The sequence below is a fragment of the Ovis canadensis genome, chromosome 9 (genome assembly GCF_042477335.2).
Source record: "Ovis canadensis isolate MfBH-ARS-UI-01 breed Bighorn chromosome 9, ARS-UI_OviCan_v2, whole genome shotgun sequence".
NCBI classification, from domain to species: Eukaryota; Metazoa; Chordata; class Mammalia; order Artiodactyla; family Bovidae; genus Ovis; species Ovis canadensis.
Genome location: NC_091253.1, coordinates 66,180,986 through 66,253,074, shown reverse-complemented (window position 1 = coordinate 66,253,074; position 72,089 = coordinate 66,180,986). Strand labels below are relative to the sequence as shown.

Below are 72,089 nucleotides of genomic sequence, written 5' to 3'. Positions count from 1 at the left end.
GGGATTTTCCAGGCAGCAGTACTGGAGTGTATTCCCATTTCCTTCTCCCGGTGATCTTCCCAACCAAGGGATCGAACCGAGGTCTCCCGCATTGTAGACAGACGCTTTACTGTCTAAGCCACCAGGGAAGAATGTTCAAACTACCGCACAATTGCACTCATCTCACACACTAGCAAAGTAATGGTCAAAATTCTCTAGCCAGGCTTCAACAGTATGTGAACTATGAACTTCCCAGAGATCAAATTGTCAACATCTGCTGGATCATAGAGAAAGCAAGAGAATTCCAGAAAAACATCTACTTCTGCTTTATTGCTTATTGCAAAGCCTTTGACTGTGTAGATCACAACAAACTGTGGAAAATTCTTAGAGTTGGGAATACCAGACCACCTTACCTACCTCCTGAGAAACCCGTATTCAGGTCAAGAAGCAACAGTTAGAACTGGACATGAAACAACAGACTGGTTCCAAATTAGGAAAGGAGTACGTTAAGGCTGTATATTGTCACCCTGCTTATTTAACTTCCATGCAGAGTACATCATGCGAAATGCCAGGCTGGATGAAGCACAAGCTGGAATCAAGATTGCCGGGAGAAATATCAATAACCTCAGATATGCAGATGACACCAACCTTATGGCAGAAAGCAAAGAGGAACTAAAGAGCCTCTTGATGAAAGTGAAAGAGGAGAGTGAAAAAACTGTATTAAAACTCAACATTCAAAAAACCAAAATCATGGTATCCTGTGCCATCACTTCATGACAAATAGATAGGGAAACAATGGAAACAGTAAGGCACTTTATTTTTGAGGGGCTCCAAAGTCACTGCAGATGGTGACTGCAGCCATGAAATTAAAAGACTCTTGCTCCTTGGAAGAAAAGCTATGACCAACCTAGACAGCATTTTGCCGGCAAAGGTCCATCTAGTCATAGCCATGGTTTTACCAGTAGTTATGCACAGATGTAAGAATGGGACTGTAAAGGAAGCTAAGCACTGAAGAATTGATGCTTTTGAACTGTGGTGTTGGAGAAGACTCTTGAGAGTCCCTTGCACTGCAAGGAGATCCAACCAGTCCATGCTAAATGAAATCAGTCCTGAATATTCATTGGAAGGACTGATGCTGAAGCTGAAACTCTAATACTTTGGCCGCCTGATATGAATTGCTGACTTGTTGGAAGAGACACAGATGCTGGAAAAGATTAAAGGCAGGAGGAGAAGGGGATGACAAAGGAAGAGATGGTTGGACGGCATCTCCGACTCAATGGACATGAGTTTGAGCAGGCTCTGGGATTTGGTGCAGGACAGGGAAGCCTGGTGTGCTGCAGTCCATGGGGTCACAAAGAGTCAGACACAACTGAGCGACTGAACTGACTGACTGTGGAAGAGGGGCACTGAGGGAGGGAGGAGGATGGCCCAGGAGCCACAGGATTGAACAGGCTGCACTTAGAAAAGGAAATAACCTTTTGTAGAGTGGAGAGGGTACAAGACACACGGGAAGCAATAAAGTGCAAATGAATGCTTGGATGGCGAGACAAGGAAGGCAGACTGGTTTTTCCAAGAACTATGCTGGTGTTTGGAGAAAAGAAATTTGAAACACTAGTAGATGAAGGAGTTAGCTGGGTTCGTGGCTGGCATTTTCTGGAAGCATTTCATATATATCCGTCTATCCACCTATCTATATCTATCCATCTCTCATCTATCCATCCATCTATTTACCTACTTGCCTATCTATCTATCAAGGAAGATGGGGAAGGAAGGAGAGTGAGGAGGACAAGTGGAAGATGCAATGTCTTAGAATATCTGATCTTTAAAATTTTCTACCTTCCCCTGAAGTTAATACATGTCTCTCTAAGGTAAGAGACCAAATTGGATCAATGATAAAATTGACCAGATGCGACAACTACATAAGAGTAGTTTTCACCTGTTTCCTGTGGAATCATCATCATTGGAAGAGGTATTAGAAACTGCCTAGTCCAATCTGCTCCTAAGTGGGAAAATTGAGACCAGAGAATTTACTCTCCACCCATGTCTTTAACTTTTCCAGAGTCAAAGAGCCAGCTTGTGATATGGCAGAAACCAACACAATATTGTAAAGTAATTATCCTCCAATTAGAAATAAGTAATAAGTAAATTTAAATTAAAAAAAATCAAATAGCCAACTTACTGGAATGGTCCTGGTTCCCAGCCCTAGTCCACTGGTTGTTTCCCTTTACTGTGCCTCAGACCTGCAAGAGTCACTGCTTATTTTTCCAACTGGCCAATATAATTCTGCATTCTACTTTATAAAGTGTATATTTTTGTTTTGATGTTTATAAAGATCCCATGACTTTATGTAATCCTCATATACAGCTGCGTTAGACCCCAATTAAGAGAAGCCTTGCTCTACACAAGACACTGCTTGTTGTTCTGCAAAGAGTCATTCCTTGGTGATTCAGGTCCTTAGGTTCTCCTTAAAATAAAGAATTATTCTCTACTTAGTGAGATTTTAGTTTTCGGCGAGGCCTCATCTTGTCTTTTATGAGGGAAAGAATATTCTCTCTTCCATTTAGCAAGTATTTGTTGCAAGACAGACAGGTTCCCAGCTCTTGGGGAATGTACACCCTTGACAAGAGAGAAATAATAAACTATGAACAGAAACTCCTTGTCATCACTTCCTGCATGAACTCCACATGATGAAAACACAATGAATCCTTCAGTCAAGGTCATTGGTTGGAAGGCAAGAAATGATACATAAAATGAAACCCTCTAAAGCAACATTGATAGAGAACAAACTAGTGGTTACTAGTAGGGAGAAGGAAGGGGAGAGGGGCAATATAGAGGTAGGGGATTAGAGGGGCACATTATTATGAATAAAATACATAAGCTACAAGAATATTGTACAACACAGGAAATATAGTCAATATTTTATAATGACTGTAAAAGAAATATAACCTTTACAAATTGTGAATCACTATATTATATACTTGCAACTTGTATGATATTGTGTATCAATTGTACTTCAATGAAATAAAAAAAAAAGATTTTTGCCTGTTTAGAAAGAAAGTGACATTGATCTGGGTATAATTTTGACTCTGCCCAGACAAGTAAGGCTTTAAGGACTTTGAGATAAGACATTCACTTCACTTCAGTCTGTTTTCAAAGATGACACAAGTGAGGCTGTGTAACTTGTTCCAGGTCACTTGACTCATTAATACCAGAATTAGGCTCATTAATACCAGAACATGGGCCGTCAGAGTCTTTTCGCCGAATCGCCCCTTGGAATTCCATGGCCAAATGCTGGCTGGGGGCACCCTGAGGACACAGCTCTCACTGCCTGTGGTCTCAGGCGCAAGGCTGAGGATGTGCCGATTTTGTAGTTGGGAATGCCCCTGCTCTGACTTCTTCATGAAGCAGGAAGACTTCCTCCCTAGAATTAGAATCTGAGCGGCTCCTTCTTTTGAATTTTGAATCCCTGTCTTTTTTCCATTTAAAGAAAAGAGAACAGTGGCTGGCTATGTGCCTGTTCATGCTGTGTTAAGTGTCAAATCCATCACCAAGGGTAAACAGCTACAGTAGGTGAAGTGGGATTAAGATAGTCCAGGCAAATCCCCACACCCTGGCACTTTTAATGGTTGAACAGAAAAGTAGAACAGAAAACACGTTGCCTAATGCTGCATTAGTTGCCTAATGCTTTATCTATAGACTGAATGCTTATCGTTTCATCTGAGCATGGAAGATAAGTGTCTCTGGGTGCAGAGTACAGCTTGTGCCCGTACTCTCAAAGGCTGGTTATTGTTGAAGATTATGTAAAAAGGCTGTTGAGAGCTCAAAAAACAAAAAAATCGAAAGAAAATCACAGAGTTCCGTTTGTTCCTGTTGTCAGACTGAGATAGCAGCCAAGAAAAGAAGGAAGGAAAGAAAGCCTAACACCCTGTCAGATAGCACATGAGTGCATTGTGTGAGCCAACCTGCTCCATCTTTTAATTAGCACAGACCATGCCACTTACTGTCAGCCTCACAACCCAAGAGCTGGTGTTCTCACCAGCCTGTGGGTGACTGGGTTGGGGAACAGCTATGAAGTTTCCAGATTCACAGTTTTCCACTGCATGACTGGAATAGGAGGCCTTCTTCCCATGCTTCTGTCTAATTGGTGGCATCTTGTCCGCCTACTCTCTCATAGGTGACCCTACTGCTCCCTCCTCTCCCAGCCCCCATCCGTCATCTAGTTCTGTCTCTGCTAAACTCCTAAATCTACCTGCTGTTCTTCGCCTTCAACGCCACATCTTAGTCTGAGCCACACTCATCAGTGATTCATGCTGAACTTCTGCAGGACCTTCCTAAATGTTCTCCCAGTGTCCAATTTTGAAGTTTCCTTTAATCCATCTTCCACTCTGCAGGCAGTTCCCTTTTACATTAGGAGGATGGGATGAACACGTACACACCCCTGTACATAAACTGGACAACCAACAGAGACCTAATGTACAGCACAGGGGACTATACTCACCATTTGGTAATAGCCTATAAGGGAAAGGAATCTGAAAAATAATATATACATATATATTTAGAATATACATAGAGCATTCTTTATTTGCATATACATGGTTAATACAGACTGGGGGAGCATTTTGGGGGAGAAGGAGATCTGAGAAGGGGCACAGGAAGACCTTTGCAAGATAACTTGGGGGCTGTATTACTCTCTTCCTCCCCACCAACCTCTCCCACCTCCTCCCTCCTCAAGCCTCTAAGACTTCCCTTAACTTCCTTACTTCCAGAAGAACCTACTCAATAAGAAGGTATATCAAGATGAAGCTCTAACTTGCTTATGTCCACTTGGTTGGATTTTTACGTAATATTCCCTTGTTTCTTCCTTTTCATTTCTTCATCTTCTTCCTCATCCTACAGTTACAGAATAAGTGGCTTTTTATTCTTTTCCAAAATTTACTCTCCACCCATGTCTGAATCCCAGCTCTCCCATCTCCCTTAAGACTTTAATCTCTTTATTGTGACTTCCCTCTTTTATTTCCATGTTCTCTTTCTCCACTGGTCCCTCTTCACTGCCTATACCCACGCTGTGTTCTCAAAAATCCTTCAAGTTTTTACTTTTGTCACGATTCTTTTTTCTACCTCCAATTATTCTTCTATCTTGATTTCTTTTTTTACCATCAAATTCCTCGAGTTGTCCACACTTACCATTGTGGCCTTCTTTATATCCGCTATTTTTACACTCATTGTACTGTTGTTTCTGTTTCCATAGTGACCTCCAAATAGCTACATCTAATCAACACGTGTGTGCATGCACATGATATTTTTGTGTACTTTGTGTAAAGGATCATATTGGGTATGCAATGAGGTAGAGACATCATTCCAGCCCTCCTGGAGCCTAGAGCAGTTAATACAGATTTACAATACAAGATAATAATTGGTTTATGGATATACTCACAGAGTGTGGTGAAATCACAGGGCAGTCTACCTAGAAGACATAATAAATGCTTCACTAAGAAGTCAATCCTGGAGGACGGAAGGAAGGATAAAGGGAGATTCGGATTGACAAATACCCACAATTATATAGAAGATAGGTAACTAATAAGAACCTGCTAAATAGCACTGGGAACTCAACTCAATACTCTATAATGGCCTATATAGGAAAAAAATCTAAAAAACAAGAGTGGATATACGTATATGTATAACTGATTCACTTTGCTATACACCTGAAACTAACACAACATTGTAAATCAGCTATACTCCAATAACAATTAGTTTAAAAAGAAAAAGTCGGTCCTTCAGCTGAGAGTTGCAGGAAGTAAAGGAGATTGACAAGGTTGAAAGTTCTAAGTGCTCTAAGGAAGGAGAGAACTGACACCATGATAGAGCAAAGCGAGAGACCTTCAAAGGGATGCAAATGAAAGAGGTGGACAAGGAATTCTGGAATAAGGTGATCCCTGAGCTGGAATTCTGAAACATGGGTCTGATGTGAGCATTTTGGAAGTCAGAAGGCTAAAAGCCTGAGTCCATATCGAAAAGACTGCAAAGACTGCAAAAGGCCAGAGAGAATGTCATTTCCAAGTGGGAAGGCTCCACTTGTTTGAAGGAATCAAACGTGGAAAGGCAACAGCACCTGCACAAATGGCCTTTCTTAGGAGATTATCAGTTAGGCTGTCTCTACCTTTAATCATAGTCTTTCCAGGTGCTGTAATGCAGGAACCTACCAATCAATGCAGGAGACTCAGGAGACATGGTCCCATCCCTAGGTCAGGAAAATCCCCTGGAGGAGGAAATGACAACCCACTCCAGTATTCTTGCATGGAGAATTCCAAGGACAGAGGAGCCTGGTGGGCTGCAGTCCATGGGGTCGAAAAGAGCTGGACATGACTGAGTGAGCACATAAGCTTTAATCACATGTAGTGCTTTTGCTGAATGAGAACACAGCAAAAGGGGTTGAGGGGCAGTGGGGATTCTGTAAATTCCCTTTCCTTGCAAACTGCCTCCATCTGCTCCATGTGATTTAATCTGCTCTAAATGAAGGAGGAACTATGTAACCAAACAGGTCTTTTTCCCTCCCTTGTTTCTATGTATTTTACTCATAAAGCAAACTATTTTGTATACCTTTCCCCTTTTCCATTTCTTAAATTCTCCCTGTCTTTTCCCCTTTGGGTCTTTTGGCAGACAGAAAGGGAACAATATTCCATTTGTGAGGGAAAAGAGGACATGCGACAGAAAGGTTTAGAAACGGAAACAATGTCCCCCAATAAAGGACTTGTTCTTGGCTTCTCCCTCTCTGCACCCCACAGAGTTTTTCTGAACGGTATAGGACACTTCCCTTCGTCCACTGACCCCAGGGAACCAGGAATGGTTTCTGTTGAGTGGTTTTTAAATTTCGGCCAATGTCACTATCAATTAGAACATCACACATTAAGAAGCAGGATTGCCCTGTGATCCAAATACAGTAAGCGAACATAAGAGTAAAACTGAGAGGGGGAAAAGTGATTTGGATTTTGATCAAGACTTGGAGCCTTGCTGTTTTTCTTAGGCATGCTGTGGCCGCTCCAGGATCAGTAAGGAAAACATTACTGAATGTTGAGTGAGGCTTAATCCCTGTGGGGAGGACACAAAGCGCAAGGGCCTGCCTTGGGCTGGCAGCCGCAGGTAAACAAGACAACACAATAAACGGTGGAGGGGAACCAGGCTGGAGGAGGAAGAATTTAACAACCTGGGGCTCTCTTGCCAGAAGAGAATGGTCCCCTTCGCAAGCACCTGCCAACTCCTTTTTAGCCAGCCATTAGAAATAAGGGGGCTTTAGGGGTAACTCAGTCTCTTTCTATCTTAAAAGCTTTATCCAGATCACGCAGTTTATTGGCTTCATGAGAAACATTTCGTTGTGTGTCATGCGCTATGCTGTTTGAATGAAGTAAAGCCTCCATAAATAACTTATAAATGTAATTTGAATTCTCTGATAATCTAAATGTGGCAATACCATTTGTCCTCAGCACAGTTGCAAACTTTGTGAGGTCAGAGACTTAACCACTTGAGCACGTGTGTGTGCATATGTTTAACTGACGTGTAATCAACACCTATTAACAGATACAGATCTTCAGTATGCAGTTTCATGAGATAGGGCCATTCTGTTCCTTCATGTCACATGACCCCCATTCAAAACAAGTTATAAAACATTTCCATTATTCCAGAAATTTCCCTCATGACACTTTTCAGTCTTTCCTCATGCCTCCATCCCCAACAAAGCAACCACTTTCTGGATTCTGTCACCTTTGGTTAGTTTTGTCTGTCTTTGGATTTTATAGAAATAGAGTCAGATGGCTGATGGCCTCTTTGATCTGGTTTCTTTCCTTTACCGTGATGTTTCTGAGAGTGATCCACATGATGTGAATATTAGTAGTTTGGTTTTTTATAAGTAATATTCTATTGTATGACTATATTAATAATGTATCCATTCTCTTATTGAAGAACTTTTGGGTTGATCGACATATCTCTCATCAATAAGTCTCCTTTTGTGGACATATGTTTTCCTTTCTATTGGGAAATACCTAAGACTGAAATTGCTAGTTCATAGCAAACACCCTCTTCCAATAACACAAAAGAAGACTCTACACATGGACATCACCAGATGGTCAACACTGAAATCAGATCGATTATATTCTTTGCAGCCAAAGATGGAGAAGCTCTATACAGTCAGCAAAAGCAAGACCGGGAGCTGACTGTGGCTCAGATCATGAACTCCTTATTGCCAAATTCAGACTTAAATTGAAGAAAGTATGGAAAACCATAGACCATTCAGGGATGACCTAAATCAAATTCCTTATGATTATACAATGGAGGTGAGAGATAGATTTAAGGGACTAGATCTGATAGATAGAATGCCTGATGAACTATGGACGGAGGTTCATGACATTGTACAGGAGACAGGGATCAAGACCATCCCCATGGAAAAGAAATGCAAAAGAGCAAAATAGCTGTCTGGGGAGGCCTTACAAATAGCTATGAAAAGAAGAGAAGTGAAAAGCAAAGGAGAAAATGAAAGATATAAGCATCTGAATGCAGAGTTCCAAAGAATAGCAAGGAGAGATAAGAAAGCCTTCCTCAATGATCAGTGCAAAGAAATAGAGGAAAAGAACAGAATGGGAAAGACTAGAGATCTCTTCAAGAAAATTAGAGATGCCAAGGGAACATTTCATGCAAAGATGGGCTCGATAAAGGACAGAAATGGTATGGAACTAACAGAAGCAGAAGATATTAAGAAGAGGTGGCAAGAATACACAGAAGAACTGTACAAAAAAGATCTTCATGACCAAGATAATCACGATAGTATGATCACTCACCTAGAGCCAGACATCCTGGAATGTAAAGTCAAGTGGGCCTTAGAAGGCATCACTACGAACAAAGCTAGTGGAGGTGATGGAATTCCAGTTGAGCTATTTCAAATCCTGAAAGATGATGCTGTGAAAGTGCTGCACTCAATATGCCAGCAAATTTGGAAAACTGAGCAGTGGCCACAGGACTGGAAAATGTCAGTTTTCATCCCAATCTCAAAAAAAGGCAATGCCAAAGAATGCTCAAACTACCACACAGTTGCACTCATCTCACATGCTAGTAAAGTAATGCTCAAAATTCTCCAAGCCAGGCTTCAGCAATACGTGAACTGTGAATTCCAGATGTTCAAGCTGGTTTTAGGAAAGGCAGAGGAACCAGAGATCAAATTGCCAATGTCCACTGGATCATCGAAAAAGCAAGAGAGTTCCAGAAAAACATCTATTTCTGCTTTATTGACTATGCCAAAGCCTTTGACTCTGTGGATCACAATAAACTGTGGAAAATTCTGAAAGAGATGGGAATACCAGACTATCTGACCTGCCTCTTGAGAAACCTATATGCAGGTCAGGAAGCAACAGTTAGAACTGGACGTGGAACAACAGACTGGTTCCAAATAGGAAAACGAGTACGTCAAGGCTGTATATTGTCACCCTGCTTATTTAATTTATATGCAGAGTACATCATGAGAAACACTGGGCTGGAAGAAACACAAGCTAGAATCAAGATTGCCAGGAGAAATATCAATAGCCTCAGATATGCAGAAGACACCACCCTTATGGCAGAAAGTGAAGAGGAACTAAAGAGCCTCTTGATGAAAGTGAAAGAGGAGAGTGAAAAAGTTGGCTTAAAGCTCAACATTCAGAAAACGAAGATCATGGCATCTGGTCCCATCACTTCATGGGAAATAGATGGGGAAACAGTGGAAACAGTGTCAGACTTTATTTTTTTGGGCTCCAACATCACTGCAGATGGTGATTGCAGCCATGAAATTAAAAGAAGTTTGCTCCTTGGAAGAAAAGTTATGACCCACCTAGATAGTGTATTCAAAAGCAGAGACATTACTTTGCCAACCAAGGTCCATCTAGTCAAGACTATGGTTTTTCCTGTGGTCATGTATGGATGTGAGTGTTGGACTATAAAGAAAGCTGAGTGCAGAAGAATTGATGCTTTTGAACTGTGGTGTTGGGGAAGACTCTTGATAGTCCCTTGGACTGCAAGGAGATCCAACCAGTCCATTCTGAAGGAGATTAGTCCTGGGTGGTCTTTGGAAGGAATGATGCTAAAGCTGAAACTCCAGTACTTTGGCCACCTCACGGAAAGAGTTGACTCACTGGAAAAGACTCTGATGCTGGGAGGGATTGGGGGCAGTAACAGAAAGGGATGACAGAGGATGAGATGGCTGGATGGCATCACCGACTCGATGGACATGAGTTTGGGTGAACTCCGGGAGTTGGTGATGGACAGGGAAGCCTGAGATGCTGCAATTCATGGGGTCGCAAAGAGTCGGACACGACTGACTGACTGAAATGAACTGAAGGTAGACATAAATTACATCACAAGACTCTTCCAGTCTTTCAAAGTGATTGCAACATTTTATATTTCTACTAGCAAGGCATGAGCATTTCAAGTATTCTAAATCCTCAACAGTACATATTGTCAGTCTTTATTTTTCTACCATTTTATTGGGTATGAAATGGTATCTCATTGTGGTTTTAACTTGCATTTCCCTGTGCAGTTTTGCATACTTTTATTGGACAATCATATTTTTTATTTTGTGATGTGTCTTTTTAAGTCTTCTGCCCCCTTTTAACGTAGGTAGTGTGCCTTTTCATTGATAGTTTGTAAAGTGATTATATATTCTAGCTATGTCTTTGATCAGATACATGTATACAGTTACTTTTGCTATTCTGTGATTTGTCTGTTAATTTTCTTAATGTTGCAGATAATATTAATTTCAGTAGAGTCTAATTTTTTTGGTTAGTGCTTTTTGTATTCAGTCTAAGAAATCTTTGTCTACCTCAAAGTTGTAAAGATATTCTGTTTTCTTCCAGATTCTTTATGATCCCAGTTTTCGTGTTTAGGTCTATGATGGATTGCAAATTAATTTTTGTATATAAAATGAAATAGAGATTGCATTTTTGTCAATATAAACATTCAACTGTTCCAACTGTGCTGTGCTTTGTGGCTCGGTTGTGTCTGACTGTTTGCGACCCCACAGGCTGTAACCTGCCAGGCTCCTCTGTCCATGAGGATTCTCCAGGCAAGAATACTGGAGGGTTGCCATGCCCTCCTCAAAGGGATCTATCCAACCCAGGGATCAAACCCAGGTCTCCACATCGCAGGCAGATTCTTTACTGTCTGAGCCACTAGGAAACAAAACTTACGAAAAAAAAAAGACTTCTTTCCCTGTTGGATTGACTTGGCACCTTAATTTGGAAATAGATTAACCATATATATGTGGATCTATTTCTGGACTCTGTTCTGTTTCATTGTTCTCTTTACCTGAAATCAACTCTGAATATCCACTGGAAGGTCTGTCGCTAAAGCTCTAATAGTTTGGAAAACTGATGTGAAGAGCTGAGCTGACCGATTGGAAAAGACCCTGATGCTGGGAAAGATTGAAGACTAAAGGAGAAGAAGGCGGCAGGGGATCAGATGGTTAGGTAGCATCACTGACTCAATGGACATGAATTTGAGCAAACTCTGGGAGATAGTGGAGGGTGGAGGAGCCTGGCATTCTGCAATCCATGGGGTCGCAAAGGATTGGACATGACTTAGCAACTGAACAACAACAATGTTGTTACTTATATTTTTGTTTCTAAATTCAAAACTGCAACTGCTCACATTGCCCACAAGCCAAATCCAAGCATAAAGCCTTTAATAGTACTAACATTTGTCTAGGGCCTGATACTTTTCAAAGCCTTTCTTATACTTACAGTAATACGTTAGCAGCATCGTTGTCATTGTTTAGTCGCTCAGTTGCGTCCATCTCTTTTGAGACCTCATGGACTGTAGCCCACCAGGCTCCTCTGTCCATGCAATTTCCCAGGCAAGAAGACTGGAGTGGGTTGCCATTTCCTTCTCCAGGGGATCTTCCCAACCCAGGGATCGAACCCGGGTCTCCCGCATTGTAGACAGACGCTTTACCATCTGAGCCACCAGGGAAGTCCATTAGTAGCATTAATGCAGTTGGCTGTCTTTTATGTGCTAATATTGCTCTCTGTTCTTCCTACACATTTTTTTCTCTTTAATCCTTATGAACCCTTTTACATAATATTATCTCCACTTTATTGATGAAGACACTGAGGTGTAAAGCAGTTGAACTACTCTAGCTTACTTAATACCACATAGCCAGTAAGTTCTATATCTGGATTTCAAACCAGTTCAATGGTTTTAAGGGTTTTTGTTATTAATACTACCCTCTACTGGGCTTCCCTGGTGGCTCAGATGGTAAAGAAGCTGCCTATAATGCAGAAGGATATGAGTTTGATCCCTGGATCAGGAAGATCCCCTAGAGAAGGGAATTGCAACCCACTCAAATATTCTTACCTGGAGAATTCCATGGGCAGAAGAGCCTGGCGGGCTACAGTCCATGGGGTCACAAAAAAGTCAGACATGACTGAATTACTAATACTTTCACTTTCACTAATGGGGATACAATAAAGTATTGCAATCTACTTTTACCTAAAATGTGCTCCTTGTAGAAAATTTAGAAAGGGTATTGTTTTAAGGGATAAATATCAATACCCTCAGATACGCAGATGACACCACCCATAGGGAAGAAAACAAAGAGGAATTAAAGACCTTCTTGATGAAAGTGAAAGAAGAGAGTGAAAAAGCTGGATTAAAATTCAACATTCAAAAAACTAAGATCCTGGCATCGGTCCCATCACTTCATGGCAAATAGATGGGGAAACAATGAAAATAGTGACAGACTCTATTTTTTTGGGCTCCAAAATCCCTGCAGATGGTGACTGCAGCCATGAAATTAAAAGACACTTGCTCCTTGGAAGAAAAGTTATGACAAACCTAGACAGCATACTAAAAAACAGACATTACTCTGCTGACAAAGGTCCATCTAGTCAAGGCTATGGTTTTTCCAGTGGTCATGTTTGAATGTGAGAGTTGAACTATAAAGAAGCCTGAGCGCTGAAGAATTGATGCTTTTGAACTGTGGTGTTGGAGAAGACTCTTGAGAGTCCCTTGGACTGCAAGGAGATCAAACCAGTCAATCCTAAATGAAGTCAGTCCTGAATATTCATTGGAAGGACTGATGGTAAAGCTGAAGCTCCAATACTTTGGCCACTTGATGTGAAGAGCTGATGCATTAGAAAAGACCCTGATGCTGGGAAAGATTGAAGGAAAGAGGAGACAGGGATGACAGGGGATGAGATGGTTGGATGGCATCACTGACTTAATGGACATGAGTTTGAGCAAGCTCCAAGAGATGGTAAAGGAAAGGAAGCCTGACGTGCTGCAATCTATGGGGTCGCAAAGAGTCAGACATGACTGAGCAATTGAAAAACAATTATTTTAAAGTAAAATCTTCACTGTATTTTTACTTATTTGGCAAGTGCTTATGCTGTTGTTTCCATCTATACATTGGTAGAAATCTTTGACTTTGTGGGTAAGATGTGAATCTAATTGCTTATTAAGTAGCAAAGAATAAACAGGGCAGCAAATGGGAATTGATGAAAAGTGGGAACTGGCTGCATTTTGCACTAATCTAGCTGAAGGAGAAGAGTTGAAAAGGCTTCTGTGAGTGACCTTACTCAGCCTGGCTCAGTCCCTCTTTCGACTTGGTCACACTACCAGTCAGTGTTTCAGTGGAGCCATCAAAAAGAGTAAGTGTTCTGAGCTACCCCTTGCTTTCTTGGCTTCAAAAATGACTCTATTGAGGTGGGAGGTGAGAATTGACTCTCAAGTTTTGGTAAAAAACCAAAAAAGCAAATGGAGCGCCAAAGACATTTTCAAGGGAAGACTTCGGTATTTACCCAAAGTATTATAGTCAAGAGCTTGCCTCCTTGCATTCTTTGTAAGTTTGGTTGCCTAGAGAAAGAGATTGGCTCTCTTGGGGTTCATTGCCTTGAACAAACAACAGCTCGGGTGGGATGGCTCACACCTCTTAGTCCCAGCAGCCGAGGAGGGCAGGGGTCAAGTGTACAAGAGGAGAAAAAACCAACCTGGTCAGACTAGTTTGAATTATTTAAGGAACCCGAATCATATATTTCTTTTCACTTTGATAACATTTCCTGCTGTCATTTAAACACCACCTTAGACAGGAAAATCTTCTGCCATATTTGACAAAAAATAGGTCAGGTACTGGTTTAGAATTTTTTTTTTTTTAGTAGGAGTGACAGCACTTGGATTTCCATTCATTCATTCCTAATTCAATAGGCATTTTTAATTAACTGTCTTGTGCTAATGCTGCCTGGTGAATATTTACCATCTCCGCATTACTGTTCAGATTATTTTCTTCTATTCTTCAAGAAGCAACAAGATAGAAATAACATTATCACCTTGAATGTAATTAAGTTGGGGGATAGAGCAAGGGCAAATCAGTTGTTATTGTTCAGCCACTAAGTCACATCCGACTCTTTGTGACCCCTTAGATTCAAACACGCCAGGTTCCTCTGTCTTCCGTTATCTCCTGGAGTTTGCTCAAATTCATGTCCATTAATTCAGTGATGCTATCTAACCATCTCATCCTCCGCTGCTCCCTCCTCCTTTTGCCTTCAATCTTTCCTAGCATCAGGGTCTTTTCCAATGAGTTGGCTCTTTGTATCAAATGGCCAAAATATTAGAGCTTCAACTTCAGCAGTAGTCCTTCCAATGAATATTCAGGCCTGATTTCCTTTAGGATTGACTGGTTTGATATCCCTGGAGTCCAAGTTACTCTCAAGAGTCTTCCCCAGCACCACAATTCAAAAGCATCAATTCTTCGGTGCTCAGCCTTCTTTATGGTCCAACCATCACATCCATACATGACTACTGGAAAAACCATAGTTTTGACTTTATGGACCTTTGTTGGCATAGTGATGTCTCTGCTTTTTAATATGCTGTCTATATTTGTCATAGCTTTCCTTCCAAGGAGCAAGAGTCTTTTAATTTCATGGCTTCAGTCACTGTCCACAGTGATTTTGAAACCCAAGAAAATAAAATATGTCACTGCTTCCACTTTTTCTGTATCTTTTTGCCATGAAATGATGGGACTGGATGCCATGATCTTTGTTTTTTGAATGTTGAGTTTTAAGCCAACTTTTTCCACTCTCCTCTTTCACTTTCAAGAAGCTCTTTAGTTCCTCCTCACTTTCTGCCATGAGAGTGATATCATCTTCATATCTGAGGTTGTTGATATTTCTGCTGGCAATCTTGATTTCAGTTTGTGATTCATCCAGCCCAGCATTTCACATGTAAGTTAAATAAGCAGGATGACAGTACATAGCCATGTCATACTCCTTTCCCAATTTTGAACCAGTCCATTGTTCCATGTCCAGTTCAAACTGTCGCTTCTTGGCCTGCATACAGGTTTCTTGGGAGACAAGTAAGGTGATCTGGTATTCCTCTCTTTCTAAGAATTTTCCACAATTTGTTGTGATCTGCACGGTCAAAGGCTTTAGTGTAATCAATGGAGCAGAGGTAGATATTTTTATGGAATTCCCTTGCTTTCTCCGTGATTCAGTGAATGTTGGCAGTTTGATCTCTGGTTGCTCTGACTTTTCTAAATCCTGTTTGTACATCTGGAAGTTCTCAATTCATGTACTGCTGAAGCCTAGCTTGAAGGATTTTGAGCATAACCTTGCTAGGATGTGAAGTGAGTGCAATTGTATCGTACTTCGAACATTCTTTGGCATTGCCCTTTCAGGGGTTGGAACAAAAACTGATCTTTTATAACCCTGTGGCCACTGCTGAGTTTTCCAAATTTGCTGACATATTGCGTGCAGCACTTTAACACCATTATCTCTTAGGATTTTAAATAGCTAACCTGGAATTCCATCACCTCCACTAGCTTTGTTCTTAGTAATGCTTCCTAAGACCCACTCAACTTCACACTCCAGGATATCTGGCTCTAGGTAAGTGACCTCACTCATGGTTATCCAGGTCATTAAGGCTTTTTTTTTGTACAGTTCTTCTGTGTATTCTGGCCATCTCTTCTTATTCTTATCTGCTTCCATTAGGTCCTTACCATTTCTGTGCTTTATTGTGCCCATCCTTGAATGACATGTTTCCTTGATAACTTCAATTTTCTTGGAAAGGTCCCTAGTCTTTCCTATGCTACTGGTTTCCTCTGTTTCTTTGCATTGTTCATTTAAGAAGTCCCTCTTATATCTCCTTGCTATTCTCTGGAACTCTGCATTCAGTTGGGTATATCTTTCCCTTTCTCCACTTCTCTTCATCCTAATGGAGATTAGACCTGAGTGTTCTGAAGGACTGATGTTGAAGCTGAAACTCCAATGCTTTGGCCACCTGATTCGAAGAGCTGACTCATTTGAAAAGCTCTGATGCTGGGAAAGATTGAAGGCAGGAGGAGAAGGGGACGACAGAGGATGAGATGGTTGGATGGCATCACCGACTCAATGGACATGAGTTTGAGTAAACTCTGGGAGTTGGTGATGGACAGGGAGGCCTGGAGTGCTGCTATTCATGGGATCACAAGGAGTTGGACACAACTGAGTGACTGAACAGAACTTCTTCCTCAGCTATTTGACAACCACTTCTTCAGACAACCACTTTGCCTTCTTGCATTTCTTTTTCTTTGGGATGGTTTTGGTCACTGCCTCCTGTACAATATTACAAACCTCCACCCATAGTTCTTCAGGCACTCTGTATACCAGATCTAATCCCTTGAATCTATTCATCACCTACACTGTAAAATCATAAAGGATTTGATTTTAAAACCACTGAGTGACCTAGTGGTTTTCCATGCTTTATTCAATTTAAGTCTAAATTTTGCAGTAAGGAGCTCACGTTCTGAACCACAGTCAGCTCCAGGTCCTGTTCCTGCTGACTATATAGAGCATCTCTGTCTTCTGCTGCAAAGAACAGAATCAATCTGATTTTGGTATTGACCAACTGACCATCTGGTGATGTCCATGTGTAGAGTCCTCTCTTGTGTTGTTGAAAAGGGTGTTTGCTATGATCAGCATGTTCTCTTGACAAAACTTTGTTAGCCTTTGCCCTTCTTGATTTTGTATTTCAAGGCCAAACTTGCCTGTTACTCCAGGGATCTCTTGACTTCCTATTTTTGCATTCCAATCCTCTATGATTAAAAAAGATATCTGTTTCTGGTGTTATTTCTAGAAGATATTGAAGGTCTTCATAGAATTGGTCAACTTAAGATTCTTTGACATTAATGGTTGGGGCATAGACTTGGATTACAGTGATATTGAATGGTTTGCCTTAAAAACAAATGAAGATCATTCTGCTGTTTTTGAGATTGTACCCAAGCACTGCATTACAGACTCTTGTTGACTGTGAGGGTTACTCCATTTTTTTCCTAAGGGATTCTTGCCCACAGTAGGAGATACAATGGTCATCTGAAATAAATTCGCCCATTTCTGCCCATTTTAGTTCACTGATTCCTAAGATGTCAGTGTTCAGTCTTGCCATCTCCTGCTTCAGTTCAGTTCAGTTCAGTTCAGTTGCTCAGTCGTGTCCGACTCTTTGCGACCTCATGAATTGCAACACGCCAGGCCTCCCTGTCCATCACCAACTCCCCGAGTTCACTCAGACTCATGTCCATTGACTCAGTGATGCCATCCAGCCATCTCATCCTCTGTCGTCCCCTTCTCCTCCTGCCCCCAATCCCTCCCAGCATCAGAGTCTTTTCCAATGAGTCAACTCTTCGCATGAGGTGGCCAAAGTACTGGAGTTTCAGCTTTAGCATCATTCCACTTCTAATTGACCTTGATTCATGGACCTAATATTCCAGGTTCCTATGCAATATTGTTCTTTATAGCATCAGGCTTTACTTCCATCACCAGTCACATCCATAACTGAGCTTCATCTCCACTTTGACCCAGCCACTTCACTCTTTCTGGAGCTATTAGTAATTGCCCTCCACTCTGCCCCAGTAGCATATTGGACTCTTTCTAACCTGGGGAACTCATCTTCTGGTATCATATCTTTTTGCTTTTTCATGCTTTTTCATGGGGTTCTCCTGGCAAGAGCACTGAAATGGTTTGTGATTTCTTCCTCCAGTGGACCACATTTTGTCAGAACTCTTCACTATAACCTGTCTGTCTTGTGTGGTCCTACACAATGTGGCTCATAGCTTCATTGAGTTAGTTACCCAAGCCTCTTCACCATGGCAAGGCTGTGATACATGAAGGAATAATGTATAGGAAGTTGGGTTTTTGATTGAGTTGGCCAAAAAGTTTGTTCAGGTTTTTCCATAATAGCTTATAGAAAAAATTTAATGAACTTTTTGGCCAACCCAATATATCTATTACAGTAGCATGGAAACATATATACTACCATATGTGAAATAGATAGCCAGTGGGAATTTGCTGTATGACTCAGGGAATTCATACCAGCTCTGTGACAACCTGGAAGGATGGGATGGGGTGGGAGGTGGGGGGGAGGTTTCAGAGGGGGGGATATATGTACACTTATTGTTGATTCCTGTTGATGTGTGGCAGAAACCAGCCCAATACTATAAAGCAATTATCCTTTGATTAAAAATAAATTGAAATAAAGGAAAAAATAGAAAGTTAAATATAATTATTCTCACGGTTCTATTTCAACATTAAGTTACGTTAAGAATAGTATCCCATAGGTTTTGATAATATATTTGCTTTTATAACCATCAATATTTTTTCATCAATATATTGTTACAGTATCTTTGTGGTAAATTCGAGCACATTATAATTCATTTTTTTGTGCTATGATGGGTATTTGAGGTTATTGCAGGTATTTACAGATGCTTTATTTTTTAGTTTAAATGTTAACAGTTTTCTTAATTTCATAAGCTGTTCAACTGTGTTCAGTTCAGTTCAGTTCAGTCACTCAGTCATGTCCAACTCTTTGCAACCCCAGCACGCCAGGCCTCCCTGTCCATCACCAACTCCTGGAGTTCACTCACTCAGATGTCCTTTGAGTCAGTGATGCCATCCAGCCATCTCATCCTCTGTCGTCCCCTTCTCCTCCTGCCTCCAATCCCTCCCAGCATCAGAGTCTTTTCCAATGAGTCAACTCTTCGCACGAGGTGGCCAAAGTACTGGAATTTCAGCTTTAGCATCATTCCTTCCAAAGAAATCCCAGGGCTGATCTCCTTCAGAATGGACTGGTTGGATCTCCTTGCAGTCCAAGGGACTCTCAAGAGTCTTCTCCAACACCACAGTTCAAAAGCATCAATTCTTTGGCGCTCAGCTTTCTTCACAGTCCAACTCTCACATCCATACATGACCACAGGAAAAACCATAGCCTTGATTAGACGGACCTTAGTCGGCAAAGTAATGTCTCTGCTTTTGAATATGGTATCTAGGTTGGTCATAACTTTTCTTCCAAGGAGTAAGCGTCTTTTAATTTCATGGCTGCAGTCACCATCTGCAGTGATGTTGGAGCCCAAAAAATTAAAGTTTGACACTGTTTCCACTGTTTCCCCACCTATTTCCCATGAAGTGATGGGACCAGATGCCATGATCTTCGTTTTCTGAATGTTGAGCTTTAAGCCAACTTTTTCACTCTCCACTTTCACTTTCATCAAGAGGCTTTTTAGTTCCTCTTCACTTTTTGCCATAAGGGCGGTGTCATCTGCATATCTGAGGTTATTGATATTTCTCCTGGCAATCTTGATGCCAGCTTGTGCTTCTTCCAGCCCAGGGTTTCTCAAGATGTACTCTGCATATAAGTTAAATAAGCAGGGTGACAATATACAGCCATGACGTACTCCTTTTCCTATTTGGAATCAGTCTGTTGTTCCATGTCCAGTTCTAACTGTTGCTTCCTGACTTGCAAATAGGTTTCTGAAGAGGCAGGTCAGGTGGTCTGGTATTCCACCTGTGTACATGAATGTAAACTTGATTGATAAAGATACCTGACTTTCTTTTGCCTGGGGCTGGCAGGAGTGATATTAAAATTTCTGCAAAGTTTCTCTAAAGTTTCATCAAACAACAGCATGCCAGGTCTGTTGGTCAGCACTACTGGTTTGTGGAAGTGGCCCTACCCTCTCATCGGCTCTCAGTCCTTTTCCAAAATACTTTTCGGTTTCTAGTTAAAGTACTGTTGCTGTGCCAGGACCATGAATTATGGCAGATATCTGAAGCCAGGACCAAGGACTGCCAAGGCTAGGCTGGGAACGGAACAAAGGGAGAGCAAGACCTGGGAGCTGGCAGGACCTCGGAGTGCTTAGAAACTAGCAGTTAAAACAGAGCCTGGGGAACAGTGATGATTCAGCGAACACGCAAATGCAGAGGTGCCCCTGGCCACGCAGGTCAGGAGAACAGTGAGGGGGCGCTGGCTGCCAGAAGCCCTGGGTGTGAAACTGATTTCCTTCTCTGGCAGGAAGCCTTTTCTGTGCTTGTCACTGCGTCTGAGTCTGGTCCCAGGTGTGTTGAGCAGGGTGGCCATGTGGAGAATGGCCAGCAATTCACCTCCAGAGAAGGGACAAGTATGGACCTGCCCAAACTGCATGGGGCAGAGCTAGGTGGGTGGTGGCCTAAGTCTTCTTAGTCCTGGTTCTGGCTCCTTCCAGCAGACTGCGGTGCTGCTTCTGTTCTGGAAAGCTTTTCTGGTGCAATGGTGCCCCTCATTTTCTTACAGCTCTAAGTAGCTTAGTCAGTTACAAGGCAGGAAGTTGAATAGCTTCAGGCTTTAGTCTCCTGGTTATTCTGGGGCTGTTTGATGTTAGCCCTTCTTTCAGACTGGGGCTTTCAAAAGAGCTTATTCTTTTTCTGCGGCAGAGAAATGACCAGGACACAGCCATAGTTTAAGTTCCAAGAACCCTTACATCTGTTTGCTTTCATGCATTCTGTGTACAAATATACACGAAGATTTTAAAAGAACATTTCTTTCTTTAATTCTCCCACTCTCTCTTTTTAAAGTTTTTTTGTTTCTTTGCTTCTGTTCCCCTTAAGTTCATTTTTATTCCATTAGGTTATAATTGGGCTGATACTTCCAGTATGCTTATTCAGCCTGAGGGGCTAGTACAGGATTAGAAACAGTCTGAGCTTGACAGCCACCATAATTGTTCACTTATTTACTACTTAACACATAATACCAGGCTTGTTACTGTACTTCCCAGCAACTGGAGTGATACATCCTCAACCTCTACCATAAAACCTTATAGTTTGCAGCCTCACACACAAATTTAGTCTCAATTGTAAAATCTTAAAAAAAAAAAAAAGTGCAAATCTAATGCTTTGAAGTGTGAAAGTGTTAATCATTTCAGTCATGTCTGACTGTTTGTGACCCCCATGGGCTGTAGCCCGCCAGGTTCCTCGGTCGATGGAATTCTCTAGGCAAGATTACTGGAGTGGGTTGTCATTCTCTTCTCCAGGGGATTTTCCCAACCCTGAGACTGAACCAGGGTCTCTTGCATCGCAGTCAGATTCTTTACCATCTGAGCCACCAGGAAGTAAATCTAATGCTTTGAAGAGTATCCAACTAAAGTAATAAAAAATATTACTTATGACAAATTCTTAGGGGAATCTATTTTGCTAAAAAGAGAACAAACTTCATAATAGGCATGCCAGTTATACTTAAATGGTATATCAAGGAAAATCACAGCATTAAAAATATTATGTTTTTACTTGTTCTACAAATTCTATAATCAGTTTTATATCATTCATTTGGTTAGTAAATTCTTTTTTCATCCATAAAATACAAAAGTAAAAGTCATTTCTGTTTCTATCCACATTATATATAATCCAATTATAAATGTCATTGTGTCATTAGTTCCTGTATGTCCTGTATGTCCCCATGATCAATCAAGGTTTCCTTTTAGTAGGTATAATGGTCTTTTTGTGGATGTTCACACTCTCCTGAATATCAGTTGTGTCTTTTTTTGTCTAACAAAGATAAAAGCAGCTCTAGGACCTTAGCTTACCCACTCTAGTACTCTGGCCTGGAAAATCCCATGGGCAGAGGAGCCTGGTGGGCTGCAGTCCATGGGATAGTGAAGTTCGGACACAACCGAGTGACTTCACTTTCACTTTTCACTTTCATGCATTGGAGAAGGAAATGGCAGCCCACTCCAGTGTTCTCGCCCGGAGAATCCCAGGGACTGGGGAGCCTGGTGGGCTGCCGTCTATGGGGTGGCACAGAGTCGGACACAAATGAAGCAACTTAGCAGCAGCAGCAGCAGCAGCAGGACCTTAGCTTGGCCAAGTAGAGGCTGTAGAATGTGTCACTCATGAATTTCTGAGTTCAAATGTGACATGATTTTTTCAAGAGATGATGGATTTAGAGCTCTGAGTTTGATCACCTCTGTTGTGTAACATTCTCCTTGGACTTGCAGAGAGCTCCAATCTTTATTCACCAAGGAACCAGCCTATCAATCCATGGCTTAAATTCAAATAAGACATTTTATAGTATAGGGAGAAGGAAGAAAAATCACACAAGGATGAGGAGTCAGGAAAGGAGTAATTTGTGGCTTTGGGACAATATACCTGCCTTGGCGCATTATAGCATAACCCTGGAAAGTCTACCACAAAAGTGTGTTTCCCCAGACCCTCCAGTTAAGCCTCAAAGCACAGTCAATTTCCCTCTTATCCAGAGAAAATATTCTGTCTTTCGAAGAAGGCAGCATATGGGAGCTGCTGGGAAGGCCTTCCAGTCCAATTAAAAGGCAGCTAGAGCGAAGAACACAGGGCTCCTGAAGATGTCTGATCTTTTCCCTATGATTTGCCACTAGAGCAGTTGACAGCCCGGACTTGCAATTACGGTGCAGAGACTGGTAGAGTTAGAGACCAGTTCAACAGGGAGGGAAGGTTTGACCATTTACATGCAGTTAATTATTAAGGACTGTCAGATGTCAGAATAGGAATTGGTAATATTGTGGTTAAACGCCCACCACATGTTTAATTTGAGTTGTGCCCACTACCTCCAGCACCAGTTCAAATTAAGTCCACATTAATGTCTGATGACTCACAGCTGTGCAGCATACAACGCTGTGCTCTCGGGGGTGGGAGGGGGATTTGCATATCAGTTAGTGCCAGATACTGATTATGAAAGAAGGGCATCTCTCTTTGTTGGAAGAGGCACCATATAAGCCAAAGCTATAGTTATTATTAATATTTAAGACCATCATCACAGTTAAGAAAATGTGGATCTTTAAATAAGCCTCCTGATGCAATTTGTCTAGTTTAAAAAAGGCCATTCCAGGGGAAACAATATACATGTTGTCAGTGAGTGCCAAATAGACCCCAAAGAGATTAGAGTATGGCCAAATGAGAATTGAAGTAAGCCTGTCTCTATAAAAATTCTCTTTTAAACTTGATGAGAGTTCATATTTGAGGTTGCCAAAATACTCTTTTTTTTTTGGATGATGATGATTTTGAATGTACTGTTCCAAGTCAGCCCCTGGAGCAGCAGCCTTGGTGCCCACCTGCCCAGCATTTGGTTAAGGGAGTTCTCCGGGGGTCTTCCACAATGCCAGCGATCTCACAGCAGGCTTCCACCCATCCAGACAGGCAGAGAGCAGGTGTCACTCGGCTTGGAGGCACACCCTGATGTTGTCTATGGACTTCGGAAGCTTTGAGAGTGATGGCCCATTTCCAGCAATCCAGAGGGCCGTATGGGGAACCCCTCATGCAGAAATATTTTGGGGTCCTGGGTATACATATGGTTTTGTGATATGTGGTCAGTGGTAAGCAGGAGGGGATGGAAATTGGTGGTGGCAGTAGGGAGCCAGGGGGGCATGTTGGCGTTCTCATCCTTGGCCCTTCCATGGGCTGGCTTGCAAGCAATGCCATGCTTAGAGCAAAGCTACAGTCAGGCACTATATCTTACAAAAAACAAGCACTTCTGAGAAGACCAAAACACAAATTCTTTATTTACAAGACAGTTGCTATAGGCTCTTTAATTGGAAACCATACTGTCTCACCATTTATAAGCATATCAGCATGGGATCATTTCATAAAATCAAACCAAAGCTTAAAAAAAAGAATCATGCTCACTCTTGGTAACAGAGATGTTTTGGTTTCTGTTTTGTTTGACTGAAAACCGTAAAAATATTTTAAAAGATAGATTAGGGCAAAATAGGACAGCAATAAGACTTAAGCATCTTCACTTGCTTGCTAAGTTGCTTTAGCTGTGTCTGATTCTTTGAGACCCTAAGCACCATAACCTGCCAGGCTCCACTGTCTATGGGATTCTCCAGGCAAACATACTGTAGTCGGTTGCCACTTTCTTCTCCAGAGGATCTCCCCAAGCCAAGGATCCAACCTGAGTCTCTTAAGTCTCCTGCATTGGCTGGAGGGTCCTTTACCACTCCAGCGCCACCTGGGAAGCCCATAAGCATCTTCAACACTGACCAAAGAAGCATTAGGAAACCCAAGTGGATATGAATGTGTCATAGGCTTGGATTTCCTACAAGAGAGCAGGAGCTGTGAAACAGAGACCTCTCTTGGGGCCAAGAGACTGACTGTTTGCATTGCAGTGCCTAAAAAACAGCCTGCATGGTGCCGGGGTGTGTGTGGGCGGGGAGGGGGGGGGGTGGGCTCCAAGCAGGAGCAGGGGCCAAGGGCAGACCACAGCCTGGTCACTCTGGCTAGTGTTCTCTTTCTGTCCTCCAAGCGGGTGATTAGGAAGCCCAAACATAACGACCTGTTATGGACAGAGATCACAGTGTCTGTGGTTTCCAGAAGCTGCTGCTGACATTGTCTTGACAAGAGCTCCAGCTCAGGGGTCACTCGGGTTGGAGCTGTGGACTCTGTGTCCTGAGAAAACTCCAGACCAGGGGGCTCGGGGGCATAAGGCAGAGTGTGAGGTTGCTCCCTTTCACCAGGTTTTTGTGTTTGAGCTGGACTGGTGCTGCTCTGTTCATTACTTATTTAAAGCAGAGTTATTTTGGTTGTGACTGTGGAAACTGCAATGCTCCCTAAATATTAACCCTGCGTAATGGCTGTACAGTAATAATTCTGCCATGGGGGGCCCGTCTGAACTCTACTGAGGGGGTATGACAAACACTTGTTTGGTGTTATATCTGTTCACAATGTCTTTTGTTTTTTTTAGGTCCAGTCCTCTGCTTTCCCGTTTTCAGAAACAATGAATAGCCCCACCTTTCTGCTTTTGATTTCTATTTTTCTACCTTTCAAAAGCACACACTTGATGAGTTTTTCTACAGTCAGGAGCACACTTCTTAAAGGGCTGAGTGGTAGAAAGATTGGGATAGAAATTACATTTGTGTTCCCAGGTCAATCCATGGTAAAGAATCCAATGTAGGAGACATGAATTCAGTCCCCAGGTCGGGAAGATCCCCTGGAGGAGGGCACGACAACCCACTCCAGTATTCTTGCCTGGATAATCCCATGGACAGAGGAGCCTGGTGGGCTACAGTCCATGGGTTGCAAAGAGGTGGACGTGACTGAGCTACTAAGCACACAAGCATGCACGCAACATCTAGCAGTCTTATGAAAAGGTTCTCATGCCTAAGAAGGTATAAACAATCTCTCAGGATGATACAAGCTGACACTTCAACTAAGGGAAAAGGTAGTCTCCAGGAGAGGCAGAATGTTCCAGTCAGTTTGGTTCTGGCTGCTTAATGTGATCCTAGTCTTGGTGGAGCGAGTTCTTTGGTCCTAAAGAATGAAATCTGCAGAGGTGCTGACAAGGTTGCATTCTTGGTGGGTCGGGATGGGGGCCCAAACTTCACCATTCCCTCCTTTACTAACTGGATGGCCTAGAGTAAGTCTTTAACTCAGCATCTCGGTAACTTCACTGGGAAAATTGGGGAAATAGTAACACTCTCATAGGCTTGTTATGGGGGCTTCCCAGGTGGCTCAATGGTAAAGAATCCACCTGCAATGCAGGAGCTGCAGGAGCTGCAGGTTCAATCCCTGGTCGGGAAGATCCCCTGGAGAGGGGCACGGCTACCCACTCCAGTATTCTTGCATGGACAGAGGAGCCTGGAGGGTTACTGTCCATAGTGTTGCAAGGGGTCAGACATGACTGACATGACTCAGCACGCACACACGCATTCTTGTTATGAGAAACCAGTGAAACTGTACACATAGCGCACAGTGTGGTGATAGCCCAGTACCAGACACATGCCAAGATCTTAACGCATACACCCTTCTTTCCTCTGTCTTTTCATCTATGACTTCACAGTGTTGTTGCTGTTGTTTAGTCACTAAGTCATGTCCAACTCTTTTGCAACCCCTTGGACTGAAGCCCGGCAGTCTCCTCTGTCCATGAGATTTACCCGGCAAGAATACTGGTGGGGGTCGCCATGCCTTTCCCCAGGGGATCTTCCGAACCCAGGGATCAAACTCGCATCTCCTGCATTGGCAGGTGGATTCTTTACCACTGAAACACCAGAGAAGCCTTTGACTTCATATTGGGGATATCTTAATGACAATCTCTTTCATTTTAGTTATTATGTACAGCTTTCAAAACAGTTTCATACAGATGGTGATTTTAGATAATGTGCTTTAAAAAATATATATGTGTGTGTGTGTGTATTTGGTTGCACTAGGTTTTAGTTGTGGCATTAGGATCTTTAGTTTCAGCATGCATACTTTTAGCTGTGGCAGGTGGGATCTAGTTCCCCAAGAAGGGATTGAGCCTGGGCTTCCTGCTCTGGGGGCATTGGGAGTGGGGTAGAATCTTAGCCAATGGACCACCAGGGAAGTCCCAATAATGTATTTCTTAATTTTTTAATGCACTGACCACACAGGACACTTTTGATGATTTATTTAACTGTTTCATATCTGTCTACTCCTTAGAATATATACTAGCTTTTCAAAGACAGAGGCCATGCCTGCCTTGTTCACTTCGGTATCCTTGGTGCCTCCCATCACTGGCATAGAGATGTAGTTATCATTTGTTAGATAAATAAATTAACCCTTATGAAAACCCAGACTCACATGTGATGAGGGAGAGGGAAGCCCACTGGTAAGATAGGTAGCTGATGAGCAAAAAATTGTAGTTATCTATTCTCCCAGGTCCCCTGATTCTTGCTCTCTCATGCTTAGGCTTGCTCAGTCATGTCAGCTCTTTGTGACCCCATGGACTATAGCCTGCCACGCTCCTCTGTCCATGGGATTTACCAGGCAAGAATACTGGAGTGGGTTGCCATTTCCTCCTCCAGGGGATCTTCCCAACCCAAGAATTGAACCCAGATCTTCTGTATTGTAGGCAGATTCTTTAGCACTAGCACCACCTGGGAAGCCCCCTCTTGCTCTAATACTTACCCAATAACCTGAAGGGACTGGATTTCCCTGGCATGGCCTGGTCCAGGACTTGGATACATAAAGTCAGATCAAGTTGGATGAGAGAGGAAAGCAAGGATGGATCATGAAATGTCTGCTAAATCAGAATCCTTATAATTTCTACTTGGAAAACCTTCAGACAAGTTCACCACGAGCCTCAAATATCAGCCTCATCTGGGTCATGTCTTCTCTAGGCTCCAACGCTGCTGAATTCTCTCATGTCAGGTTTTGTGTATGTGATATTTCCTTTATCTTTTCTATCCTCCACTGCTATACACTCCCTCCTTTGCCTGCCTGACCACTGTTTATTCATATCTCAGCTTAGAGACCATTTTATGTACCATATAAATTTAGTTTAGATCCTGGTTTTGTCGGTTGTTTAGTCTGTAAGTCATGTCTGACTCTTTTGTGACCCTATGGACTGTACCCCGCCAGGCTTCTTTGTCCATGCGATTTTTCAGGCAACAATACCTGAGTAGGTTGCCATTTCCTCTTCCAGGGGATCTTCTTGAACCAGGGATCGAATCTGCAACTCCGGCATTGCAGGCGGGTTCTTTATTGCTGAGCAACCAGGAAACCCAGATTCTGGTTTAAGTCTTTCCAAATCTTGTATTTCACCATCGTCAAATTGTATGATGCTACAAAGGTCAGTTTTCATTCCAATTCCAAAGAAAGGCAATGCCAAAGAATGCTCAAACTACCGCACAGCTGTACTCATCTCACATGCTAATAAAGTAATGCTCAAAATTCTCCAAGTCAGGCTTCAGCAATACGTGAACCATGAACTTCCTGATGTTCAAGCTGGTTTTAGAAAAGGCAGAGGAACCAGAGATCAAATTGGCAACATCTGCTGGATCATGGAAAAAGCAAGAGAGTTCCAGAAAAACATCTACTTCTGCTTTATTGACTATGCCAAAGCCTTTGACTCTGTGGATCACAATAAACTGGAAAATTCTGAAAGAGATGGGAATACCAGACCACCTGACCTTCCTCTTGAGAAATCTGTATGCAGGTCAGGAAGCAGCAGTTAGAACTGGACATGGAACAACAGACTGGTTCCAAACAGGAAAAGGAGTACCTCAAGGCTATATATTGTCACCCTGCTTATTTAACTTATATGCAGAGTACATCATGAGAAACGCTGGACTGGAAGAAACACAAGCTGGAATCAAGATTGCCAGGAGAAATATCAATAACCTCAGATATGCAGATGACACCACCCTTATGGCAGAAAGTGAAGAAGAACTAAAAAGCCTCTTGATGAAAGCGAAAGTGGAGAGTGAAAAAATTGGCCTAAAGCTCAACATTCATAAAATGAAGATCATGGCATCCAGTCCCATCACTTCATGGGAAATAGATGAGGAAACAGTGGAAACAATGTAAGACTTTAGTTTTTTGGGCTCCAAAATCACTGCAGATGGTGACTGCAGCCATGAAATTAAAAGACGCTTACTCCTTGGAAGAAAAGTTATGACCAACCTAGACAGTATATTCAAAAGCAGAGACATTACTTTGCCGACTAAGGTCCGTCTAGTCAAGGCTATGGTTTTTCCAGTGGTCATGTATGGATGTGAGAGTTGGACTGTGAAGAAGGCTGAGCGCCGAAGAATTGATGCTTTTGAACTGTGGTGTTGGAGAAGACTCTTGAGAGTCCCTTGGACTGCAAGGAGATCCAACCAGTCCATTCTGAAGAGATCAGCCCTGGGATTTCTTTGGAAGGAATGATGCTAAAGCTGAAACTCCAGTACTTTGGCCACCTCATGAGAAGAGTTGACTCATTGGAAAAGACTCTGATGCTGGGAGGGATTGGGGTCAGGAGGAGAAGGGGACGACAGAGGATGAGATGACTGGATGGCATCACTGAGTCGATGGATGTGAGTCTGAGTGAACTCCAGGAGTTGGTGATGGACAGGGAGGCCTGGCGTGCTGTGATTCATGGGGTCGCAAATAGTCGGACATGACTGAGTGACTGAACTGAACTGAACACCGTATTATAATTTCCTTACTTGTCTGTGTCACTCTCCAACCCATCCTAAGAGGGAAAAAAGTGTCTCATGTGCCCGGGACACAGCACAATGACTAACATATTAAATATATGCTCAGAAAATATTTGTTGACTGAAAAGGCAAAGTAGAAAGGGAAAGTCTCATATAAACTCCTCTTCCCCACTGATAAACACTTTTATTACTGGCAAGGCAGATCAAATCCCCAACTTAAAGGTAGTATATCTGAGTGGGTCACCTAGACACTTACTCTATAGATATATGAAGATTAGAGAAAATATTTTTAAATAACTTAAGACAGCATGCTTTTGATTCCATTTGTAGAATAAGTCCTTGATGCATCTTCTCTGTGTGGACTGGCTGTTTGTTCCATTTTTTTTCTTTTATTAATTAATTTTTTTAAAGTATATAGTTGCTTTAAAATGTTGTGTTAGCTTCTACTACATAGCAAAATGAGTCAGCCATACATATACCTATGCCCCCTCCTTTTTGGATTTCCCTCCCATTCAGATCACTGCAGTACCTTAAGTAGAGTTCCTGTGCTATTCACTATGCTCCCATCCGTTGTCTACTTTATATTAATACATAGTATCAATAGAGCTTATGAGTCAATCCCAGTCTCCCAATTACTCTCACCTCCACCCTTTTCCCCCTTGGTATCCATGCATCAGACTGGCTTTTTGAAAATGAGATGTACAAAGTTGGTTTGCCCGTCTTGGATTTCTCATTGCATCTATGTTGATTATTTAGATTTCCCATGTCTCCACTACTTTGGCTCCATTTATAAAAGGAGATGAGGCCCGCCCTCTGGGATATCTCCATCTTTCTCTGGCCACCAGTCCAGGTGGGCAGCACAACACACGTGGGCCAGGTCTTAGAAAGGATATTTAGGAGCCTGTCAGTTAAATGAAGTATAAGAACTTCCAGGGTTTCCAGGATCTAAGCAACCAGGAACAATTCCCCACTGTTTGCAACTAAGACAAACAGAAAAAAATGTGGGGGAGGAGGAACACAGTCCGGTCTCTGATAAATAACCTTTCCATGTGAAGTGCACATCAGCCTGACATAAGTAATTAGCTGTCAGGTGCTGGGCTTTGCTGTCAGAGGCCAATTTTCAGATTAGTGTTAATTGCAGGGGGAGTCTGATGGCCTTTGCTCCCGCCCCCTCACCCCTTCAGTGGACTGCCTTCCCCAGCTTGCTGCCAGTTTGACTGGAGCCTGGGGTAATGGAGCTGGCAGGGTGGAATCAATTACTAGCCAATGAAGATTTTCCCACAGGTCTGGGCTTGGGAGAGGAGGGCTAGTCCTGCCGCCTAGACAGCTGGCCTGACTGTCCACTGGGAAGGGAGCCTGCAGAGGGGGAGAGGGGCTGCACTCAGCGATCACCCGCCCACCACCCAGACTTTATTGACGGGATTTGGCAGCGATGCCTTTGCTACTTCTGCTTGTCCTCTCTCTCCTGGTTTTGTGTCTGCACTGACTTCTGGTTTAATCCCAACATCTCGTCCAGATGAAAGCACAGACCCACAAATATCCCAATCCAATTTGTTAATGGGTCTCAACTCAAGAGGAAAAGGAAAAATGAAGATGGCATAGTGCTATTATAGTCTAACGGCAATACTTGGACATGTTATTTGTGCAATTTAAAATTTTAAACATTTTTAATTACTAGGTTGGTGCTTTGTTTAATTTTGATTCAGCTGAAGTCACCACATATAATTTATAATAGGACCTAGGTTTTATTGTCACTTCTGAAGTTTCAAGACATTCTGGGCTTTAGTCAACTTAGGATGCATTTTGAAAATCCCCCTCCAAGGTTTTCTGCTTAGCAGTTGGATGTTTTGCTCTCAATTACCTACTGTGGTCTATGCCATGAGCTGAAATTTTGAGCAAGAATAAGCATTTGGATGCTGGAAACTGTGCCTCATCTTTTTTCTTTTGCCTATGGTTCTTCATTATGCAGGTTAATTCAAACAAATAATTCAACATTGTTTTAACAGTATTTTTTATCTTTCAAATGAAAGAGTTTATACTAGATAATATGTCCAAAATCCATTTGCCAATGATGTATACATTTCAGAGAAATCTGGGTTTTTTAAAGATGCATTTAACTATTGAACTTGCCAAATAAAAGGCATTAAAACAAGCACATTGAAAGAGGGCTATAAAAACTAGTGCCACACTATAAAAATGAAAATATTTATGCATAAAAATATTTTATTAATTTTTTACTTGATTTCCCTTTTTTTTCCTTTTTCTTTTAGGAAATTAACATTCAGGATGTATTCTTCTCTCTGTTTCTCTGTTTTGTATGTAAAATTTCTATGGACTGTACAGGGAGTTTAGCTGTATAATTGAAATAGTCATTCATTACAATCATTCAGTCCAAGATTAAATAATAATCTTGTTTATTACTAAATAAGCAAGAGTCGCAAAAGTCAAAGATGTGAGATTTTGCAGTTAAACAGGTTCATATTCCTTGGGTAACAACTTTCAGACAGTAGGCCTCTCAGGTTTCTTGGAAACATAACAGCTGGGATGAGAAATACCCTCCTGTAATCAAAGGAAGAGCATTATGGGAGATCTCCTCTTTCTCCCCATCAGGATGAGTGGGTCCTTGGTCTTTGCCCTGGAAAAAGGCTGGAGGTGGGGGCATAGGAGTAAGGTTAGGAATCTAGAATCTAGCCTCCTATTCTCAGCATGGTGACACTGTGGGAGGGCTAACAGGTGACTTCTTTTATTAAAAAAAAAAAAAAGAAAAATTTTATTTTGTATTGGGGTATAGTTGATTAACAATGTTGTGATAGTTTCAGGTGAAAAGCAAAGGGACTCAGCCAATATACATATACATGTATCCATTCTCCCCTAAACTCCCTTCCCATCCAGGCTGCCACATAACATCGAGCAGAGTTACAGTAGGTCCTTGTTGGTTATCCATTGTAAATACAGCAGTGTGTCTATGTCCATTCCAAACTCCCTAACTATCCCTAACCCCATCCTTCCCCCGTGGTAACTGTAAGTTCATTCTCTAAGTCTGTGAGTCTCTTTCTGTTTTGTAAGTTCATTTGTATCCTTTCTTTTTGATTTATTTGTATTCATTCATTCATTTGATTAATTTCAGAATGACTCATTTGTATCATTCTACATATAAGGAATGTCATATGATATTTCTCCTTCTCTGGCTTAACTTCACTCGATTTGATACTCTCTAGGTAGGCTGCAATGGCACCCCACTCCAGTACTCTTGCCTGGAAGATCCCATGGACGGAGGAGCCTGGAAGGCTGCAGTCCATGGGGTCACTGAGGGTTGGACATGACTGAGCGACTTCACTTTCACTTTTCACTTTCATGCATTGGAGAAGGAAATAGCAATCCACTCCAGTGTTCCTGCCTGGAGAATGCCAGGGACGGGGGAGCCTGGTGGGCTGTCGTCTATGGGGTCGCACAGAGGTGGACACGGCTGAAGCGCCTTAGCAGCAGCAGCAGGTCCGTTCATATTGCTGCAAATGGCATTATTCCATTCTTTTTAATAGCTGAGTAATGTTCCATTGTATATATTTATCAGGTGACTTCTTTTAAACCACACCTGTGATGATGTTCAAGGATCCTAAATTCCACAATGAAAGGTTTGTGAGCACAGTCCTGTTAACCACTGTGGAAACTTGAGTCCCTGGTAATTGAAATGGACAATGATGTCAACACTTGTTTTTTAAGAGCCACTGCCAAATCATTCTGCCTGATTTCCAGCATGGAACAGTCTTGTATTAATTGGGATATAGTTGTTCTGTGATGTGACTCACTAACTTACTTTCTGCTCTTGGAACATTCATCCAGTTTGTTTCATGATTTTGTTGGCTGGAAAATATTATTCTCCTCATTTTGAAAAATGGAGACAAAAGGCTGAGCCACAGGTTTCTCTTCTGGCCCATTGTGATATCCTGACAAATCACATTCTGAGTTCTTTTTCTTGTATGCCTCTGGTCTATAAGGTCCTCAAGAACATGGATTTCCTATTTCCTTGTTATCTTCAAAATCCAGCACACAGAAATCTAACAATAAATGTTGGGTAAATTTTTTTAAGAAGAGGGAGAAGGAGTGGAGTGAGAAGACAAAACGACATCAGAAGGTAGAGCCCCTCCACGGGAGAATTATGGAATGCTGCCGCAGTTACAAGTGTATACTGAGCCATCATCAAGGTTGAGTGTCTTCCTGGTCCTTGTACTCCTAGCACTGCCATTAGACATAGAACTTAAGCCTAGCTCAGAAAGATTCAGAGCAAGTGTAGCGATTCAATAATAACAATAAAGTCAACCATCAACTGTATAACTGATTATGATTTATTTCTCTGACTTTGTGAAACTTTTCATATAAATGTAATAGATACAAATTACTCCATGACCCTAAGACTCAAGAAACGTCACATTTATTTTTATGACTAAATGAATATAAATAGGCAAAGGTTAGCCCCAGCTGGACATGTCTCCAGTTTCAGTTATTGATTTAGGGTTCTCAATTCCTCCCTCTTGAGGTCGTACAAGGTTTCTAGGGTATATATAATTCAGGGGAGAAATGGGTAAAGGCCTCTAGTCTTCAGCTTAATGTGTTTACTGAAGACAAGCTCATAATTGAAGCTCCTTCATCTTCTCAAAGGAAAGTGACTCCTTTAGTGTGAGGCCAAGGGAGAGTCTCAGACATTAATCACAGCCTGTAAAGTCACAGAGGCTGGTGTTGGGGTGTCAGATGCATATCTGCTCTGCTAGAGGCCCTTAGAGGTGGGCCCTGGGTCTATCAAGCTACTCCTTGGACAACTTCTTCTACTCCAGATTTCAAATGATGGAGTGATTTTAAGAGACATCCCTCTCACCCTTTCTGTGATCAAGGGCTGTTACTTACACACTAACCTCCTCATCAGAAGTCCTCAAGTGATGTTTATTCTTCTTGATATCCTGTAACTTAAATACCACAAAGTAAAGTTAACACTACTTAAATACTATGATATAAAGTCAATACATCTTATGTTTCAAGATAATGGGATAAAAGAGAGAAGAAAACCTCAAAGGTATATGTACATATTCATAACAAAACAAGGAGCAAATACTCATGAAAATTACAGTTCTCGTTTTTGAAATTGGTCACTTGGTCATCCTGGTATTTACCTTCTTCTACTATTCATTCTGTATTCTTTTTACCTTCAGCAAGCACCTCAGTTGATCATAGTTCTTTGCAAGGTGAAGTGATCCAAACCTTCTTTCTGGATGGTTCTGGGCCAGTGGTAGTCTTGCCTCGATTTGGCTGTTGTAGTTTTCCATTGACCTTAATCACTAAGAGAATTCCCAGGGGATCTTCTCTATTCCAAACATACTCTTCCTCACCTCCATTGTAGAGTAGTAATCCCCTTTCTTCTTGGTGGCCAGGATCAGTCACACCAACCAGCTCACTGACTCCCTTCTTTGCCTGGTTCAGAGGCACAAAAAGCCCAAAGTGATGGGGCGGCAATATTAACTTCCAGTTCAATAAAATCATCATTGCATTCCCTGGTGGAAGCATTCTTCCTTTTAGAATGAATATCTACAGGCCATCTGAGCCTAAGGCCATGGGAACAGGAAGCAAACATTTGGCCAGTGGGTCATTAGTGGTAAGAATGAGTGATGCGACTCCCATTCCCACCCCTTGATTCCTGGACCCTTGCATCCTGGCTATGAGACAGATAATATATTGGATGCTGATTCTGAGCCCACACAGTCTTCTGGAGAACCTCACCTACAAGTTACTGCCACCTAGCTGGTACTATAACTGAGTCTTTGAAAGGCAGTTTCACTGTGTACAGGACTGCTTGGCCCTATCACATATACACCACTTCCATTTGGTGTTGGAGTGCTGCTGTGCATGCCCAGCTTGATGGCTTAATGGGCCAGATAACCCTTAGTTCACAATGGGCAACTCAGGTTGCCTGGTAACTTGGCCCGGGGTCAAGCACTGAGTCTCTCTGAAGGCCCAGTACAGCTGGCTGAGATCTATTCATCAAAGGGAGAGTAGTTATCTGCAGAGGATGGCAGGGATTTGCTCAAAAATCCTAAGGAACTGCACTGACATTCACCTGTAGGGCCCCAAAGAGCCTCCTACCTGAAATGTCAGTAGGAGACCATTGGACCTGCCAGTTCATGTGGTCTTAGTGGCAGGGCAGCAGGCACTGTGGCCTGGGCCTTTTGCAGAAGCATCTCTTGTTCTGGGCCCCATTCAAAAGATGTTTTGGGGTCATTTGAAAAGTGGGCTGGAATAATACACTTAGATGAGGGGAATATTTTTGCCTCAAAAAATCCAAAGAGCCCCTGAGACATTGTGCCTGTTTTTTGGTTGTAGGAGGGATCAGATGCAACCACTTATCCTTTGCCGCAGAATAGGTATCTCGACTAGCTATACCACTAGACCCTTAAGAATTTCACTGCTGCGGAAGGCCCTTAAACCTTTGTCTAATTTGTTTCTTACCCTCTGACACATAAATGTCTTACTCACAAATCTTAGAGTAGTTGCTACTTCTTGCTTACTAGGTCCCATCAGCATAATTTCATCATTACCATGAGCCAATGTGTATCTTGAGGAAGAGGGGGCCCTGTGAACTAGATTATGGCTTAGGGCAGGAGAGTTGATAGGTCTCTGAAGAGGGACAGTGAAGGTATATTGATCCCTTGCTTTTGGTGGGCCTTATGGATAGGAATGGAGGAAAAAGCATTTGCTAGATCAATAGTTGCCATCTGAGTTGCCAGAGAAGCCACTAGCTACCAGGGGATGTGTTAATTAGCACAAGCAGTGAAACCACATCTCTTACAGCAGCTGCAACTGGAGTCATCACCTGGCTGAGCTTAGGATGATCACCTGGTACTGCCCAAGATCTATTTATCTTCTGTGTTTGTCAAATAGGTGGAAGGAGATGGGATTGTGGTGGAAATTACTACCCTCTTATCTTTCAAGTCCTTGATGATGGCACTAATTTCTAGTCTCTCTAGTAATGTGGCACTGCTTTCAGCTTACTATTTTCTTAGGTAGAGGCAGTCTTAGTGGCTTCCACTTGGCATTTCTCACTATTTAAGCTCACAGATCAGGGAACCAATGTGAGAATTCTGCTAGCATCTAAGTATATCTATTCCAGTTATGCATTCCAGAACTCAGGAAATAACCAAGGATAGGTTCAGGACTCACTGGGCCTGCTGTGAGACAGACCTGAGCTAACACTCCATCAATCACCTGACTTTCATAAGCTCATATTCTGACTGGTAGACCACAGTAACATTTTGGATCTCTTGGAATTAGTGTCAGTTTAGAGCCAGTGTCTAAATCCTAAAAGTTCTGATTACTTCCTTTTCCTAAATGCATAGTAGCCCTGATAAAAATGTAGGTCCCTTTAGGGAAGACTGGGAGAAAGATTAACAGTACACCTTTTAGCAGGGTACTGGAGTCTTCGCTTTCTTTTTTTGTTAAGTTTTTATTCATAATCATAAACGTTGCAATCCAGCTGGAACCCAAAGAAAATACGGAACCCAAAGAACTGCAGTGGGAGCACAAAGACCACAGGATATTCCAAGCAGATGGGGGTGAAGGTGTGCTCTCCTGAGCTACGGAAGGAGTGGTCTGGTGGTTAAGATAAAACACAAGTGAAATTTATTAGCTTTGTCCACAGTCTGCAGTGGTGATTTTCTTGTTGGTCTCACCATTCCTGGGTTGAGGCACTCCATGGCTTTCACAACATTCATGCTGTCTTTCACCTTGTCAAAGACCACATGCTTGTCATCCGACCATTCAGTCCTGGCAGTGTGAATGAAAACCTGGGAGCCGTTTATCTTGCCATGGACAAGATGCTAGGACTCATATGTCCAGGACAAAATTCTTATCATCAAATTTCTCCCCATAGATGGACTTGCCACCAGTGCCATTATGGCATGTGAAGTCGCCACCTTGACACCTAAATCCTGGAATTATTCTATGAAATCAGGAACCTTTATACTAGTACTCAGAGCACAAAAGTTTTCTGCTGTTTTTGGAAATTTGCCTGCAAACAACTCCAATCTGTTAACATAGCTTTAAGGATTGGACGAGCAACCACTTCTTGGTTTCCAGGTCCCTTACCTCTAAGGAGACACCATCTAAGGGCTTGCCATTGATGGCAATGGGTTGACCATGGCTGACTGGCACGGGACGCTCCAGGGCAGCAACATCTGTCAGACTTATTGGGCTTCTTTCTTAACAGGACTGGCCTCTCCTTCATTCAAAGGGTTCTGGGTCTGTGTACTGGCTCAAGTCTTAGAGCTGATTAAAGGGCTACGACCCTCTGTTTTTATGATTCAGGTTAGACTTGTTTACTTGACCTTAAAACTGCTCTGCTTATACAGATCAAGTAAGAATTTAGTAGGCTTCTGTAGGGGGGCTTCCCTAGCAGCTCACATGGTAAAAAAATCTGGCAGCAAGGCTGGAGACCTGGTTCAATCCCTGGGTCAGGAAGATCTTCTGGAGAAGGGAATGGTTACCCATTCCAGTATTCTTGCCTGGAGAATTCCATGGACAGAGGAACCTGGCAAGCTGCTCTGTATTAGTTAGGGTTCTCCAGAGAAACAGAACTGATAGAGCAGTGTGTCCAGATGGAGAGAGGGTCTTCAGCACCTCCTGGAGCTGCCCGTGGCCTCTATATGACCTGGATGTTGGGCGTGAGGGCATCCACACAGGGCCGGCCGTGGGCGAGTGCGGTGGCCTTAGAGCAGAGACAGGGTGGGGCCAGGCACTGTGGGAGCCAGAGGGCCAGATGGAGGATGGGCAGAAACTCAGAGGGGCCAATCACTGAGGAAAGCCACGAGGGAGGCCAAGTCAGCGGGGAGGAGCCCCCTGCCCTGAATGGGCTGACAAAGAAGAGACTGCGAGTTTATCAGCGGCAGGATGCTAGCGACAGACACCAGCTGAACAATCAGGATGTCTCAAGCCAAAGATTCCCGGAGGAGTTCAGAGGAGCCAGTCTGCAGCTGGTCCAGAGAGCAGCAGATCAGTCCTCAGACCCAATCACCCGACCTCCGTGAGGTCACGGGGCTGCCTGGAACACCTAGCCTTCTGGAGAGGATCGGAGAAGGAGAAGCATAAAGGCAGAGGCTGAGCATCACCTAAGGAACTAAGTGTATTGCATTGGATTAAAGCTCAAGACAGAGATTTCGTTATTGTTTTCTCACAAACTAGCCAGTGGGACCAAATCAAATCAAATGCAGAGCAAAAAAAACCCATGCATTTCCTCTGCATATATGAGAGGAAGCGTGAGTACTTCTGTGGTCCCTATATGCCTATGACTCTTCTCTCAGCAACTGAAATCCTCTAAGCCGTCATCAGGCACATCTGCATTGGCTGGGGGAGGAGGAAGCACTGTGGTGGGAACCTAAGCACCGCCTTCACCTCTGGGGGCCCTTCTTTTCTCATTTGTAAGATGACAGTGGGGGTTCACATGTTCTGTAATTTTTTTTCCACCCCCAAGATTCTCTAACCAAATAAGAAAAGAAAAACATGTTCATGGGACTCTGCGGACTATGCTAGTGCTTTTCAAACCTTCCCTCCAGTTCTCTAGTGGCAGACAAGAGATAGCGTGCATCTCTCAGGATTGTCCTGGATATGGCTTAGAGCAGCCCGCTGAGGTGTTTCCAGAAAGTTCCACAAAGTCTTGTGCTTTATCTCTCAAATTGTACATAAAAGTTACGTGATATTTTGTAATATATTTGCACTTGTTACGAACAGTAAAGCGTCTGCCTACAGTGCAGGAGACCCGGGTTCGATCCCTGGGTTGGGAAGATCCCCTGGAGAAGGAAATAGCAACCCACTCCAGTACTCTTGCCTGGAAAATTCCATGGACTGAAAAGGCTCGTAGGCTACAGTCCATGGGATCGCAGAGAGTCAGACACGACCGAGCGGCTTCAGTTTCAGTTTTAAGTTACTTACTGTTGACCAGGACTGATGAACTGGTATCTCATCTGCCTTTATATCTTTGTCCTGTGGCTTCAATTACTTCCTAGTGCACTGCTCAGACCCTGGGGAGCACTTGTTAGAATCCCAGCATGGGAGCACCATGAGGATAGAATTAGGCTAGCACATTTTCCAGCATAGAAGGTCAGGTCCTAGATCTAGTGAACAGAAAGAAAATCTTTCCCACCCCTCCACTGACAGCTTCAGTCTCATCATGTAAAATCAGTTCAATTCAGTCACTCAGTCATGTCTGACTATTTGACACCATGGACTGTAGCCAGGCTTCCCTGTCACCAATGGTCCCTGAACATCACTCATGTAAAATTGAGATTCCTAATCAGGACTATCATAAAATATCACCTCTCGCCCATTAGCATGACTACCATCAAAAGAACAGAAAATAACAAGTGTTGACGAGGACGTGAAAACACTGGAAGTCTTGTGCACTCTTGGTGGGAATGAAAAAGGAAGCAGCCACTATGGAAAGTATTATGGAAGTTCCTCTAAAAGCTCAAAATAGAACTACCATGAGTTCCAGCAGTCCCATCTCTAAATTTATATCCCCAAATACTCAAAGTACAGCCTTAAAGAGATATTTACACATCGGTGTACATTGCAATGTTATTCATGATAGCCAAGAGATGGAAACAACTCAGATGTCTATTGACATCCAAATGGATAAAGAAAATGTAGTGCACAGACTTTGTAACCTTAAAAAGGATGGAACTCTATCATATGTCTGACAAGGTTGAGCCTTGAGGATATGTTATGCTAAGTGTAATAAGCCAGTAGAGAAGGGACAGATACAGGATTCCACTTATGTGAAGCACCTAGAGTAGTCAAAATCACAGAAAGAGAAAGAAAAAGGGTGCTTGCCAAGGGCCAATGGGAGGAGGAAGGAAGAATTAGGAGGGTGCAGAGTTTCAGTGTTAGAAGATTTAAAAGCTCTAGAGATTTGTTTCACAATAGAAGTTGTACTTCTATACACTTAAACATGGTTAAGATGTCCAATTTAAGTTATATGTTTTTGACCACAGTAAAAGAAACAGTGACCTCATTTAGACGGTCAGGTTTCCTTTGAAAAAGAACAAGGCAAGATACTGGCCCACTAAATGTCAAGGTGAAATTTTCTTACAGCCCAAACCTGCTTCCTTCCCCAACTCCCTCCATCCCTATGAAGCCAGAGGATGGATCTTCGCATTGCTTTCTCCCCAAAGGTTATAAGTATGTGTGTGCCATCAGTGGAGGCCAGGTTAACAACTTGTGCAAATTTTACCTCCAGTTTGCCATTTCCATTTTCCAGTTTCCTTTCTTTTGTTAATAAAATTCGAATCACTTCAAAAGATATCGAGGTTAAGTAAGAATGCATCAAATTTTCCAGAATTCTTTTGGGTAGTGTCAATGCCTTTATTGGTGACTTTGGGGGATAAATGGGTGCACCCACCTACACACACACCAATACTCACATGCCTTTTCTTGTGCCCTTTCCAACTGCCCCAATCTCACCCCACAGCAAACATGATGAATTCACATCCTGAGGCGGGTGTACCACCAACAAAATCTGACCGGAGGAAACAATTTCAATTCAATCAGAGGCCTCCTGCGGTTGAAGTTTACAGGGAGTGCTGCCAAATCTCACTCTCTTGGCGGACAAACTGTGCAGACTTTGGGCCTGCTGGGAGGGTGAGGCATTTCTTACTTTCAAAAGAGGGTCGATCCAAGATGTTTGTATTATTTCAATACTGTTTTTCCTATGGAGCCGGGGGTTGGCGGGGTGGGGGTGGGAAGTTCTTTCCTTGTTCCTGATATTTTCCAGAGATCAAAATGAAAACACAATGCACTGAGAGTAATCAGCAAGCCTTCAGAAGAATTGCATGTACTTTTGATTTCTATAAAATCCCCACAACACTTCTGTCACCTTTCATTCTGTGCAGAGGTACACAACCCAGCCAGAGACTTAGATCCCAGCACAGATATCAGCTTCCTAGTCCTTCCACATTTTTAGCAGGTATTTTGGAGGATCGTCAACACCAGGAAATGTTTTTCCTGGTTCATTTGCATTTGCTTTTCCACTGGACGTGGTCCCGAAGAGTTAATAGCAGTCAGTTGCTACTCTTTGGGACATTTCTGTGTGAGATCAACAACGTGGACTCGGACACATTTATAAGATATTACTCATGCAACCTTAATTTCTGCCGTGGTCCAGGCAGATGAAAGTGAAAGAGGAGAGTGAAAAAGTTGGCTTAAAGCTCAACATTCAGAAAACGAAGATCATGGCATCTGATCCCATCACTTCATGGGAAATAGATGGGGAAACAGTGGAAACAGTGTAAGACTTTATTTTTTTGGGCTCCAACATCACTGCAGATGGTCATTGCAGCCATGAAATTAAAAGACGCTTACTCCTTGGAAGAAAAGTTATGACCAACCTAGACAGCATATTCAAAAGAAGAGATATTACTTTGCCGACTAAGGTTCGTCTAGTCAAGGCTATGGTTTTTCCTGTGGTCATGTATGGATGTGAGAGTTGGACTGTGAAGAAGGCTGAGCGCCGAAGAACTGATGCTTTTGAACTGTGGTGTTGGAGAAGACTCTTGAGAGTCCCTTGGACTGCAAGGAGATCCAACCAGTCCATTCTGAAGGAGATCAGTCCTGGGATTTCTTTGGAAGGAATGATGCTAAAGCTGAAGCTCCAGTACTTTGGCCACCTCATGTGAAGAGTTGACTCATTGGAAAAGACTCTGATGCTGGGAGGGATTGGGGGCAGGAGGAGAAGGGGACGACAGAGGATGAGGTGGCTGGATGGCATCACTGACTCAATGGACGTGAGTCTGAGTGAACTCGGGGAGTTGGTGATGGACAGGGAGGCCTGGCGTGCTGCAATTCATGGGGTCGCAAAGAGTCGGACACGACTGAGCGACTGAACTGAACTGAAGTGTGGTCCAGGCGTCATGCCTAGTACTGAGCACACAGAACAGAAAACTTCAGCGAGCTTCCAGTCTAGATGGGGAGAGGGACAAGCAGAAAGTGACAATACAGGCTGGAAAATGCCCAGAGACGTTATGTCTGTTAGGTTTTCCTGGGCAGCAAGGAACAGAGTACCTCTTGAATCTTTCATATAAGGACAACAGGAATCACAGGGCACCAGGAACAGCTTTACCTGCCGGCCTCTGGGAAGTTAGCATGCTGTGTGAAAATGGGAACGAGGTGCAGGATCCCAGGCAGCTCTAGTAATTGTTGGGGTGACTCAGTTTCTCTCTGCATCCCCAACGTCTCATTTTACTCTTATGTTCTTTCTCTACGTACGACTTCTACTTATGCATCGTGGCTGCTTACAGATAAAGTCCTCTGGATGCCTCTTTCAGCTTCTTCCCCCTGATACCAAGTGTCCAATCTGGTGGTGTTCCATGTCTAATAAAATCACCTTATCTCTACAGGGCAAAGTTTTTATTCTAGCTCACTCACAGACCACCTCTAGATAGAATCTCGTTGGTCTGAGGTTTCCATGGTTCTGTCCACTGTGGACAAGGGACAGGCCATCGAGCATGATTAGCTTCATGTGAGAGGCACACGGAGCAGCTTCCTATAGGGAGTTCCTGGGCAAGCAGTTAGAGGGGCTGTCATCAAAGCAGTCACTGTGGATACGGTAACCGCAAAACCGAAAATCTAGACTAGATACACATTTAAAAAAAAAAAAGGAATTTGACCATAATACTAAAGAAAGTCATATACAACAACCCCTGTGTACATACACACTTATTTTAAGTAGATGATCTCTTAAGTTCAAATGCATTCCAACAACCTTGAATTTTTTATTCCCTCCCACCCTATCTTTAATGTTTTTGACTTATTTTACATCTTTTCCTGTTTTGTGCTTAACTACTTTATTGTGGATACAGATGACTTAGCTACTTTTGTCTTTTCACCTTTCTACTAGCTTTATAAGGGGTTCATCTACTACCTTCCCTGTATTTTTGCCTTTACCAAAGAGACTTTTCCTTTCATAATCTTCATATTTCTAGATGTGGTCTCGTCTTTACTGCTTAGTGGAGTCCTTTTAGCGTTTGTTGTTAAGCTGGTTCAGTAGGGCTGATTTCTTTTATCTTTTGATTTTCTGTAAAACTTTGATCTCTCCTTCAAATCTGAGTGATAGCTCTGCCAGGTAGAATAATCTTGGTTTTTACGTTTTCCTTCATCACTTTGACTATATTGTTTTACTCCTTTCTCTCCTTATTGCTAACAAGTCAGCTGGTAGTCTTATGTGGGTTCTCTTGTATATAACTAGTTGCTTTTCCTTTGTTACTTGAGAGAATAAAGATTTTCTCTTTATCTTTAATTTTTGGCATTTTACTTATAATATGTCTTGATGGGACTCTCTGTGCTTCCTAGACCCGAATGTCTGTTTCCTCTCCCAGGTTAGGGAAGTCTTCAGCTATTATTTCTTCAAATAAATTCTCTGCCTCTTTCCCTCTCTCTTCTCCTTTTGGCACCCCTATAATGTGAATGCTAGTATGCTTCATGTTATTTCAGAGGTCTCTTACACTACCCTCAATTTTAAAAATTCTTTTTTCTGTGCGGCTTGGGTGATTTCCACTACTCTGCCTTTCAATTCATTCCACTGTACTATCTAATCTACTTGAAAGTCGATTTCTTCAAATGTATTTTTTATTTCACATATTGTATTCTTCAGCTCTGTTTGGCTCTTCTTTATATTTTCTAACTTCTTGTTAAACTCTCACTGTGTTCATCCATTCTCTTGAGTTCACTGACCATCTTTATTACCTAGGACTTTGTTGGGTAGATGGCTTATCTTTACTTTGCTTAGTTCTTCTGGGTTTGTCTCATTCCTTCATTTGGAACATATTCCTGCATCTCCTCATTTTGCCTAAGTCTCTGTTATTCCCATGAATTGGGTAGGTCAGTTATTTTTCTTTTTTTCCCTATCTTGGAGAAGTGGCTTTATGTAGGAGACATCCTGTCCCAGCACCACACTCCCCTCTGGTCATCAGAATGATATGTTCTAGGGGTTCCTTATATGCAGACTGCGTGGGCCCTTCTGTTGTGGTAGAGCTAACTACCATGGGTGTGCTGAATGGCAGGGCTGCCCTCCAGTCTTATTGGCTGCCAGGCCCTGCCTTGAATGGTAGCTGCTGGCCAGCAGGTAGATGGGGTCATGTTCCAGCATGGCTGGCTATGTGGCCTGAGGGTCCTGTGGCTGGCCTGCTGGTGGGTGGGCAAGCCTCCAGTGCTAATAGGGTGGAGAGAGGACTCCAAAATGGTACTTGCCAGTCTCAGTATCCTTGTGGTAGAGCGAGCTCCTCAAATTTCTGATGCCAGTACGTATGTTCCCAGAGTGAGCTCCAGTTGTCTCCTGCTGCTCTAGAAGGCTCTCCAAGATCAGCAAAGGGGTCTGACCCAGGCTCCTTTCAATTTACTGGCTCTGCACTGGGTCTCAGCTCATGTGAGATTGTGTGTGTGTGTCCTACAAGAGTGGAATATTTGTTTCCTACAGACCTCCACATCTTCTGTATGTAAGCCCTGCTAGCCTTCAAGGCCACAGATTCCGGGGGTTTCTTCCTGGCGCAGGACCCCAGGACTGGGGAGCCTGACATAGGGCTTGGATCCTTTGTACTTTGGTTAGAACCACTACAATGATGATTATCCTATTTATACATTGTCTACCTTGGCTTTGTGGATCTTGATGGTACTGCTTCTCTGCCCCTCCTACCTATCTTGTTCTGGTTCCTTCTTCTCTTTTTTAAATTAATTAATTAATTTTTGACTATGCTAAGTCTTCATTGATGTGTGTGGGTTTTCTTTAGTTGTGGTGAGTGGGAGATACTTTTTTTTGTTTATTTTTTTAATTGGAGGAAAATTGCTTTATAATATTGTGTTGGTTTCTGCTATACAACAGTGCAAATCAGCCATAATTATACATATATCACTTCCCTCTTGAGCCTCCCTCCCCTCACCCTGCTAGGTCATCACAGAGTGCCAGAAGACCTAAATAGACATTTCTCCAAAGAAGACATACAGATGGCAAATAAACACATGAAAAGATGCTCAACATCACTAATTATTAGAGAAATGCAAATCAAAACTACAGTGAGGGAGCTACTCTTCATTGTAGTGCACAGGCTTCTCATTGCAGTGGGAAAATAAAAAGGCTTAGAATCAATATGCAACACAGACCTTCAAAGAACATGGCTTTTCCAGTGGTTCCCTTGATGGTTAAGTTTGATTTTTCATGTTGGAGCACTACAGGGGCAATTGAGAATCAGAGAATAAGCTTGATGCATCTTACTGAAGCTTTCATTTTATTAGAAATTATGGGAGAATTTTATATTCATACAAACATGAATGTATGATAGAGTAGACTGAAAAACAGTCAAGATTTTTAAAGACATGAAATTGAATTTGAATTTCATGCTAGTGGATGGGTTATTTGTGGAAAAGATCTTGTAGATCCCTTATTAGGGGCCATGGGAAACTCCGTGAATAATGTCAAGATTTCTACCTAGAATCATAATCCTCTCCCTTGTTAGTTTTTAAGTAATATTTTCTTCTTTGTCAAGTACACCCTGTGTGAATATATGACATTTAATAACATGCCAGATTCTCCAGGCTTCCCAGGCAGTGCTAGTGGTAAAGAACCCACCTGCCCAGTGCAAGAGACATAAGAGACATGGGTTTGACCCTTGGGTCGGGAAGATCCCCTGGAGAAGGAAATAGCAACCCACTCTAGTATTCTTGCCTGGAGAATCCCCTAGACAGAGGAGCCTGGTGGGTCACAAAGAGTTGGACACGACTGAAGCCACTTAGCATTCACACAGATTCTCCAGGGCTTCTTGATTCATAGATGCAGAGGAAGAATAACAATCACGAGATTAACCTCAGCATGCTTGTTGCATATCTATGACATGCTTGGTTAAGTATGTTTTCTAAATATGGTTCCTTTTTTATTTGCCTTGCTAAGATAAATGGGAAGGACGTGGGAGAGACCAGAATGGAGGAAAATGGAAATGGCAAAGCTATTTCCAATGTTTAAAAAAGGATGGGGTTGTGAGAAGAGAGTGCATTCAAGAAGCAAGGCTTAGCACTAGGCATGTTGGCTCACATGCAGTCCAGTTAGCCTGCCCAGGGACAATGGCTTGACAATCACCAAGGTGAGTAAACACAGACAACTCCTGGATCCAAGCCCAGGTTCACGACATCACCACACACCTTTAGTCCCTCCTCCAGCTCAAGTTCATAGCTCAGCAATCGGGCAATTGGCAACAAAATACAAAGAACAACTGGAAAGGGAAATGAAAATTTATTACTAGCTTCAATTTTCTCTGGGGGAAATAATGTAGGTTTTTCTTATGTATGAGAGGAAGGCCCAGACTACAGGATGAATCCCGTTAGGACATGCAGACTCTGTAGCAGTACAAGGTAGTCACTTCAGGTGGTTTCCTCTCCAGCTATTAAGGCATGAATATCAAATGGCATTTGAGAGACAACAAAGCTTTGTATAAATGTTAGCCCTCTGGGCTGTTGAGATGCATTCTAGAATATGAAGCCTCATAAATAGCTAGTTTGGAAACCCCTGCCCCGCTCTGTGCTTGATCCCTGGTGTTCTACCCTTAGAGCTGGATCAGGTTGACTCTTTGAACCTTGTGAAATTGTAAATATCCCTGGGAAGGGTGTTAACTTTTCTGCGTCACTGTGTGGTTGTGAAAGAAGAGAGTGGAACATGGCAGCTGATCTTAGTTCTAGTTACAGCTCTGCCGCTGGAGTTCTGTGACTGTGGGCATGGCAATTCTTTCCATTTCCATGACCTCATCTGTACACACAGAGACTGAACTAGACGATCTCTAATGTTCCCTTCAGGTTCTGCTTTCTGTGAGTCAAGGAGGAAAGGCAGTGTGAGCAGGAACTTCAGAATGGGGATCTGAGTGAGCAAGGGGGATTCCGCCCTCAGGGCAAAGGGCCCCAAATGGAAAGGCAGGCACCCAAATGCCAGATTTGGCTGTACATCTATCTAAATGATCATAATGGTAATAAAAACTATTCCTAGAGCCTGTTCGGTGCTCCTGCTGTCTTATTACCCTTTATCTTAAGTACTCAGGGCTTCCCTCGTGGCTCCGACAGTAAGGAATCTGCCTGCAATGCAGGAGACCCAGGTTTGATCCCTGTGTTAGGAAAAACCCTGGAGAAGGGACTGGCAACCCACTCCAGTATTCTTGCCTGGAGAATTCCATGGAGGGAGGTGCCTGGTGGGCTGCAGTCCATGGGGTCACCAAGAGTCAGACACAACAGTTTCACTTTCACTTCAGTATTCATGATTGAGGAGAACTGCTGATGTGTGGCGGAGAAGGAAATGACAACCCACTCCAGTATTCTTGGCCTGGAGAATCCCAGGGACGGGGAGCCTGATGGGCTGCCATCTATGGGGTTGCACAGAATTGGACACGACTGAAGTGACTTAGCAGCAGCAGCAGCTGATGTGTGGGACCACAATACATGCATCCCTGAGTAGTTCTGCACTGTCTCCTAAGTCCTACAAACATCCTTGAGAATCAGCCAGTGCCAATCTGCCTCCACGGTGTGGTGGGAGAGATGTGTTTGTACTTATCCAGCTTATTAGCCTTACCTCATCTCAAGAACTTGCCAGATACAAAAGGTGACAATAGACCTGCGTTGGGATGGAACTAAATTTGAGGACAAACAGTTGAGAAGGTATGGAATACCCAGATGTAGGTGTCCAGCAGGCAATTGTAAACATGGGTCCAGGGGCAAGGAGAGACCTGGATTTAGGAGTTATTTATACACAAGGGGTAATTGGTGGCCATGATCTTCCAAGTTTTTTTTTTTTTTTAATGAAACATACTGATTGCGTATTTTATTTCCTTTAATCTACAGCATAAATTGGAGTTTCCCTGGTGGCTAAGGTGGCAAAGAATCTGCTTGTAATGCAGGACACCTGGGTTCGATCTCTGGGTTAGCAAGATCCCCTGGATAAGGGAATGGCAACCCACTCCAGTATTCTTACCTGGGAAATCCCAGGGACAGAAGAGTCTGGAGGGCTACAGTCCATGGGGTCGCAAAGTGTCAGATACAACTGAGTGACTAACACACATACACAGCATAAATTAGATGGCATGACACAGAACTTGACAAATATTTGAATGATTTATGTGTGCCAAAGTCCTAAACATAGCTACTTCTGATCAAATGGCTCAGGAGACGGTTAGGGCTGAAATTAGGATGTGTCTTGATGAGAACAGTTTTCAATTCTGATTGTGTTCTTCCCACAATGTCTCCACTGGTAAAACAGGGAGAGCTCAGTCTGTTTCATTTCAATTAAGACAGAGCTCCCTAGTCAGTAGGCGGTTTAGGGGAGTCTTCAGGCTCTTTGAGGTGGAGGTGCAGGGCTGAGAGGCAAGCAGGATGTGGGGAAGCTGGCTAGCGCTAGTGTGCATGTGCTAAATTGCATCTGACTCTTCAAGACCCCATGGATTGTAGCCCACCAGGAGCCTCTGTTCATGGGATTTGCCAGGCACGAATATTGGAATGAGTTCCAGGGACTGAACCCAGTTTCTTGCATTGGCAGGCAGATTCTTTACCACTGCACCACCTGGGAAGCCTGTGGAGGTGGGGGACGTGGTACCAATTTCTGTCCACTCCTCAGAAAGGCTAGTGCTGGGACTTCTCTTTCTTGGCCTTTCCCAGCCAGCCCCAGTAAGCTCAGGGTCTCCTTGCAAAGAGACCTTGGGTGGTAAGAGACACACGGAGATGATTGCTGACCTTCTTATGGGAACCTCTGTAGGGATAAAATGACTTACTTTTTTTTGTTCTTAGTGTCTCTGGTGCATATAACTTTCACAGTAATCATGACATTTGTGTTTATCATCAATATTCCAGCTGGAAACATCCTCTTTTCCCCCTCTTGTCTGTGCCATGGTCCATCTGCAGTTCAGGTTATCACCTTTCTCAGAATCTCCATAAAAGCCCAGTATTGGTGAGTTAGGCTGATGGTTTCCACACCCCTCTTCTCTGTTTTCTACTTCCTACTGCAGTTTAGGGGAAGATGATTTTATGCCATAGATAGCTCATTCATCAATGCTGTCTTCTGTCTCCCTACTCATGCCCACTATCACAGACCTTAAATAACTGTTTTCATTCAGCCATTTAGCCCATTACTTCTCTGACCAGCGGGCTAAACCCAAGTATCTCTCAGACTCCTGTGCTGTCATTAACATGCTTCTTGTTTAACTCAAAACAGCTGTTCCTCCCCCGCCTCCCGTCCCCAATCTCTCCTCTTAGACAAACCTTGCTGACCCAGAAACTTTGGGAAAAAAATTATTTCTGAACAAGTAAAGAGTTCTGGAAAGATAAGGATTTGCCTCTTTCAGTATGGAAACATCTTTAACCTTAACCATTTGAATGGAAATTTTCTAGGACGTAAAATGTTGAACTTTTTCTTGATGTACTGGGATCATTACAGTAAACAAAGGTTTTGTACTCTGCTGTCATGCAATGGGGCCCTGAAGATCTTTTGGGGTAAAACAGTCCTAGATTTTTGTGGTTCTGAAGTTATCTGATAAACTTTTTTTTTTTTAATCTGATAAACTTAAAAAATTGAAGTATAGTTGATTTATACTATTGTTTCAGGTACAGTGAAGTGATTCAAATATAAAAAGGAATATATATTCCTTTTTAGATTTTTTTTCATTGAAAGCTATATTTTGTAAGCTATTATTTGTTGAAATTTTGTAAGCTTTTAAATTGACTATCTCTATACTTTTTATCAGGTCATTAGCTACCACTTCTCTTTATCTATTGATAAAGAGGTTATCTATAACCCATTTTGAGACATTCTTTAATTCTAACTTTCAGTATTCACCTTGGGCGTAGAATACCAGTGCACTCACACACACACACATATACAAACTCAAGCATGTGTGTGTTTGCCTGTATGTTAGAACTGTGTGCGAAGAATTGTGAACAAGAACTTGAGAGTTTTTCTATGAGTAAACTGAGTAGATTGTGAGTCCTCTATTTTGATTTTCCAGAGGGAAGTTTTGTTCATGTTTTTACTCATTCTAGTAATAAAAAGTTGCAAGACAAATCTTTTCGGACTTTGTTGAAAAGTTACTCCTAGATTTCTAGGGGCAATCTATCTTTCTAGAAACTTCTTCCTCAGTTTCATTATTTGTTATCACTTTATTCTAGAGTAGGCAACTGTCATTAAAAAGGGATTTTTTTTATGAGAAATTCTTCGCCCCGTTGTCCCAACTTCACATACAAACTATTTCACCTACTATCTTTAAAAATATTATCATGATATTTTTAAACAATTGTCATTAAAAAAAAAAAATCCACAGGTGCAAAAACAAACTGCAACCACGAGAGCTAAATCTCTCTCTCTCCCTCGTTGTCCTCTTTGGCAGAATTCTGTGGAAAGCTGAGTAAATGAACAGGGCTGTTTGACAGAGTGAAACCCATACCAGCCCTATTGAGCAATGTCTTGAACGTAAGTCCTTTTCAACTAAACAGAGGTATATTTTCTTTTATATTGTTGACTTTGACCCTGTAGCTTAGCAGAGAACACTTGTGCAACATTTTCTGGATCAATTGATCATCTGCTCAGAGCAGACAGGCATGTTTCTCATCATTAACGGGAAACCAAACCCATCGACATAATCCTCCATTCTGCTTTGTTTCTCTCCAGTCCTTCATGCTGTAGATTCTGAAATGTTAATGAAGGGATGTGAAAGCAATGGGCTTCATTCTCACACCCAGCCCCAGTGGAAGCAGAGGCAGAGAGTGGGAAGATGAGAAATGTCCTCATTTTGCAAAACAAAGTACTTCTCCAAGTTGCCTTTTTCCTGAACTATCTGCCTCTGCCACTCCCAAGGTGATTGCTTAAAATACAGATTCCAGGGCCCATTCTACACTAACTCTACCTGGAAGACGGGGCTTTGTGATTTGCATTTTAAATCAACCAGATGATATCTTTGTTTTTTGTTGACCTACCAATTTCTATGGGTCTGACTCTCACGTAAATACTACAAATTGTTAAGCTCAGTTAAATACTCAGAGAATACTAAATCATCATTGAACTTTACTATTGCAAATGTAATACCTTTCACTTATAAAGCAGCATTGAAAACAATTTTATTGAAGTATCGTTGATTTACAATATTGTATTAATTTCTCCCATACAGCAAAGTGATTCAGTTATATATATACACAGGTACATTCTTTTTCACATTATTTTCCATTATGGTTTGTCATCATAGGAAACTGAATACAGTTCCCTGTGCTATAGAGCAGGACCTTGTTGATTACCCATTGTATATGTAAAAGTTTGCATCTGTTAACCTCAAACTCCCAGTCCACCCTCCCCCACCCCCTCTCCTTGCAACCACAAGCCTGTTCTCTGTGTCCATGAGCCTGTTTCTGTTTCACAGGTAAGTTCATTTGTGTCATACTTTAGATTCGACATATAAGTGATATCACATGGTATTTATCTTTCTCTTTCGGACTCACTTCACTTAGTAGGATCATTGCTAGCTGCCTCCATGTTGCTGCAAATGGCATATTTTGTTCTTTTTTATGGCTGAGTAGTATTCCATTGTATTACATATGTACCTCATCTTCTTAATCCATTCATCTGTCAACATTTACGTTGTTTCCATGTCTTAGCTGTTGTAAATAGTTACATAGCAGCATTTTTAACCATTCAAAATGTTTTCTATATATAACCCTCTGAGGCAGGCAGGGGAGGTATTATTACCACCATTTTAGAAATGTGATTGAGTCCCCTGCAGTTTAATGACTTGGGCGAACAGTGCTGGGATTTATCAGCCTGAAGTTAGTACTGGTGCTCAGATTTTCTAGCCTTATTTCACTGCACACTTGATGTTATAAGACCCAAGACACAGAGAAAGCTTATTAAAGTGTTTCTTAGAAACAGTGTTCAGGAAATAGTGTTCCTGAGCTGAAATCAGCACCTTCGGAGTGCCTCCACGTGCTGTTGAGGGTGCTGTGCATTTGCTTCTAAAAGATGAAAGCCAAGACGGAGCCCTGGGCACCGAGGAGCAACAGGAATCTTCAAAACAACAACAAAAAATCTCATTCCTCTTTTGTTCGTCCCTTTCAATTTTCTGGCCTTTTCCCTCCACTCCCTCTTTCTTGTAAAGACTCAAACTCTGAAATAATTATATGAAATTAAGTCGGTAAAAACCAGGCTTGTTTCCTTGAGATTGATGTGTTAACATTTGGGGCAGTTTTCTCAGGACTCAGGGAGACTATTATTTCTGAGCTTGGCTGCAGAAATCTTCCTCTTTCCCTGGGCAAGGTAGAATCTCCACCCACGCCCACCCCCTCAAAACGGTGTTTCTTCACTCCATGACCCTTCTCTCCACGGCGCATCCTGACTGGGAGCAGAATGCATGTAGAAGTGTTTTTAGGCACCCAAGGTATCGCTTACACTAGTCGGAACTACCTACTGTGGAGAGAGAGACTGAATTCTAATGGAGGGTTTCTTTGCACCATGTTTGATATAAAGGTTTGATTCTTCAGGATGGCAAGCCTCAGACTCTGGGAGTCTGGAGGAAGTGAGGAAAATACCAGTTCTATATCAAGAGATAAGCAAGCAAGTTGGTTGTTAGTCAAAATAATTTTTTTCATGCAAAATGTATCACTGTAAAAAAGTAGTAACAGGGTTTCCCTGGTGGTCCAGTGGCTAGGACTCTGGGCTCCCATTCCAGGGGGCCAGGGTTCAATCCCTGGTCAAGAAACTAGAATTCATGTGCTACAATAAAATTTGAAGATCCTGCAGGTAGCAGCCAAATAAAGTATAAAAACAAAAAAGTAATAACAGTTAAAAAAAAAACCCTCCCCATCACTGTGTGAAATAAAATTAACAAAAGATGGAAAGATCCCTGCGCTTCTTTGCGTTGAAAAATGACTTGGGTGCTCAGTACTGAATCTCCAAGTTCCTGAGGCCGCCCTGGAGGAGGGGGCGGGGGTCAGGTTTAGGAGGTGCCAGCCTGCCGTGACACATCATTCCTAATGATGATGCCTTTGTGAACTCTTTCCCTTTCGCTTCACAGGACTTGTAAAAGGTACCCGCAAGCCTCTGCCTTCCTGTGCCTCCCTGCCCTGAAGTAGAAATCTTGCAGGAAGTGCAGAGCAAAGTTCAAAGCGTTCTCCATCAAAAGAAAGTGCGCCTGATCTGGTGTAACATGATTACGTGACAATTAGCCACCCCCCCAAAAAAAGCCAGGCCTACTACTGGATTGTGCTGGCTCCTTGCAATCTTCACATTTCTAAGAGCTATTTATCACTTCCCTGTTCAGGATAAAGATGCACTCCCCCAAACTGAACACCACTTAGGGTCTAACCCCTGGAGGAGGGCATGGCAACACACTACGGTATTCTTGCCTGGAGAATCTCCATGGACGGGGAGCCTGGAGGGTTACACTCCATGGGGTGGCAAAGAGTCCCACAGGACTGAACAATTTAGCAAGCATGCAGGCAGGGTCAAAGCAGCTGGTAGTTTGGGGCTGTCTGGGGATGGAGAGTTATAAAGAGGTGGTGATGAAATGTCCCCACCAGATTCAGAGGCGAAGAGATGAGCTTATAGGAGAGAGGACAAAGAAAAAAGAAAAGCGAGGATCTGCAGACCCGGGGGCAGACTCTGAGCTCTGGCAATTTTCTGTGTAACTGCGAGGTTTCTTTCCTTGCTATAAAACAAGCCCAGTTCAACCGATGTTAAAAGAGGGTTAAAAGGGGCTATAAATCTTTCTGGGCAATGAAGATCCAGGGAAAACTCAGCCTGATGTCTTTTACATCTGTTTCAAGTTCTCAGCCTCATCGGACTCAACTGCCTTTTCTCCAGAGATAACTCACGAGCCCAGTTCAACCCGCTGAGTGGCGGGTATAGGGTGTCACACCCCTCGGAGCCCCGAGGATGAGGAGTGAGCGTCCGGGCAGCCGCCAAGCTCCTGAGGCTGGCCCACTGACACCCTGTAAGTCTACACCCCGGAGCGGTGGAGGGGAGGCGTTGGGACTGACAGCGTCAATGGGCAGCGCACACACAGCCGGGAGAGGGGAGCCTGGGCGGGTGGGAGCGCGCAGGCTGAGGTTGGTCACACGGAGATTGAGTTTCAGCTGAATTAGATCAGAGCTGTGGGAAACAGCACCTCCTTCACACACACAGCCGGTCTCCTCGGATGATGTGGGAGGGCGGCTGGGGAGACGGAGGCAGGCAGCTGCGCTGAGGTCCCAAGTACAGCCCGCAGCAGCCCTCAGGGACCTTAATTACCGTCTCCCTCCCCCCAGCGCAGGGAGGCGGGGGGGCTTTAGGCGGAAAGGCTCCGGGGTATCAGGGAGAGATGGGGCGGTCAGCGCTGAGGGCACAAAGCGGTGTGGGAGTGAGTCTGTGTGTGTCTTTGAAGGACGACGGCGTGATGATGGAAGTACGGGAACGGCGCTGTACTTTAGGTCCACAGCTGCACGAGGCAAACTGCAGAAGGCATTTCGGTGCGGTTAACGCCGTATCTTCAGGGTTTTGATGTTTCATAGCATTTCACTAACATGCAACTTGAGCTTTCATGAATACCATAGCTGTGTTCGCTGTTACCCACTGGTCCTCTAATCACCTGTCTCTGCTTAATAGCCCAACACCATTTCAGTGACCCAGAATACCACCTTCTTTAGGGGAGGCATTGAAGAAGTGGAAGATGGAGGGGAAGTTTTCAAATTAAAACGGGGACACTTCCAGTCCGATTAAAAAGGGCAAGAAGTCAGCGGCTTTGAAATCCGCCCCCTCTGGATGACTGGGAAAAGCCGCTCTAGGAGACAGTGGAAACACCCTTTTTCTAAACTAGCACCAGAGTGGCTTTCTCCAGGGCAGGGAGAGCCTGGCATTCGGTCCAGGACGTTTGAATCAGAGAGCCTTCAAATGATCCTTTTTTCTTTTCCTGTCACTCAACAAGAGGCTGGAGACAAAAAATTCTTCCAGGAACTTCCCCTGAACCAAGCAGAAAACAACAGGAGGCTGCCCAGAGAGCTCCCTAACCTTTTTGGTTTGCATGTCAATTTCAAGCTCACTGCGGCTGATGAGAAAATGAAAATGACCTCGAACAATTGCTCACTGAAAATGCCATATTTGTTACCATACAGGGTGCTGTGCTTAGTTGCTCAGTTGTATCTGACTCTTTGCAACCCGCAGGGTTCCCCCCACATAATGCTCTTTTTCTTAAGAGAGAGAATTTTCTGGAGTTTACACAGCGTGTGGGACTGAGGAAACCAACCAGGCTGCTCCCAGTGGATGGCTTGTCACCCCTCAGTAAAGAGATACCCAGAACAGAAACAGTGTGCTGTTCAGGATCTGGCTCAACATTTGAATTCTTAGGCAGTTGCCGCTTTCCTGGATTTCTTTCGATTCACAAAAAGACGATTCAAACACTAGCAAGAACTCAGGTGTTGTTTTGAATTCTCCTAGCTTAGGTGGATTCCCCAAAAGGGCATAGGGAAAGTTTGCAGGGAGCCCATGAGTCATCCACAATTAAAAATGTGTATGTAAAAATGCTCGGAGAAGGCAATGGCACCCCACTCCAGTACTCTTGCCTGGAAAATCCCATGGGTGGAGGAGCCTGGTAGGCTGCAGTCCATGGGGTCACGGAGAGTCGGACACAACTGAGCCACTTCACTTTCACTTTTCACTTTCATGCATTGGAGGAGGAAATGGCAACCCACTCCAGTGTTCTTGCCTGGAGAATCCTAGGGACGGGGGAGCCTGGTGGGCTGCCATCTATGGGGTCGCACAGAGTCAAACATGACTGAAGTGACTTAGCAGCAGCAAAAATGCTGTATGACTTCCCCTGTCCCCGGGAAGAGTTCTTACATCTTCAACAGATTTTCAGGACCCTAAGACTCTGATTTAAGAACTACTGGTTTTACTTTTCACATTTTATTTGTTTATTTTTGGTTATGCCAGGCCTTCCTTGCTGCATGTGGTCTTTCTCTAGTAGCAGACAGCAGGGACTGGGCTCTGGGCACAGCGCCTGGGCTGCTCACTGCCACGGCTTCACTTGCTGTAGAGCACTGGCTCTAGGCACGCGGGCTTCAGGAGCTGTGGCCCGCAGGTTCGTTAGTCGCAGTGCATGGACTTAGCTCCTCTGCTGCACGTGCAGTCTTCCCGGATTAGGGGTCAAACTCGTGTCCCCTGAGTTGGCAGACAGATTCTTATCCACTGCAACACCAGGGAAGTCTAGAACTACTGTTTTATATTGAAGATTTTCCAAAGGCAATTTCAGTGGTTGGAGGGGGACATTGGCCTCGCTCAGTCATTGGTTCTACAAAGAAAAATATATTGTGCCACAGTGGAGGCTGGCTGTTTGCTTCATGTAACTCAAGGGAAACAGTAACTGAGGGCGCACAAAAGCAGAGTGTCCGCAGTCACTGCTGACGTGAGTACGCTGAGCGTGGGGTATGCCTATCCCTGGAATTGATCCAGGCATTTGACACCTTGATCCCAGAAACTGTGGCAGTGTTCTGGGAGGATTATATTGTTGAAGAGAGAAAACATAAATGAGAACCTTAAAGAGCTTACAGTCTAGTCCAAACTTGCTAAACCTCTTAGAAAAGGAAGTTAGATAAATACAGAGTGAGATTGGATTCATCCCATGGAAAGAATGTGCCCTGGCCTGCGGTGGTACAAACCTCTTTCTGCCAAGGAAGGGAAGGGTTCCTGGGGGAAGAGGTGGTTGTCATAAAATGTCTTGAAAAATGACAAAGATACCAGAATTACCACAGTCCTCTGCTTGGAGTTCCAAATTTGATGTTTAGCTGAAAATTGTAGACATGTTTTGCCTTAAGAAAATCCAAATTTTAGGGACTTTCCTAGTGGTGCACTGGATAAGAATCTGCCTACCAAAGGAGGGGACATGGGTTCGATCTCTAGTCTGGGAAGATCCCACATGCCGCAGAGGAAATAAGCCCATGTGATGCAACTACTGAAGCCCGTGCTCTGCAACAATAGGAACCACCACAGTGAGAAGCCTTTGCACTGCAATGAAGAGTAGCCCCCACTCGGTGTAAGTAGAGAAAGCCCACATGCAGCAACGAAAACACAATGCAACCAAAAATAAATAAAATTTTAAAAAGGAAAATCCAATTTGTATAAATAAATGATTTCGAGAAGCAGACAAATTGGGGATGGTGATAATTTACATCAAATAATAGCTATTCTTGATGCCAGATTCCTATGAATGAAATTTTACATATTGTATTTCAAGTAACCTTATTTATGACAACTCCGTGGAGAGGTACTTATTTTCCCATTTATCAGATAAGGCTTAAGAAGCTTAAAAAACTTCTTTGTTGTTACTTCTCAACTGAGTGGCCGAGAGACCAAGGCTGAAAGCTAGATGAGGCCATCTCCAAAGGCCATTACCTTATAGTCTCCACTAGGTAGCTTCTCAGCCCAGAGGAATCTGTTGCTTTGCTCAAAATGTCAAGACTCCAAATTCATCTTATAGATGACTTGATTTTCAAACATCAAGGAAAAAAAGAAATGGCTATTAACCCAGTGCCTGCCATCTCCCTGATACTATGCCAGGAGACACAAGTCTCTCATTTTGTAAAAAATGAAATTTGACAAAAAATTCAATTCTTGTGGAATATTTTCAAAATACATTGATCAAAGTCAGTTCTATACAGGCAAGTTGTCTCTCACTAAAAAAAAAAAAAAAAAAACCAAACACAAACTGGTCAAAACTTTCCCAGGGCAGAGGGTGGATGGCACTATTTTATATCCTATGCCTAGTAGAGTATCTGCCATAGCTCAGTAAGTAATTACTGAATGAATAAGCAAGTATTTAACACAAGGGTGAACTATTTTGAGAACAGTGATTAAGAAGTCTTATTCCTTAAAATGGAACCAGGAGGGCTTCCCTGGGGGTCCAGTGGTTAAGAATCTGCCTGCCAATGCAGAGGACGTGGGTTCAATCACTGGTTCGGGAAGATTCCACAAGCCTATGCACCACGACTAATGAGCCGATATGCCCTAGAGCCCTTGCTCAGCAACAAGAGAAGCCACTGCAATGAGAAGCCTGTGGACCACAACTAGAGAGTAGCCCCTGCTCGCGGCAAACTAGAGGAAGCCCAAGCACAGCCATAAATAAATAAATACAAATTTGAAAAACAGAAGTAGGACATGGGCACTGGCCATGAAGATATGGGCATAGCTCATTATACACCAAAAGTGGACTTGTTTGCAGAAAACTAAGAATAGTCAGAGAGAAAATAAGCTGCAGAGAGCTCGATTTTGCAACTTGAAAAACTATACTTGGCTTTTCTATTGTTTGTTTCTATTCAGATTGAGGAAACGAAAAGCTCTTGCTAGTTGAAACTTCTACCCTGATAAAAAATAATAGCTACCCTTTTCAGAGATCTCAACAAATAAGCCTTGTGATTTGCTTTCCTTACAGCACTGGGATCTATATGATTTCAAGCATAATCTCTGCCTTCTCCCCTCTCTCAGCATGTATGTGTGTGTGTTTGATAAATATTGACATGTCAGGGATCTTCGGTATTGGGGAATTAACTTTTAATTTTTTGCTTGGGAGTGCAAATAGTTAATAAAAATATAATGCTGTTGGTGAACCAGAGCTTGAAAGAATGAACCACTTTTGAGGCCAGCAATCATGGGCTTGAATTGCAGCTTAAGAAAGGTCATTTCTGTTGAAAAGTATCCGGAAGCAAGTGCTACCAAGGGGAACTATGCCTTTTCCAGACTTGAATATACGCTTAAAGCTGTGGATAACCATCCCTCTTGCGAAATGCAGGGATTCAAGCACTTAGAGCGTTGATGTAGATGCTATCTTAAGACTGTTTGCAGGTCTCTGGTATGGTCAGAGTTCATGGAAGGTAAAGTGGTATGAAAAGTAAGCTGCCTTTACATGGAGAGACCCAGGCTGGGTAAACCCAAGGAGGAACACACCAAGACACATAGTAATCAAACTGACAAAAATTAAAGACAAAGATAAAATATTAAAAACAACAAGAGAAAAATGACAAATAAACTACAAGGGAACTCCCATGAGGCTATTAGCTGATTTCTCAACAGAAACTCTCCAAGCCAGAAGGGGATGGCATGATATATTTAAAGTGATGAAAGGGAAGAACCTACAACCGAGAATACTTTACCCAGCGTGACTCTCATTGGGATTTTATGGAGAAAGCAAAAGCTTTCCAGAGAAGCAAAAGTTAAAAGAATTGAGCACTACTAGATGGATCTTTGTTGGCAAAGTAATGTCTCTGCTTTTTAATATGCTCTCTAGGTTGGTCATAACTTTTCTTCCATTTAGTTATGTTTCTTTTAGCTTACGTTTTCCAATTTCTCCATCTCTTTTTTCCTTTCTTTTTTTGATGTTCTTTCTCAAGCCTTTATCAAGCATAGTAGAAAAGCTTTTGTATACATATATATAAATAATATGTATAATATATATATTTTAGAAGTCTTATGAATCTTTGTCTAACTAAAAAGTTTATGACATTTTGATTCCACTTGTTTGACTTAGAATGAATAGAATGCTAGATTTCTAATTTTAAAAATAGATATGCAACAAGCAACAAGAGTTTACTGTATAGCACAGGGAACTATATCTTGTAATAACTGAATAGCACAGGGAATTATATCTTGTAATAACCTATAATGTAATGATGTAATAATAATGTAATCATCTATAATGGAAAATAATTTCAAAAATAATATGTGCATATGTATAACTGAATCACCTTGCTGTGCACCTGAAACATTGTGAGTCAACAGTACTTCAACAAAATATATATATTAAGGAAGAAAAACGTTAGCTGCTTCTGGTTTTTAGCTCAATCTTTGCTTGCGTGTATCTCTTCGGGCCAATAGCAGAGCATGGTAGAGTCTGGAGGAGGCAATGCAACAGGGAAGGAACTTTGTATTCTATTACAGATTAATCACTAAAGAAATTTGCCTATGAGCTTAAATTATAGGTGACGGTGCATCTCTGGCTACACTGCTTCCCAGGTAATAAGTGTCAAGCTCTGTTTAGTTCACAGGAAACATCCTGACTAGGCTCACCTGTGAATAACGCCAAGAAGGAAGAAATTAAGTATCCCTTCCAGAGTCTGACCAGAACCAGGGAATGTTTGATTTTACTGCCTCCCCTTTTAGTATAAAAGATGTCTGAATTCTAACTCAGGTAAGATGGTTCTTTGGGACTCTAGTCCAGCATCTTCTTGGTCTGCTAGCTTTCTGAATAAAATCAGTATCCCTCCTTGCCCCAACAGCTCTTCTCTTGTTTTATTGGCCTGTCATATGGCGAGCAGCAAGAGCTTGGACTCAGTAATAGCAATAATGATCAGATTCAAGGCTCTTCAGGAAGCTTCTCTTGGGCTTCCCTGGTGGTCCAATGGTGAAGAATTTGCCTTGCAATGCAAGGGACACCAGTTCGATCCCTGGTCCAGCAAGATCCCACATGCCATGGAGCAACTGAACCCAGTGCCACAACTACTGAGCCCACGCTCTAGAACCCGTGAACTGCAACTACAGAGCCCACTCAAGGCAATTACTGAAGCCTGTGTGCCTAGAACTTGTACTCTGCAACAAGAGAAGCCGCTGCGATGAGAAGCCCAGGCACCACAACAAAAAGTAACTCCCGCTTGCCACAACTAGAGAAAACCCTCGTGCAGCAACAAAGACACAGCATAGCCAAAAAGTAAATAAATAAAATAAATAAATCTTGCTCCCCTAGTGGTTCAGCTGGTAAAGAATTTGCCTGCAGTGCTGGAGACCTGGGTTCAATCCCTTGGTTGGGAAGACCCCCTGGAGAAGGGAACAGCTACCCACCCCATGGATAGTCCATGGGGTCACAGTCAGATGTGACTGAGCGATTTTCACTTTAAAAAAATTTATCTTATTGCCTGCTCCACAGGATACAAGTACGTATCCCGATGAGGTTGTTCCAAGGATTGAGCCATCTTTCTTTCCTTTCTTCCTTCCTCCTCTTTCTTCTATTCATTCACTAAATCTTTTGTTTTTTTAACACACCTCATCTGGTGTGACGGAAGATACAAATAAGCACTCCAAGTCCAGGGGGCAGTATAGGTTAGAGTTGCGCACAGCTGTTGGTTGAGCAGGGCAGAGGAGGACCCAATCATTGGCAGTCAGGGACAAGGAGGATTTTTCCAGAGGATATGATCTTAAACTGAGCTTTGATGAGCACAAGAAACGTTTTTTAGGAACAAAAGAGATGGTAAGGCTCTCCAGGCTGATGGTATGCCATGTGTAAAAGCATGGAGGGGTTGGGGAGAGGGCAGGCAAGGGAAATTGTGGCCGATGTTGAGGGTAGATGTCATCCTACCAGAACCTTGAGCTGTGTATGGAGCCATCATGGGAGATGATGTCAGACTGGGTAAGATTTGCTAACATTTACTGTGCACCTGCTCTTTTCCTGCATTGTTCTAAAGGCTTTCTTTATTGACTTAGTTCATCATTACAACAGCCCCATGAGGTAGGTATTAACATGTCCCCTGTTTTACAGGTTCACAGGGAGATCAAGTATCTGTCCCAAGAGCACACAGCTAGAGAGAAGCCAGGATTCACCCCAGACAGTTTGACTCCAGAGCCTATAGTCTTGATGGCTATGCCAGGCTGCTGCTCTGACAGCCTCAGGTTTGCCTTGACAAGTGGCCAGGGAGAGACTCTTTCCTACCCACTGGTCCAGGTTAAAGTGGAAGTTACCATGAATGTGGATACCAGTTTTTCCTTCTTTAGATCAAAGTTGCTCATGCTGTTTTACTATCAAAATATCAATGCTGAGGGTAGGGACCATGTCTGTTTTATTCACTGATGCATGTTCAGTACCAAGCACAGCACCTGTTACACAGTAAGTACTTATTAAAGGTTTATGGGATAAACAATTAATTCATTGATTTTTACCTATTAGTCTTATGATGAAGAAGTGAATTCAGACTTCTTCGGTGTAATATTTCTTTTCTTAATTAAACAAAAGCAAAGCACGCCACTAAAACATTGTCACATATCATATATACAGTTGGAATTCTATGACACAGTCAGACCCAAGACAAAGCTTACAGAGACTAGTTTCTTCCAAAAGTATTAATCAATTGAGTGTGTGTATTCCACTTGTGTCATAGTTATTTCTCTTTATTTAATATGTGCATTCTTCAGTTTGGGGCTTCCCAGGTGGCTCAGTGATAAAGAATCCACCTGCAATGCTGGAGACATGGCAGTCCCTAGATGGAGAAGATCCCCTGGAGGAGGAAACGGCAACCCACTCCAGTATTCGTGCCTGGAGAACTCCATGGACAGAGGAGACTTGTGGGCTATAGTCCATGGCGTCACAAAGAGTTGGATATGACTTAGCGACCAAACAACAACATCATCAACAAAATTCGTCAATTTGTAGATTATCCAAGCTTCCCACTCCTCTCCCAGTTAACATAAATCAAAAGGAAGGTCCTGTGTGCCTATGATTTTCATAGAATCTATGATGCTTCTTTTGATGATGATCAACAGTTGACTACATTAAACTTTAAAGCTGCAAAAGATTGGGTAAGTGATACAATTAGGTTATACCATGATCCAAGAGTGGAACTTGCTTAGTGACATTAATGCATCAATTGCTTCCAATATATTTCAGTGTTTTGAACAAAGTGGCTCTTTCCTTTGCAAGAAAATAAAGAGCATGGTAGAAATAGAGACGTGTGCTTGTGGTTTGGTCAGTAAGGAAGGCAAGGCCTTATGTGCTTTGTCCATCAACACTGATAAGCTGTGACATCAGGAGGCGAGGAGGCTCTCCAGCTGTTCCACCTACGCTGGGTCCCAAGTGCCATCATCCCCCACAGGAAGCTGAGGAAGCCCAAACAGAGAAAGAGGAGTGCCGTGAATACACAATCTTCTCCTCAAATGGAGTTTTAGAAATTGGGACCCATGTATGCCTCTGGCCGATTCATGTTGATGTGTGGCTAAAACCATCACAGTATTGTAAAGTAATTACCCTCCAATTAAAATAAATGAATAAATTTTTAAAAGTACTACAATCTGAGGGGAGGGGGAGTCATTACAATGGAAAAAAAAAAAGAAATTATGTGAGTATCCATATATTTTGAACTTCAAGAGACCTTTAGTTTTCTGGGTTTCTTCCTTGTAGCACAAAAGTACATGTTTTGAACATCTCAGTTGGTACAGTTTCTGTAGAAAAACTTTTATCAAAAAAAGCCAAAATTAAAAAACAAAAGACAGTCAAAACAAGAACAAGATAATTTTTTATGAAAAAAAAAAAAACACTTTTATTTCTTAAGCATATGTGTGGTTTCAACAGTATTAGATGCCTTCCATCCAATTATGAAAACTATAAATGACTATCACTATCTTGATTTATGTGCTTTACCATTTTGCTGTTGTTGTTTAGTTGTTAAGTCATGTCTGACTCTTTTGTGACCCCATGGACTGCAGCCTGCCAGGCTCCTCTGTCCATGGGATTTCCTAGGCAAGAAGACTGGAGTGGACTGCCATTTCCTTTTCCAGGGGATGTTCCCCATGGAGCGATCAAAGCTGTGTCTCCTACATTGGTAGGCAGATTCTTTACCACGGAACTACCTGGGAAGCGCATGCTTTATCGTTTACAAATATACAAACATCGATTACAAGATTTTTATTTGTTCATTTGGCTCTCATAAGCCCTTTCTCAAATGAGAAGAGGTATCATTATTCTGTTTTAGCAAATGAGGAGACTGAGGTTCAGGGCAGATCCCAGCTGAGGGGATTTATCTAGGGCCATGAAAAATAATGTAGCCCAAACAGGAACTCAGTTCAGATTTTAACCTGCGGCCGATCCATTCTGCGGATAAATCAAGAGAAGCAGGGTAGTTGTTACTGAGTGTCCACCATGGGTTAGATAATTTCAAACACGCTACCTCATCTACAACCTCCAGGGTAGGGAACTATTATCAAAGATAAAGAAACTAAGGTTCAGAGAGGACCCAAGACTTCTTAGATGCTTAGTAAATGGCTGAGCCCTTTCACTGAGAAATAATAGATAACCCTGGGAAGAGAGGGGTTGTTTCACTGTCAAGTCACTGACAAATCTTGAGAATGCAAAGCCAGGCAGAGTTTCTCACAAAAGGAAGCTTATTTGTAAAAGGAGAGTTTGGGAGCCCCCACCCCCTTTTTGGGCTATTTAGAGGAGTATTTTCTTTTCCTTTTCAGGAACCATATCTTTGCTCCGTCACCTGCAAACAGACTTCAGAACAATGAAAACCACCCTCTGCAGGATATTGATTCTGATGGAACAAAAGTTGGTTAAGCAAATGGTGGCTTTTAACTGGAGGAGTTCCAGATCTTTCCTTAGTCCCGTCTCTCCACGAAAATGAGCTCTATCCTCACAAATCTACAGAAAACCCGAGTCAGAAGGAAGATTTACGATGGGAGACACTGGCCGGAAGACGGCTATCTGGCAGACTATCCAGAAGCTCATCTTTGTGTTATTAGAGAAACACTCTCTCTCGACAGGATATAGCCTGGTTATCGAGTAATCTTCTCAAGTTTCATCCCCATTCTGCTTACAAATGCCCCCAATAGAAAGAGATGCATTTCATTAAGACAGTCTTTTTAAGAGGCAGTTTATCCCAGCTGTTGCTGTCTGTCTTAAACACCTACCTTTTCACCCTCGTGTGGAGTTTACATGTTGATAAGTGCTGTAAAAAGGGAACTTAAGAACTCTCAGCAAAGGAAAAACACCAAGGCTGTCGGTGGAATAGAAGTAAAAAAAAAAAAAAAAAGAGCCCAGGAAGCTTGATGTTCCAGAACCACGCCCCACCCCACCCCACCCCCTCCTCAGAGAGGAGACCCAGGTTAAGGCTTGCTTGCCCTGGGGGCTTGGGGTGACCCCAAACACTAGGGGCTGTAAACACTTTTCCAGTCACATAAACAGGAGGGATTCTTTGCCTGACACTTTGGAATTTTCCTGTCAGGAGCCGGTGGCAAAACAGAAGTGATAGATGTAGGTAGAAACAGGAGAACCAGACTTGGATCGGACTTGGAAGGTTTCCGGCTCCCCTCCCCCAGACCTCTCTCTCCTCAGCACCTGATTTGCAATCCCAGTTGGCCCAGTGGGATTTGCCGGCAAATGACCTGTGGGCTTTCTCTTGCTCCTGGCTCTGTAAGCACAGCCAGAGGCTCTTGGTTTGTGTGTGCTTAGTCACTCAGTCGTGTCCAACTCTTTGTGACCCCATGGACTGTAGCGCCTGCCAGGCTCCTCTGTCCGTGGGATTCTCCAGGCAAGAATACTGGAGTGGGTTGTCATCTCCTCCTCCAGGGGATCTTCCCAACCCAGGGACTGAACCCAGGTCTCCCACATTGCAGGCAGATTGTTTTAACCATCTGAGCCACCAGGGAAGAGGCTCTTGAGGGGCTACTATGTCTGGAAGATTTTCATTGTGAGGGGTCAGGAAGTTAGTATTGAGCGCTCAATGGGGAAAACAAGGGAGTTGGTTCCAGAGCCCTGCCAGCATCCCATGCAGCCTACATTAACTGATGGGGATGTGGGGCGGGGGGGAGATGCTCCTTTGTTGGAGAGGAAGTAACCTGGGACTCCAGTCCACCCGATCCTGCATGAGGGGCTGTGGTGTTTGAAGTTGGGACTGGTGGGCTCAGGAAGCTGGCTGCATCAGGTTCCCATTAGCTCAGGCAGTGACACAGTGGGTTCACACCATGACATGGTAGCAATTAAGCCTTCTGCTACTGGTTCTTACCCTGGGGTGAGGTTCTTTTCTTCCTCACCCATGTGACTTCAAGCCGCCCTGGTTTCCTTACGGCTCGCTTTCCTGCAGATTCCTGTTACTTCTGTCTACTCTTCTGCGACCACTTATTAGACCACACAAATTGCAACAATTGTCTCCATCACACAGACTCTGTCCCAGATCCGCAATGCATCTAGGAGGGATACTGCCTCTCTCTGAAATGTGAGAGTTACTTCCTATGTAAATAGTTGGATTACCCCAAATCAGAGTTCATTCAATATTGAGGGAAAATATACTAATCATCATACATGCATACCCTGAAGTAAACTAAATTATTCCTCCCCACCCACATTACTTAAAACTGTGGTTTAAAACAATTATCTCCATCTTCAATGATGAGAGAGGGAAGACACAAAGAAATGACAGCACTATGAAGTGGAAAATTTAAAAGATAAAATTATTATTTCTTTTTTCAAGGAAGAATATTTCTGCATATAGAAAAAGCATCTGGGGTTGAACTTTGAAAAACTGCAAGAATTTGGAAACTTGGAAGTCAGTGGGATGAAGAAAAGGGCATATTAGGAGAACGAACAAAAGCTTAGACACTGATGGATGCTGTGAGAAGTAAGACTATGTTGCCCCTCGGTGTCTGTGGGGATTGGTTCCAGGAGCCCCTGCAAAGGGTGCTCGAATCTAAGGATGCTCAAGTCCCTTATATTGAATGGTGAAGGATTAATACAGACAGTCCTCTGCTGTGTCTGTGGTTGGGTGAATCCACGGATGCAAACCCTGAGGATGCAAGCTTTGTGAACATGGAGGGCCAGCTGTACAAGACACAGTTTCTGCATTCAAGAGGCAGGAAAAGAAGCATGGGTAGGAAATAATTTAGAGGACAATGTAAGACATGGTGCAGGTAAATCACTTCAGATTTAGGTAATGAACTGCGCTATGTAAACAATCAGTGCTGTTTGAAGTAAGGGAATTGTCAACATTCAAAGAAAGAGCTGGGTCAGACTTGAGGAGCAGTGGGATGTAGTTAGATGTTTAGGGCTGAGTGAAGGGCATTGATAGGAAGGAAAAATGAATGGAATGAGAATTAGGCACGCCATGTGCTGGAGACCAGTGGTTTTCAACCCTCAGTGTATTGAGAAGCCTCCAGGGGATCTCTTAACATACGTGGGCTCCACGCTGGTGATTCTGATTTAGTGGGTCTGGTATGGGGTATGATGAGTGGCATTTCTATTAATAGTAAGTTCCCTGGTGATTCGAGTGCTCCTGGCTCAGGAAATCACCCTTTGAGAAGGACTGCTGTAGACAGAACAGCATGCCCCATGCCCAAGCACTTATCTGGCGGAAATACTGGAAAATCAGACTGTCCAGGGAAATCCACCCAAGAAGTACTAAAAGCAAGTATGCTGTTAACTCTCTTTATTTTCCTTACTGGTGATTCTCCATCTGAGTGGCGTAATAAAGTTTTTTTTTTTTTTTTTTTTTTTGCCAATTCCCAGATGGCTTCTTGGTTGAGAATGAATTATTGTGAAAAAAATGAGGTTTTAGTGCCTCCAGAAGAAACTACTGTGGTTAAAGCTGGATGTTGTTGTTTAGTCCCTCAGTCATGTCCTACTCTTTGCGACCGCATGGACTGTAGCCCACCAGGTTCCTTTGTCTATGGGATTTCCCAGGCAAGAATACTGGAGTGGGTTGCCATTTTCTTCTCCAGGGGATTGTCCAGATCCAGGGATAGAACCCCCATCTCCAGGTGGATTCTTTACTCCTGAGAGACCATGGAAGCCCTAAAGCTGGACATTGGTTCCAAAAAGACAGCTTTCATGATCCCTTATATAGCAAGCATATTTCTTAAATAGCTTTGCCGCTACCAGCAAGTGTGGTCTTCTATGGGATTGCTGTTTTGGAGCTTTACATACTGGATGGCCATCCCACCTTAGAATCCAAGCATTAAAAACACTAGCCAGGACCTCCCTGGCGGTCCAGTGGTAAAGAATTTGCCTGCCAGTGTAGGGGAAATAGGTTCTATCCCTGGTCCCTGGTCTGGGAAGATTTCACATGCCACAGGGCATCTAAGCTCGAGAGCCACAACTACTGAGCCCATGTGCCCTAGAGTCCCTGCTTCGCAACAAGAGAGGATACCGAAATGAAAAGTTCCTGCTCACCACAACTAGAGAAAAGCCCATATACAGCAATGAAGACCCAGCACAGCCAAAAATAATAAATAAATAATTTTAAAAAACCCCACTGACCAAAGCTACCTTGCAAAATCATGCATTTTTCTTGCTTTTCTCAAAGATTTACATCCTTTATTGTCTCAAATATTATGTAAACATGTTTTAATACCCCTTCCATAATCTTTCTGCTTTTGCATATTTAGTGAAACCTTACCACTATTGTTTCCCCTTATTTTTGCAGGAAAAAAAAAAAAAAGCAATCCTGGTTAATGTGAAAAAAACATGTCTAAATGTGAAAATGTTTAAAAAGTGTCTTCCTTTTGTCTGAAAACAATTTCATAATCTTTTTTCTATTGCATGGAGTTAGTCATGAGTTTCTCCAGGACTGTGCTGGCTTGACTGAGGTAGGACTAGTTTCCTGTATACTTTACATAATATTATGTGTATTTAAAGATCAAGTTCAGGTTATAGTAGGCTATCCATTGCAGATGGAAATGTGCAGTGTACTTTCCAATATTTCTTTTAATCTTTTGACAATTTAAGATGAGTTATGTAGTATGCAAACCACAGTAATTAGATATCATCACTATAAACACAATAGCATAATTCATATTTATGAAGTACTAATGTTATATGAATACCAAAAATACATGATTGTACTGTTCAAATTTTGAATTGAGTAAATAGACAAAATAACAAGGAGGGCAATTTATTTTATAGCAGTGAACCAAATTGATCTGTTTTTCATAATTCAATAAATGAAAGTCAGCTAAGGTATATCCATTTTTAGGGTATTTATGTAGAAAAAAATGACATATTTTCATGTAATTAGGGGCTAACAGTGCTCATTTATTCCTAAAAGCTAAGAAAAGGGAATTTTGCAGATAAGAGATAGGTAGGAAAACACTGCATGTGTTCAGATCTGAAGAGGGCCTTTGTGGGCACGGCTCAGGAATTCACAGTGACTTGATGACAGGGTAAGAGAAAAATCCTGGGTTTGTCAGAATTCCTGATTACTTGACCAGGACTCTATACTATGTCAAGGGGGCACTGGTGGATTAGAAAAGAATTTTTTAAAAATTTACCATAGTTTTATTACCTACTGGCATTTATTACCACCCCATCTCACACTTTAAGCAACTTAGTAAAACAGTATCTTGAATGAAAATGAGTTAAATGCAAGAAAGTTGTTTTTCTCTAACCCAATAGAAAAGATGTCATTAAAAAGTTTTTTTCCTTGGTCAGGTGTATTTTTCTGTGAAGAATATTTATTAAACAGAGATCGTGTCTCCGTTCATGGATGACATCTGGTACACATTTTCGCTTGTGTGTTCCAGCTAGTGCATTTATATCTTGTGTTTGTTAGCTGTAGACATGGAAATTTCCAGCACAATACAGAAAGTTGTCAATGCCAGGTGTCACTTTAGAGAAAGGAGACTAGACTTTAAACAAATACATTGGTTAATTCATTTAAATGTCCTTTCTCACACTCGCCAGGGAGAACAAACTTCTCATTTACATTGTACTCTCAAAACTATGTTAGAATTCCTCCAGTGTTTGCCCTCAGGCTAGTTAATGAGTCTTCCCCCGCCATCCAGCTACCCAAGAGATTTGGCCTCATTATTTAATCGTCACTTTGGTTTTGACCCAAAGTACAATACTCAGTTTGGTTGACTACCTCACGTATCAAACAATGCTTAAATGGTTTTTGGTTCTTTCAAAAAAAAATCAAAACCACCAAAATCAAATCCATGTGGAGAGATGATGACATGATAAAAGTAAGGAGATATGAAGGAAAGGGCCAAGAGGAGGTCAGGAACGCTGTGGGAAACAGCAGCATCCTCAGAATCCTTGTGGCCTTCCAAGGAGACTCTACCGATGGCATTAATTATGATGTTTGTGGAAAATGGTGTGGCCGTTTCCCTGGTGGCTCAAGATTCCGCCTGTAATACAGGAAACGTGGGTTTCATCCCTGGGTTGAGAAGATCCCCCGGAGGTGGGGATGGCCATCCACTCCAGTATTCTTGCAGGGAAAATGTCATGGATAGAGGAGACTGGTGGGTTGCAGTCCGTGAGATCACAAAAAGTCAGACCTGACTGATGTGACTGAGAATGCACACACAGAATGGAGGAAGAGATAGGGCTTTGGGGATGGACATGTACACTCTGCTATATTTAAACTGGGTAACCGAAAAGGTCCTACTGTAGAGCACAGGGAACTCTGCTCAATGTTATGTGGCAGCCTGGACGGGAGGGGAGTTTGGAGGAGAATGGATACTTGTATATGTATGGCTGAACCCCTTTGCTGTCTGCCTGAAACTATCACAACTATCAAACTATCACAAATATAGCTAATCAGCTATACTCCAAATGGCAACACAGTCCGGTATTCTTTTCTGGGAAATTCCATGGACAGAGGAACCTGGCAGGCTACAGTCCATGGGGTTGCACAGCTGAGCACACAGCACACACATATAAACTAAAAAGTTTAAAAAGAATAAATGAAAAATACAACATTAAAAATAACAGTGCATTCCCTCCCACCCCCCGCTGTCACATCTTGTGCACAAAATCCCATCTGGGATTCATATGCTTAGAAGTCTCAATTTTAAGTATTTGTATAACAAAAATAAAAGGGAACTATCTAGTGAGTCCTGGACAGAGGATGTTGGAATGGATACTTTTTAGTCCTGGAAACTCTCCTGTTTGTGTGCTTTCATTTCCCTCTTTCTCTCCTTACTTCCCTAGGCTGCATCCCCTGCTCAGTCCCTTAGATCCTCTGCTCCATTCTCAGTTCTCTGATCCCTTGACCACTGGCCTTCCCCAGCCCTGTGCCTTGGCAGAGCCCACCTGGACAGGCTGACGCTGCCTGTAGGCAGTGGACTCTGGTCTGCCCTTTTCTTGTCCCCCGTGTCCCTCCCACACCCCACAGAGTCTTATCCCCAAACTTCACAGCTCCCCTTAGATCACCATCCCCTCCCTCCCTTTGCCTTGTACTTCCCAGAAAAAAAAATTAGATATAATAAAAGACATATTTGAAAAAGAAAGGAAGGAAAAAACACTAAAAAGAAAGAAAGAGAATCAAAGAAACAAGAAGGAAGGAGAGAGCGAGAACAGAACGCAGCACCGTGGCTGGGGGCCATCACCCCAGTTGCATGCTTATCTTGTAATCTCGTCCCTTTAGCTCTCCTCCACTTTCTTTTCAGGGGAAACTGTTCCCTTTCTCCTTCCAAGGCTGTCCTTACCACCCTCAACCCCCTCCCCCACACCCGCCCTGAGCAGGCTTAGGCTTTATCAAAGACTTCTCTTCTCCTTCTGGAACTTTTGTTGCCAGCTATCTCCTATCTCCCTTTTAGAAACCTATAGTTTCTCATCTTTCCTCTCCTCAAAAATAAAAATGACTTCCTTCAGCTTTCCTTCCTTCTCAAGCTATTGTCAAGCTCTGTCCTTCTGATTCCACCCACAGGTCTGGAAAGAAAGTCCCTACTTTCCTCTACGCTGTGTTCACAGAGCCTCAGTCTGTACCTACCCAGCTCCTTGATCAAACCTGGTCTCAGTCAGACCACTGGAGGAGGAGGACTGCTGGGTGTGCATTCAGCTCTGCTACTTACTAGCTGTGTGGCCTTGGACAAGTTACTGCACCTGTCTGTGCCCCAGTTTCCTCACCTGGAAAATGGGGACACTGATACTTTTGCTCCTTAAGAAACTTGATGGCGGTGGTTTAGTCGCCCAGTAGTGTCTGACTCTTTGTGACCCCATGGACTCGAGCCCATCAGGCTCTTCTGTCCTTGGGATTTCCCGGGCAAGAATATTGGAGTGGCTGGCCATTTCCTTCTCCAGGGGATCTTCCAGACTCACGGATGAAACCCATGTCTCCTGCTTGGCAGATGGATTCTTTACCACTGAGCCACCTGGGAAACCCCTTTAATAAACTTACATTTATT

The 72,089-nt window shown here is 42.8% G+C and overlaps 1 pseudogene; it reads right to left on the bottom strand.

Moving 5' to 3' along the window:
• Positions 1-36,832: 36,832 nt before the first annotated feature.
• LOC138445869 (peptidyl-prolyl cis-trans isomerase A-like) lies at positions 36,833-37,696 on the bottom strand (annotated as a pseudogene).
• Positions 37,697-72,089: the final 34,393 nt, after the last annotated feature.